Genomic DNA, 72,089 nt, shown 5'->3' on the forward strand with positions numbered 1-72,089 from the left:
GGCTTTGTCTGGAAACAAAATCAGAGGTTCATAGTGTGCGCAAACCCATAAGACAAATATTATTCATATGCTAGAATTTGTGTCACAAAAGAATGTAGAATAAGATCTACTAGAAACTATCATTCTTAAGTACATATGGATTGGGGAAACACACAAACGTTAAATTATTAGTAGATTCCCTTCAAATGCAATTGTTAGGAACATGCAATAGGAAAATGGAAGGTGGATGCCTTGGCCTCTAGTGTCTGATAGAAACCTCTCATCTCCAAATTCTCATATCGATTTCAGAGTCCCTATGCCTAACTGCAGTAAGAATATGCAACGGGAAGGCAAGCATTGTCGCTCCTCGTGTCTAATAGTGAACCATAATCTATGACATGTCATGTCCATTCTAGAAGAGAGCTCCATCGCCCCATTGCCCCATCCCATAAATGTGTTTGTGAATTGATCCCTCTACGATCAAAGTCTAGACAGATAATCAAATTTTATGCAAGACACTGACTACCCAACAAGAAAAAAATAGTACTCCTAAAAAGAGAACATTCACATCTAGTTAAAAGATAACACGAATTTCCAAGTTTAGATTTTGATTCCCTTGGAGGGTTTGTTCAAAGCCTAATGGTCAATCTATTTGAACTTGTGAAGGATAGATACCCCTATCTCACTCTCCGCTCTTCCAACAAGATTGTCCTTTCTGTAAATGAAGATGCTACAGGAGATGTTATAACTTTGAATATGCAAATTCAATAGTTGAAGGAAGAAGTTAGTCATCTGCGTGGTCAGCTCAAAGGAGTGTCGCCCACTCAAGAAGATGACTATGGAAGCATGGCCCTGTTGAGCTCTCTAGGACCATATGCATGGGATATGAAAGCTTTAGCAATCCTACTACCTGCTCATAACAAGGCTCTTCGCAAAAGAGATTTGGAATATGCACTTACAAGAGCCCTGAAAAGAGAGGAATCTTTAGAAACAACAATGAAGGCAATGGCTGCTGAAAATGAACAACTAAAAATTTTGGTTAAACAATGCGAGGAAGATGCACCATGTGGAAAGATGATGCTCTGTTTTCGAGAAGAAAAAATTAAGAGACCTGAGGCAGTTTCTTATAACAAGATGTTTGTGGAAGAACACCTTTTAGAAGCGAAGAATGTGTTAATGGAGGAGCTACAAATTCTAAGGAACCATCTCGATCGCAATCTTGAGGTGACAAGGTTTGCAATGGAAAATATAAGGTTGATGGAACAACTAAGAAGGTACCAAGAATCTTATGAGGGTGGAGATCTAGAGCAATGTTGGCTTAGTGGGTCCTGACCCAGGTTCAGAGTTAGTTGTGCCAAACAAAACCTTACACCACTGGCCCTTTCAGCATCAACCTGTGTAGTGTGGACTAAAGTCTCACCCGAAGCAGTATGGGGGGATGTTGGAACCAAGTTTCCGCACCCAAAGATCAGTGTGATGTCCTTTTTATGTCATAGATCTACCTTCACGTAGATTTCTAAGCCCTTAGGGCTTGGCGCTATAGTTTCCTTCAAAAGGCCTCTAGACCTTCGCGAAGGTCTACGATCGGCTTCTGCGGACCTTTAACAGATAGGTTATTTAATTGATTGCATCATAAACTAGCCTCAGATCGGAATCCACACAGATTTGCTTAAGCGCTTAATAAACTTAACAGAAAGTATCATAACCTTCACATAAATACTTAACATGCATTGCATTCAATTAAAGAGATTTGTCCAATAGATTCATGCATCAAGGGATTATTAATTCATAAATACATTCTTTCATCACGACATATATCATAACATAAAAAATAGAAGGAAATAGATAAAACATATGAATTTCTCCAACAATCTTCTTTATTGATCTTCAGTATAAGGTTACAAACTGAAAACTTCCTTGCGCACTCAGTTGCAGGGGTCCACGCACTCAGCGGCGGATACTACTCTAGGCCTCTGCACACTCAACTACAGGGGTCTGCGCACTCAGCTGCGGATACTACTCTAGGCCTCTGCGCACTCAGCTGCAGAGCCTTTCCCCCCCTAAGACTTACTCCTCTGCTCTAACTCTCTAAGACTCCCTCCGTCGTACCCATAGAAAAAATCATAGATCTACCTTAGACTCTCTAAGACACACCTATTTATACAATCCCATGGTCCGTGAGCCAAGGGTAGATCTCAAAATCGATTCAATCTTACATAAACACAGGTAAAACCCCCTTTTGACTCCTAACTGACTACACACTCCACATCCACAATTCACGAAGTCTTTACATCTTTTTGTCAAAATTTACAGCGAAACTTGAGTTTTTAACCTAAAAATGACCCAAGGGACCCCATCCCAATAGGCCCCCAACACAATGATCGTGACTCGCCCTCGAGTCACTCAGCTAGCACGATGACCTTACTATGAAGATCCCCCAACTCTTCCTGCACAATTGCTACCTCAACAATGCTTTATGTAGCTTCCTGCTTCACTTGTTTGACAAGTTGCTCCATAGCTGGTCCTTCGTCGACTAGCTTGATCTTCTGCTGTTTGAGCTGCAAATTATTTAGCTTCTCATTAATGTTGGCTGAGACTTGGTAGGCTTCATCCAACCAAGGACCCAACATGGCCTTAAGAACTGCCTCTTTTTTTTGAGTTGCTTCCACCTGTGCGAGGAGCTGCTTCGCCTCCTGTAGCTTGGTGAGGCGCTGCACTGTAGCAATGGAGCGCGTCGTTGCCCTAACCTCGTCATACTGCTTTTGGAGCTCATGGATCTCTGTATTCAATATCTGCAAGTTGGGGTCTTCCTACAAGGTCATCACCAACTCCATGGCCTGTTCAAACAAGGTTGTGCAGTTAATCTCTTTGGGAGTGTTGGATTCAGATGGTTATAAGTTTACAGGTCAGGATGGCGTCTTGAAAGTCTTCAAAAGTGCCCTTGTGGTTATGAAGGCAGAGAAGGTCGGGAATCTTTACAGGTTAAAAGGAAGTACTCAGGTCGGTGAAGCAGCGGTTGCGTCAGAAAAGGAAGAAGCAGGTACTCGTCTGTGGCATCAGCGTTTGGGTCATATGAGCGAGAAAGGTCTTCACATACTGATGAAACATAAATCTCTTCCCGGTCTGAAATCCTTGAATTTAGATTTCTGTAAACATTGTGTGTATGGGAAACAGTGTAAACAAAGATTTAAAGTTGGCAATCATAATAGTAAAGATGTTTTAGACTACATTCATTCTGATCTGTGGGGGCCTTCCCCTGTTATGTCATATGGAGGTGCATTGTATTTTTTAACGTTCATTGATGATTACTCTCGTAGAGTTTGGGTCTATATGTTAAAAAGGAAAGCTGATGTATTCAATGTCTTTAAACAATTTAAAGTAATGGTAGAGAAAAGAACAGGCAAATCTATTAAATGTCTAAGAACTGACAATGGTGGTGAGTTCACTTCTGTTGAGTTTGAACAATACTGTAAGGATGAGGGCATTGTTAGACACAAAACTGCTGTTTATACTCCTCAGCAAAATGGTGTTACTGAGCGTATGAATCGGACTCTTATGGAAAGAGCCAGAAGCATGATCAACAATGCTAACTTGCAAAAGGAGTTGTGGGCGGAAGCAGTATCTACTGCTTGTTATTTAGTTAACAGATCACCTTCAGTAGCAATTGATTGTAAAATTCCTGAAGAAGTCTAGACAGGTCAGTCTTGTGACTATTCTCATTTGAGGATATTTGGCTGTGATGCTTATTCTCTGATTCCGAAAAATCAGCATTCAAAGTTAGATCCAAAGTCGAAATGTTATGTCTTTGTTGGATATGACTATGCAGTGAAAGGATATAGGTTGTGGGATCCTACATTGCGGAAGATAGTCATTAGTAGAGATGTAACATTTGATGAATCCTCTTTGTTAAAATCAAATGTTGAAAGTGTTGAACAGGAACAGGTATCGCCGTGTCAACGAGTTCAGTTGGAGGCTAGATCTTTCGGTGACAGTCGAAAGGAAGGAGAGACTTCTGGAGACAAAGGTGTTAAAGACACAAAGGAAGCCGTTGAAGCTTCTGAACCAGTGCAAGTTTCTGAACCAGTTCAGCAACCAGTCACTCTGAGAAGATCAACAAGGGAAAGGAAAACTCCCAAAAGGTATGAAGATTCTGCTTCATCTTTTGCTTTGGTTACTGAAGATGGGGAACCGTCTTGTTATCAGGAAGCGATAGATGATACAGATAGCGAAAAATGGAAAAAGGCTATGGAAGAAGAAATGGACTCCTTAGCCAAGAACAATACCTGGGATCTTGTAGAGCTTCCTGAAGGGAGAAGTGTTGTTGGATGTAAATGGGTCTTCAAGCTGAAAAGGAAAGTTGATGGTAGTATCGAGAGATATAAGGCGAGACTGGTAGCAAAAGGGTATTCTCAGGTTGAAGGTATAGACTTTCATGAGATTTTTTCTCCAGTTGTAAAACTTGTTTCTATACGCACTGTGTTGGCACTAACTGCGTTGCTTAATCTTGAGTTAGAACAGTTAGATGTTAAAACAGCTTTTCTACATGGTGATTTGAACGAAGAGATATATATGGAACAACCAGAAGGTTTTGTACGAGGTCGCAGCAGAAGATTAGTTTGCAAGCTCAGGAAATCATTGTATGGTCTGAGGCAGTCTCCCAGACAATGGTACAAAAAGTTTGATTCCTTCATGGTGAGCCAGAACTTTATAAGAAGTGAGTAAGATCATTGTGTGTACTTCAAAAGTTTCAATGGCATATTCATTATCTTAGCTTTGTATGTTGACGATATGCTTATTGCAAGCAAAAGCATGGAAGAGATCAATAGGTTAAAGGCTCAACTCTCTAGGGCGTTTGATATGAAGGATCTTGGAGCAGCAAAACATATCTTGGGCATGGAGATACACAGAGACAGGAAAAATGGTAAGCTTTGGTTATCACAGCAGAAGTATGTGGAGAAGGTACTTGAAAAGTTCTCTATGAATAATGTGAAACCTGTTAATGTTCCCCTAGCTTCCCATTTTAAGCTTTCTTCGGTTTTGAGTCCTAGAGCTGATGAAGAAAAGCAGTATATCTCTCATGTACCATATGCAAATGCGGTAGGCAACTTAATGTATGCGATGGTATCTACAAGACCTGACATTTCACATGCAGTTGGAGTTGTCAGCAGATTCATGGCAAATCCAGGTAAAGAACATTGGCAAGCAATGAAATGGGTGCTTCGATATCTAAGAGGCACAAGAGATCATTGCATCGTCTTTAATGGTAGTGAAGGATCAGTCTGCGGATATGTAGATGCTGACTATGCAGGTGATTTGGACAAAAGAAGATCTACTACAGGTTACGTCTTTACTCTTGCAGGTGGAGCAATTAGTTGGATATCAAAGCTTCAAGACACTGTTGCATTGTCCACTACCGAAGCTGAATATATAGCTGCTTCAGATGCCAGTAAAGAAGCAATCTGGTTAAAGGGTTTGCTCGATGAAATTGGAAGAACGCAGGAGAAAGTGAGTGTACTTTGTGACAGTCAAAGTGCTATTCGCTTGGCCACAAACCCTGCCTATCACAGCAGAACGAAGAACATTGATGTGAGATATCATTTTCTGAGACATGTGATCGATGGTGGAAAAGTAGCTCTTAAAAAGGTCCACACACGAGAAAATTGTGCAGACATATTCACAAAGCTAGTTACAGTAGAGAAGTTGCGGTGGTGTTTAGCTTCTCTTGGCTTGCAGGAAAGATGATGAATGGGAAAGTTGTTGTCAAGGTGGAGTTTGTTAGTTTGACAACGAACTTCAAACGTAGTTAAACAGTTTTCTTTGTAACGAATAGTTTTTAGTTATGTAACGGTAATGACATGAATATATCGAATGTCATGTAGAGGAAATCATTATCGAATAAACAGATTCACATTTCAGTTTCTATTTCTTGGTCTTCTCTCTCATTTTGTTCTTGATGTTCTTTCTTTCTCTGCTATTAACTCAATAGATAGTAGCCATCCCTTCCTTAATGGTGGCTCTACGCTGCTCCCTGAGCTCGGGTAGAGTCGAAGGCGATTTGAGTTGCAGCTCCATGATTTTCATGTTGAGTTCAAATTGAACTCTCGCTACTTCTGCCTTTGCCTCACGGACACCTGCAGCTAGTTTCTGAATCTTGGCCTCTGGTTGTGCGTCCTTAGGTATGTGCAACTCCGACACTATTCTACACGCCTTTGCAAATGTGGCCGCCAGCTAGGAGCTCCCCACCTAGACAGTATCCCTTTATTTGAGGGCCTGCATCTTCTCAGCGAACATTTGTTCATTGTTCACCTGATACTCACTAATTAAACTGAGAGCGCGCAGCTCCCGATCTCTGAGTTTTGCTGTCACTCCAGCCTGCAGTGCATGAATAAATTTGTTGGGGAGCGCTACAATATTTAGGCCAATGTTCTTAAGGGTACTAATGATGATCTTGTCATTGGCCGATTTTGTGCTCAGGGACCCTTCTGGCAGAGAAACTGTTCTAAGGTCCACTGTCCTTACCAGTTCTGCAGCCTAACTTGTCCCCGGTGCTAGGCTCGTCTGTGCGACGCTCACTTGACCTGCACCCACCTGTATTTGGCTAGTTTGGATCTGCAGTTCGTGCAAATCCTTCTGGAAATTTCCCAGCGACTGCATGTATTTTTACTCAAATTGCTGCAAAATTTCGGTTGTAGTGTCGCGCACCTTGTCACCGATCTCGTCTCGATCGCCCTCTGTTAGGGTGATGGGATCCATCTGCGCTTTAGACGACTTCGTATTCTTGCAGGAACCCTCCTTCTGTCGTTGTTCTCTACGCTTCCTTAGCCGAAATGGGGTGCTCTGCCCCTCATCACTGCCACCACCCTGCGCAAACTGCTCTTCCTCCTCAGTTTCGGGCGAAGGGGATTTGCCGCTTTTCTCAGAATCACGTTGTTCTTGTTTAGCCTGTTCCTTTGCAGTGCGCTCCTTTTCCATTCGAGCCTTCTCTTCGACTTCCTTCTTCCGCTGCGTGACCAACTTTTGTGCTGCCTATTTTGCTGCATCCTTCCATTTCTTCTCAGCTGAGCTCCCTGCGCCTTTGCTGGTACCTGCATCTAAGTCAGACGGGGTGTGCCAATCTGCCGGCCAACACTTGATCACTTCCTGTATGGCATCATCGGTGACTAAATACAGCAAATCAAACCACTTCTGTTACGGGTCCTTTCGCGCCCGAATCTAGATGCGGTGGAAATATACCTTGAACTCAGCATACACGGACAACTTCTCATACAAGGTTGGGGACAACCTTGGGCACTAGTTGATGGTCATGCGGAAGCTTGCTTCCATCAACACCCAAAAAATATTCGTTTTTGTGACCTGCGTGAGGTCCTTTGTGGCCCAGAGGGATGCGAATTTGCACGGCCTCCGACAATCCTTCCTTCAATGGAGGAAATTGGTTGTCCTTTGGCAGATCCCATGCGACCAACGCAATGGAGAGCAAAAACCACCTGTAGTGGAAGGGCTTGCTCTCATCTTGGACCTCGTGACAATTTGCAAGAAATTCATTGCATAAATACCGCGACCAGTTAAAATGCACACCCTCCGCGCATTGTACAACTAACGATCTCACACGCACTGGAACCTCGTCTGTGTGGAACTTCCTCATAACCTTTCCGGCCAGTATTTGGGTGGCAATATTCACCACGAGATCGTTTATGGACATGATGGAATAGCTGCACGGCTTCTTGACAAGCTCAAACTTCTTTTTCATCTTCTTTGCCAAGTCTCTTTCTGCTACCTTTCTGCCAAACTCCTTGGCCAGATTCAAACCCTCATGTGACAGGTGCGTGATACTGTGGATGAGCATATTCGTGATGGGTATAGAAATGCTAAGCCATAAGTACCCATCTTGCACGAGAGTAAGTAGCTGTCACACACATGTGGTGTTAATATTAGTGCGGTGGTAGTGGGGCACACATAACAGGCTCAACAACCCAAAGTTCTCCACTCCGCAAATCCATTCAACTGTCTCCAACTCAGTGACACCTGAGCCTGGGTAATGCATGCACCTCATATAATTTTCTGTCACAAGGTGAGGGAACCGCTCATGGTTAGCCAGGTCCCAATCCTTCATTTTTAACAAGGGAACCAGCGCAAGGCGTGGTCCAAGTCTGGGTCCTTGGGGACCTTTCCCTTCCCTTTTCACAGTGGGATATATTCAGGCAACTTGGTGATGGGCTCCATTGCCTCAGCGTCTATATCCTCAGTGCCCTGTTCAACTTCCAAATCCACCACCTTCTCGGGCTGCTTTTCCTTCTTCTGCGTCTGAGCGACAATATGTTTCCTAGGCGACTCGCACACTAGCACCGGCGTCCTCTACTTGTCTTTCTTTGCCTTCTAGGTTTCTCGCACCGGTGTAGGATTCAACCTAGGTGACCTCGGTGCTGTAGGTATAGGAGCCAGAGCTTCCATTCTCATTACCTCTGGAACAACTCCTTTGGAAGCGATAGTTTCTCCAGTGCTTGTAGTCTCAGTGGGGCTTGGTCCTAACATGGTATCACAGATGAATTTTCGGGTTAACTTTGGCAAATTATCGAATGCGGGGCTTGCGACCAAATGCTTGAAGAATGCACGATTCATAAGCAATAGACAACACAACTTAAAAATTCTAAGGGTGTAAAGTGTTCTCTGCTGGACCGACACACGTAATTTATAGGGAATTTTGAATTCAAATCCAACCATTCCCCCCAAAATTCATCCATTAATGCTATTTTGGCGATAGATATTCAAAGATTTTGGCCTTAAATGCCGGCCACCCGCTCCTCTTAACCATCTCCTGGCTGTCAAATCATGAACAGTGACTCTAACAGTCACTTTCTGGCTATGCTTTGCGGTATCTCCTTTCATAGCGCAACTCCCTTCATGCAACTTCTGATACTGTGACGTCTCCCTTTTGCGTGCAGCCCCCCTGTCGCATAGTTCCTCAAACCAGGCAGTGTAGTTTATAGTCCCGTGCTCCCTTGCAACTGCCTGGAGCACTAAGACTGTCCTGCCGTCATATAGTCATTGAGCCAGATCTCCTGTATATGGATTTAATCGAATTCCATTCACCCTTCCCGGAAAAGGTTCTCCATTCAGCTTCGCAAGCTGAACTGTGCCTCTATCTGTAATTTTCTTGATGACATATGGCCCCAACCAGTGCATCTGAAACTTTCCTGGAAACTTAGCGAATTTACTATCATATAATAAAACCAAATCATTTACCTTGAATGTGCACAACTTGATGTGTCGATCGTGCCATGCTTTTTCATGCTCCTTCTGCACTTGCTGATGGAATCTAGCTAAGAATTTGTCTTCTTCAAGCTCCATCAGCTACGTGAGCCGCTCTTCCAAGGCTTCGCGTCCACCATCCCTGTGAAAGTTGCTATTCGTAGACTAGGCATGATATATTCCATAGGCATCACAACTTCTACGCCATAGACCAATCAGAAAGGTGTCTGACCTGTTAGATTTTTGCAAGTAGTCCTATACGACCACAGTACTACCGATACGTGCACGTCCCAATCATTCCGCTGCGCATTGCAAATCTTTGTCAGCGCATTCTCCAAGATATTATTAAAGGCCTCAACTGTCCCATTAGCCTGCGAATAATACGGTGTGCTCTTCTGATGATAAACATAGAACTCTTCGGTCAGCACGTTGATTGTTTCGTTGAGGAAGTGCGTTATATGATCACTCATTAATAGTTTTGGGAAGCCAAATCTGATTAACAAGTACTCAAATAAGAACTTTGCTGTTGTGGCCCCTGTACAATCCTTCACCGATTGTGCTTCTGCCCATCTGGTCAGATACTCTATCGCGGCGATGATATAGCGCGCAACTGTCTTCTTGCTTGGGGGCTGAATCAGTCCTACAAAGTCAGTTGCCCATTTTTTCAAATGGCTGCAATGGAACCTTAGGGTGCAGTGGCAGATCATCCCTCCGTGATGGTCTACCCATTCTCTGACATGCATCGCATGCCCTACAATATGATTTAGAATCTTTATGCAGCATAGGCCACCACAACCCCACGCACAAAATCTTCTGCGTTGTTTCTTTTCCTGCATAATGTCCTCCTGCAACCCCTCCATGAGCTTCAGCTAGGATGCTACTTTGTTCGAAATCAGGGACATGCTATTGTAATATCTCATCAGCACCCATCTTATACAAATTTTTGGCGATAACCGAAAAAATTGCCATGCACATCACTAGTTCCTTCTTTTGCTGACTAGTATATCCTTCAGGAACTGTTCCAGTAGTCAAAAAGTTGATAATATATGCAAAATGATTATCGCCTACACGCACTGTGAAGAGCTGTGTGTTAGGAAACCCTTCCTCCAAATTAGTAGGCTCCTCCCCTGTTTCAATCTGCGAAAAGTGGTCAGGTCCTGCATTCAACCTTCCTGGCTTCACAATTACCTCAAAGTCATATTCTTGAAATAACAATAGGCATCTGCATATTCCCCCCCCCAACACAGGCTTATTAACCAGGGATTACAAGGCAGAATGATCTGTGTACATCTTGAAATGTCCGCCCAACAAATAGTGTCTAAACTTTTGAAGCGTGTACACCATAGCCAATCCTTCACGCTCTGTTGTTGAGTCCCGACAACGGAACCATTTGTTGGCTTAGTGGGTCTTGACCCAGGTTTAGAGTTAGTTGTGTGTCACACGGAAAGAGTTGATAGTGCAGACACAACCAACCTCCCTAGAAGCCTAAGACTTTCTAGTGACAAACAAGACAAATAGGAGCAATCCTTCTCTAAATATGCATTTATACTATGAGAAATCAAGTGTTTTAGATCTTACATGTAACCCAACGCTGTTGTAGTAGTCCAGCTTCGTTGATCCGGATGAGCTCCTCCTTCTCTTTGAAACCTGCATTCACTAACAATCAAACGATTAAATAGCACCTGAATATCACATAAAATAAAACACATTTAACATATAGACCAAGGAGTATATGAAACAACTCATAAATAACAAATTGTTGAGAAGAATGGACTTATTTGTATTAAAAGGTAACAAAAGAAACCATTACAACCTGAGCCTTGGTGTTGTGAAAGTTCCTCCCAGGGTCCACAAGAGTCCTCCTTTGCTCTGATAAGCTCACCCACTTCCAAATACAACAAGTCAAGATGGTAATCTCTCCTCACAAGCTTATACAAGGAAGTCCTAATTCCAACAGCATCTACCCTTAGGAATGTTCAGCTTTCAACCCCCCCTCCCTCTGGCCCAATGCATGTATTTATAGTGCTGTAGAAGAAGCTAATCAGGTCCACCATCAATGGGATAAGCCCCTCTTTTGGGTGGGTTAGCTCCCCTCTTGATGGGATAAGTTCCTCTTCTATAGGGATATATGAACCATCTAGAGGCGCTTCATACACGTCAAACAAGCTTCTAGAATGCTCTAGAAATGACCACAAGTAACTTTTTAAAGATGAAACTCGCGCCTTTTGACCTTTACAGGGGTACGCACCCACCCCTTTACATACAGAGCGTACAAGTACGCAGGTATTGTGAACTTGGGTTGCGTACACGCAGGTAAGGCTGAGAGAAACTGCGTACCCAGAGATAATTGACTTTAAATGACTTTTCTCTCTTTCTTTGAGTTTGACATGGAAAGCAGAGGCATGAGACTTGCCAAGGAGGATAGTATGACAGTGGATGGAGCCATACTAACTGCAAATAGTCATGGTGACATTTTTTAGTGTAACAGATTGCCCCCTAAAGTGCGAAGCCTGTAGTAGATTAGGGTTTTATATGATCTAGGAAGGGTGAAGTACTTTATCATTTCAAGGAGTATCTTGCGGAGAGCCTGGTCAGAACCTGCAAATATTCAACACAAAATACATATATAAGATGATATCATCGCTGAGGTAGGCATTCCCATACTCAGATTGAAAACTTTAACTAACAATCTAACTACTGCTCTGATACAGGAATGATTTTGCAGTACATCACAATTATAGACTTTTGTAGACACAGTATGGACGCAGCCATCTGTTTATGATTAATCTACTATATAATGAATACAAAACTCCTCGCAGCCTGGATGGTGGAAACTAGATCCAGGGTCTTCATTTCTACTTCCCGAATTGGTACGATTCTATCCATGTGAATAAACGAGTTGATGTCGAACATGGCAGAAACCACTTGATTACCAGTCGATGATGTAAACTGTTAACAAGTGTGAGAGAGACCACCAGTGATGTCAATGGTTCTCAAAGTACCCAGTACAATCCATGAAATGTGAATGAATGGGTTGATGTTGAACACGTCACGGAGTCCTTCGATCGAAAGTCAATGATGTAAACTGTCGTCAAAGGCGAGAAACCTGCAATTGATGCATGTAGACCTCAAGCTACTGACGATCTCTAAGTCATCTTTCTAGATAATGTGCTGATGTCGATAGAAAGCGACCCGTTGTAGGCAAGCCCACAACACGAAATCATTGTTCAAGTTGAAGAAATATTGCTGTAAGGACTGACTCAGGGATGGTCAAAATGGATGACAAGTATTTTGCATATGAATGGTTTATTTGCAGAGACCTCTTGAACACATAACGACACGACAGATGGCTTGGTGACGATTGACCCAAAGTTAATACCCAGAAACGGTTGAAGTCTTTTCAAAGTGGTTTGATCAACTTTAAGACAAAGGATTTCCCAAGCCAGGTGAATGAAAAGTGTCGTGTTCAAGAGCGGTGATAAGGTTCTTCTGTAACAAAGGATAACAAATAGGTTCATTCTTCTCTCTTTTCCCCCACCATTTCTGGCAAGTACCTCTTTATTTTTTACAAGCTTGAGGAGGATAACATATGCTTTATTATAAGCTCATCCTTCGGATGAGTCCAACTTAGTTTAGATTCAGACCCTAAGAAGGAGTGGTCCGTTCCTGTTTGTAATCGAACAGGTCCTTTACTGTGAAATTTTAACAAGTCCAGTATAGGAGAAACTCGGTGTTTTTCAATTTTAGAGAGTCTGAAAAAACTAAAGAAGACTCCAAGGTGGACTTTTTCGTAAATTTGTGTCTCCCAAGCCCAAAAAAGTATAAAATAATACCTGAGAGAACCGCTTGATTTTGCGACCAAGGAGTACTTTCATGTTTAGTGCCGTTGACCTGAAAAGTAAAAAGCGATCAAGGACACGTCGTTTTATTTCCAATATCGAGTTTGAAACGACAAAAACCCGGCAATCTTTTCGTGTTTTTACGGTCAGAAAAGGGCTATAAGAGGACCGTCTTTTAATTCCATTTTAACGAGTGTAAAAGAAACGCTCGACAATCTTTTCATGTTTTAGGAGTCAGAAAAGGGCTTAAAAGATGACTCTGACGTGAAAAATGATAATTTACCCTAAAGTCCCTTTGTCCTGCACAAAAACAACACATTACTCATACCTGTTTAAGATGGGCAAAAATACATTGAAAAATATCCTTTCACGGTGAAAAATAAACAAACTTAGCATTCATTTATCCAAAAAACCTATAAAAAGACTTTTTACCATGTCATTTTTACCATTTTACTGTTGAAGGAGAGAAAAGGGCTTTTGACAAGAAACTTCCCGTGGACATTGCAGAGAATCCAACCGTCGGAATCGAGTGCCGTCTCTTTCAGGTATTTCACAACATCCTCCTCTTCAATTTCATCTGTTTAGAATTTCATTTTAAGCTTTTATTTGATTTTTTAAAGGGTTTGGGGTTTTAGGATACACTTTTCGGGGTACGCAGGTGCCCCATGGGCGACCTGCGTACCCCGACATTTTCGTTAATGGGAAAATGGTCGGAGTACGCAACCCACCCTCAGAACAGCTACGTACCGCCGCTCTGTTTCTGAACGCGGGGTGCGTACTCCGCGCAAAGCGGATTTTCAAACCCCAAACTCCAAATTTAACCAACCAAATTTTGTTTAATGAATTCTAATCATTGTTTCTTGGTGTGTAGATCACCCACCATGCTAGATTGGCGTGAAAGAGAACACGAAGACGTCGATTTGGCCGCAATAGGTCATCAACCTTCCATTGATGCTTTAAAGGCATGCGGTCTCTACAAGTACTGGGCCATACCTGGCATGAGGGCCCAGGTGCCATTCTTAGAGTGGCTGGTTGAAAGGTGGAACATTCAGGATCAATGTTTCTACATCGGAGAGCACTAGCTCAAGATAGAGCCCTCCGACATATATTTTCTCACTGGCTTGCCTAACAGGGGCGAGCAACTGTCTCTATTCGGGACTAGGCCGGGTGGCCAATCCCTTGCTAGTCTCCGACTAGAGTGGTGCAACAATCAAAACCAGGAGAAGGGGATAGAAATCAAATACATATCCCGACCTGAACTTATGGTAATTTCCTTTACGGTTACCAGACTTTGCGGTGCGGCCGCTTTGCACAATGCCACCGGGTCCCAAATGCGGATGGCTATAGATTGCTTCCGAGGCACCATTTTCAACTGGTGCGATGCTGTGTTGGCCAATATGAAGGGCCAACTGACTAGGGCAAAGAACGGACAATTGAAGACCTTTGGATATGGGCCTTTAGTTGTGAGCTTTGCCCTAGAGAGAGTTCCAATGCTGATCCCCCCGCATCTTACTGTTCCAGTTGGGCCTCCTCGGGAGCCTAAGTTGACGAGATGGGTTGCGGTAATGGCCCGACATCCTGATGAGGGAGCGACAGTTGTCCGATTTCCTGACAGTTACTTTCACTGGTTGGAGAACCAGGTCTTTGCAATTAAGGATTTTCCTTATGCCGGAATGGATTTTCGGAATGATCCGGACATGGTTCTTCCACAGGGAGAACAATGGGACGACAGAGGTACTTCATTTTTCACAAGTTTTTAAATTATCTAATTTTTTATTTTTTATATATATCGTCTCAAACTGACAGTAAAAATGTTCAAAATGCAGATGTAGGTCCACGGTGTCTGGCCAATCTCCGGGCTTTTGAGAGGAGACATCCAGCTGCACCGGCACCGGCCCCACAGGACGCGGCCGCAGAGACACTAGCTGAGTTGGAGCAGGATCTAGAGCGTCTGACGGCGGGTATACCAGAGACCACTATAGATGATATTCCTATCAGACTTCAGCGCTATGTGGTCGCAGTCCCGGGACCTTTTAGGAGGTTTTTGTGTAGAGTGGCCCGTGCAGTGGTGTCTTATAGGGAGCATCACCAGTGATTGGATGGTCACTTTGTAGACACATGTGACATTTTGGTTTTTTGTACTTATCATTTTTGCCGATCATAAGGTGTTTTAAACCTATGATCGAAGACGATGTATATTTTTTGACACACTTCTATCTATATATATCATTATTACCGGCTTATTTTGTTAAACATGTGTGATGAAATGTTTGTAAATTTACAATTATTGCAAATATCTATTTAACATTCGAGACGCAATTGCATCTGCTAATGTGTTTAAAGACCTTGGAATATGCTGATATTCAATGTAATCAAATTCACATTCCAAGAGACGCACCCTCAAAAACAATCTTAATAACACTGGATTCCTAATGGCATAGACTCTATTAAGCTGTAATACAACGAGTTCAGAATCTAACCTCACTATCAAACTCCGAATCCCAAATGAAATAGATTCAGATAATAACTCAATCACTGCACTGTATTCTGCAATGTTGTTTGTTGTTTGACCGAGGCTCACCCCATGCATAGAAACTAACTCGTCAGAGGGCGAATAGATAACCCAAGCTGCGGAAGAGATATTCCGTGTACTACGACAAGCACCATCAGCAAATCCAATGTACGTTTGGAGAGGCGTCGACATCTGCAATATCAAGAGTAAAACCAAGATAAGCCAGAATAACGACGAAAAACACACTCTCTAAACTAAGCACACTGTCTAAACTAATCACACATTCTAAACTAAGCACACATACCAGCTAGAAAGCAAAACCTATCCTAACTAAAATCTCCATACCCATCATTTAAGCATAATACCTCTTTAGGTAAAGTCCATTTCTGGGTTTACCCAAAGAGTCCCCATCAAAGTCTACCAGATCATAGGCCCCTTTTGCTAGCTTTCGCTTGACAATGTAGGGCCCATGCCACATAGGAACGAATTTTCCATCACCTAACTTATCATTAGCTTGATCATATAACAACACTAGGTCTCCTTCCGAAAAATTTCGAGGAGTCACATTCCGGTCATACTGAGCTTTCATTCGTTTTGCGTGAGTCTCGATTGCTAAAGCAGCTTCACGTCGAGTCTCATCTAATTTAGCTAAGTATAACAGACGCTTCTCCTCTTCGGAAGTAGCTGGGAGTAATTCGATGGCCATTTGGAGTGACGGGATTTCGCATTCAATGGGCAGCACGGCTTCCAAACCATAAACTAGTTGGAAAGGAGTGAACCCTGTTGATGTTTTCACTGAGGTTCGGTATGCCCAAAGCGCTGAAAATGACATGTTATGCCAATTCGACCAATGAATACCAATGATCCGTCGGATCATGATAACTAGAACTTTGTTGATAGACTCAACCAGACCGTTTGCTTGGGGATAATAAGGAGTAGAACTATCATGATGTAAACCAAGCTGGCCTGTAAGTTCTGTCATCATAATGTTTCGAAAATGGCGCCCATGGTCAGTGATTATCGCTTGTGGGACACCAAACCTAGCAATAATGTGATTGAATACGAAAATTGCTGCTGTCTTGCCGTCTGCCTTGAATGTAGGCATCGCCTCGGCCCACTTAGTAAAATAATCAACCGCAAGGATGATATACGCATGCCCCCCGGCCGAGTGAGGGTTACAAGTAATAAAGTCGATACCCCATTTGGCGAAAGGACCGACGGAAATTATAGGGTGGAGAGGAGCTGGTGGTGCGCGCATATTGCGATCAAACACTTGACAGTTGTGGCATTTTCGGACTACAATGATACAATCTTTAAACATGGATGGCCAGAAATAGCCAGCACGCAACACCTTCTGAGCTGTGGCATACCCAGACATATGACCGCCACACGCCCCAGAGTGACAGTCATTCAAAACCCTTTCTGCCTCTTCGTGAGTTAAGCAACGTCGGAAAACCAAGTCCGCCCCACGGCGATAAAGAGTATCTCCAATTATTTTGTACTGTTGGGACTGGAATCGAATTTTCCGACGTTCTGTCTTAGAAGCTTCGGGCCGAAAGAATTGGGTTTGGAGATAGATGATTATATCCCCATACCACGGATCTAAGGTGCTGATAAGAAACAAAGATTCGTCCGCAATGGGCTCCTCTGCCACTATTTCCGTGTCAGCACGCGGGAAATCACACATTAACTCGGCAAAGACTAAGGATTTCTTAGACTTGGACTTCTCGAACTCCAAATCGAACTCCTGCAGGATAACGATCCATTTGGAGTACTTGCCCCTTAGCAATTGTTTAGTCAGAATATAGATCATAGGGTTGCAATCCGAAATCACTGTAGTTTTACAGAGAAGAATATAGTGACGAAATCGCTGGACAGCTTGAACGGCTGCCAGTGCCAACTTTTCCACATGCGAGTATTTTAGCTCGGTTGGATTTAACATCTGACTAAGGTAATATATCACATGTTCCGTTCTGAATTCATCTTCCTGAACTAAGACCATTCCAATGATAGAGTGGGAGGCGGCGAGATACAAAAAGTAATCCTGGTTGTAGTTGGGAGGATGCAGCAACGGTGCATGGGTCAACGCGTGCTTAAGTGCATCAAAAGATTTCTGAGCTATCTCATCCCAAGAGAATTGAGCATTTTGTTTTAACAACTGGGTGAAACCCTTTGTAACCTCGGCGTAGTTAGGAATGAATCGACGTAAAAAGTTTGCTTTCCCCTGCAAACTTTGGAGTTGGCGCAGACTCGAAGGAGGAGGCAATTTGATGATAGCTTCTACCTTCGAGGGATCGACGCAGATACCGGCTTTTGAAATGACAAATCCTAGCAATCGTCCCACTTCTATGCAGAAGACACATTTGTGTGGGTTCAACCGAATTCGATAATGCCGACACCTCATAAAAATAATTCGTAAGTGGGCAAGGTGATCAGCTCGATGTAAAGAATGAGCAGGCAAATCATCGAGGTACGGCTGCACAATGTGCTTGATGTCGTGAAATGCATAAGACATTGCCCGTTGGAAAGTGGCTCCGGCATTCTTAAGTCCAAAAGGTAATTTGCAATAAGCAAATGTCCCCCAAGGACAAATGAAAGCCGTTTTTGGTTGATCGGCAGGTAGAATATTGATTTGGTTGTAACCGGAAAAACCGTCCATAAAGGAAAATATTTCACTGCCGGCACAATTATCAATTATTTGATCGATATAGGGCGTGGGATAGTTGTCTTTTGGACAAGCACGATTTATATCCCTATAGTCGATGCATATTCTTATTGTTACTTGTTTCTTGTTAACCGGAACAATATTCGATACCCAATCCGTTAACGGGATTGGATAAATGAAACCTGCTTTCAACAGCTTCTCTACTTCTGCTTTAATTGCAGCCACTTTCCTAGGGTGTATCTGATGCAGACGTTGCCGAACGGGTTTAGCGTCCGGGTAAGTCTTGATCTCATGAACAACAATGGAGGGATCAATTCCTGGCATTTCCTCATAGGACCAGGCAAACACGTCACGAAATTCTTGAAATAGGGCCTTGTATGTTTGAATTTCGTCATATGTACACGAGGCACCTATATGAATGTTCTCAATAGTTCCGGTTTTGACTGAAATGTAAATGGCAATAGTTTGGGAAATATTTCCCAAATTCAACTCTGAATCAGGATGTTTCATGGGATTCTGAGCGTCCTTGACATATTCAGCTGTAAAGATTGATGAAAAATCATTTTCAAAGTCATCACTCTCACGTAAAAATGAAGATCTATGATGGAGATCTTCCCATGGTAGATCGTCTACACTTAGGATTTCGCGAAGTTGTTCATCAGATGACACAACTTCAGGAAACGCTATCCGTTCTGAGGTTGATGTGAAAAGTGATTCTTCACCGACCACATTCATTTGGTCAATTTGGGTTGAACGCGGGTCTGTAAAAGACTGCACAGCTTCATAAGCAATTTCATATGGACTCAAAGGCATAGCATCACCAAATGAGTCTATCTCAGATTCAGATGGGACAATCCAAGGATCATCGTAAATAATAGTCTCTAAAGTAATCATATGAATGAAAGCGAATGAAGGGTCTGCGTTGATTGGAGGAAAAGGAAAAGTTCCCAGTAAACCGGAATCTTTAACTAATCCTACACCAACATCTTTATAAGGGATAGTCGTTTTACCGACATGCTGGATACTTTCTGAAGAGGCTGGGTCAGATGAGAAGAAAGCCAGCTGGTCTATTGTCACGATCTTGCCATTGTGTGGAAACTTTATAACTCTAAAGACCGATGACACGACCGCTGTCATAGCGTAAGACCAACTGCGACCCAAAAGAAGGTTGTAGTCTAGAGGGGCATTAACCACCTCCACATCCAGACTAACGGTTTTTCCTTCAACCCCTATAGGCAAATCCTGTAGAATGCCAAACGGATGGAACCCACGGCCATCAAAGGCCTTAAGAATCGTCGGGGATTGGTTCAATGAAGGAGAACCAAGCGATCTCCAACATTGAATCGACATAATACACATAGAAGCTCCTTCATCAATTACAGTCCGATGAATAGGCCTGTTTTTGACTATCACTGGAATCTGGAAAGGCATCTGATGAGGGAGACGTGGTGTACTATTTTCTAGATCAAAGATTATGAGGTTCGGGTCCTGAATATCAACAGCTCCTATAGCCGACAAAAGTAATTTTCGTTGTGCTGGGCATGATTGCAGCACTTCTAAAGCCGACATTGCTGAGGGTGAAACAGCTAAGTCCTCAACAATGTTATAATTCTGAGCTGCTCTCGCATGTGGATTGAAAGCAGACTTTCGAAGTATACCCTTGGCGGGCGGTTTGATTACCAAGTCCGGGTTAGGTTTCTTGATCTGTAGTGGATCGGAACCGGGAGCTGAGGTTGATGGATTAGAATGAGAAGATTCTGCTTCTTTGCCATCAATAGGACTCTTACTACCATAATCTTGCGATCGAGTCGCAATCCGTACATGAGACATCATCAATATGGGTTCTTCACTGGCACTCGAGGAAGAACCTATCATCTTACTCTCCTACTTTGGAAATGGATCTTTCAAAACAGCAGGAGTTGGGAACCTTTAACGATTTTCACAACCTCTGCCCGATGAGGGCAATCTCTTGTGAAATGATCTTCTTCACAAATTAAACAAGGATAGCGAGGTTTGCGCTTCTCGTCATTAGATTCCGACTTCTCTTTTTTCTCCTTTGGAGCCTTGTCTGCTTTATCCTTCTTCTTGCCTTTCCTTTTACCACCGTTTTTTGATTTAGCCGTAGATGACTCTACAACGTGAACGTCGGCGGTAATTTCAGGAGAAGACTCTCCCGTCGGGGAGTCTGGTAAGGTTATTATTGGAGAAGAATTCTTTGAGGATTTCTTCTTACTTTTAGTGTTCACCGTACCAATCATGCCATCAGCAGCATGAGACCCCGAAGGAGCAGCAACGATTTGATTCGACTTAGGAAGATCTGGGATCTTCTCGTGCAACGTACCCGACTGAGTGTAAACTAAGTTAAGGTACTGGGCTTGAGCAATGACTTGCTCCTCAGTAACTACTCCAGCCTTAGCTACATCTTCAGTAATCTTCGGTAATAATGATTTGACAAAACATTCAGCTAAGATTTGGTCCGGGATAAAAACTTTCACTAAACGTCTCCGACGTCTCCATTCATGGATATGATCAGAAATATAAGTGGACATCGATTGTTTTAATGAAGTTAATAACTCAGTACCATTATCGTATCTGACCGGCAACTGAAAATGAGTTAGGAACGAGGTAGCTAACTGGCTAAAGTTATAAAAAGAGGCCCGTGGTAACTCAATGTACCACTTGGCTGCGAGACCAATGAGTGTACGCTGGAAAAGACGTAAACGGATCAAATCATCCGAGATAGAATTTGAAGCACACCATAGGTAGTAAGTCATCACGTGATTTGATGGATCCTCTCCAGACTTACCTTCGAACTTGGGTATGTCACTGGGAAACTTATTTGGCATTGGCGGCCAGAACGGAAGATAATTTATTGGATCATTCGTTAGGCACGTCAAGTCTGGTAAATCCAAAGTTGCGATAAACGGCAATTTCCAGTTAGGATCTCTAAAACTCTGGGTCACAATACAAGTTCCAGGAGGAGGATATCCAGGATAACTAGGAATAGGAATCGCGTTCGGGATATTATATCCTCCTGGAAAACCAGGATTAACTGGACCGTACTGGGGTTGTTGATAAGTGTACCCAGGATACGATTGATACTGGTAAACCGGTTGTTGGACAGTAGGACCGAATTAGTACTATCCCTGGTACTGTTGATAAGTGAATTGTGGTTGACTTGTTACAACAGTACTTAAACCAGGCTACCTTACAGGCATCTGGACCGTGGTTTGAATCGTAGATCCGGACAACGGTAAATATGTCTGAGGGGTGGTTGCAGAGACAGTAGAAACCGGAGCTGTCGATACTCCAGAAGTCGGTGTGGTGGAAGGAACAGATGTTGCGGTAGTTGCAGCAGTCGTTTGAGATGGAGTACTAGGTGTAATTGGCGACTGAGTAACTACCGAAGTTACAGAAGTTTGAATATTTGACTGGACAGGTTGCGGTTGCTGGGGTGAACCAGAAACTACGGATTGTCCAGTTTGAGGTAACAACTGTATACTTGGCTGCAACACCTGTTGACCTTGTGATGGATCCCACACTATCATTTCGGGGTATTGACCCATGACAGGTTGAGGATATTGAGATCAATAACCGGATTGAGGGTAGGATTGATAATTGATAGGTACATTTCCCGTACCTTGAACGTAAGATTGACCTTGAGGTGGTTGATAACCTTGACTCGAGTACTGACCTTGGGGTAGATACCCTTGGGGTAAGTACTGATACTGGGGTTGACCTTGAGGCATATATTGGTACTGAGGTTGACCCTGGGGTACATATTGAGGCTGGGGTTGACCTTGAGGAATGTATTGTACCACAGGTATATACTGTCCTTGAGGTTGCCCCCCAGACGCAAGTTGTGTACCTTGAGGTTGCCCCCCAGGCGTTAATTGAGGCTGCCCCCCAGGCGGTAATTGACCACTTTGAGGTTGAGAACCGGGAACTGAACCTGACATCATATAAATGTCTCCTACACCCAACGGTTTATTACCATTGTTTCCAGCTAATGACCCATGTCCAATGGGTTGAGGAGATGCTCCTGCAAAAGTACCAGAAAGCGACTGATACCCAGCAGGAACAGAAGGACCACCATACAAGAAAGATTCAGGAGACTGAGTGAACACGGACGACTGACTAGACATATTTACTGGATTATAAATACCTCCGGATGGATAAGGAGTACGAGGTGGAGAAAAACTTATCCCTGAGTTGTCTAAGTAATTAGTTAACGAAAGGTACCAAGTAGTACTTCTAGGTGGACTATAAAATATAGATTCATGCTCTCTTAGATCAATGGTAGGTTGATCTTCAAGAATAGGGCCTACTTCTTCTTCTGGAGCAAGTTCTTCAATAGCTATCAAACCAGAAGGAAGATTTTTGGTTATGACTCTTTCTACCCTAGGTGAATCAGGAACACTAGAAGTTGGAGTAACAGGTTCAGATATTTCAGGTTCTTCGCCTATATCACTAGCAGATGAAAAACTACCAGCAAGCTCAGAAACTGCAACAGCTTCAGGATTGTAACCTGTTTCTAGACTTTGGTAATCTGGATGGACTACCAACGAAGACTCTCCTTCTTCAGGTGAACCTACTCTACTGCCACTAGGAGGAGTTACAAGGACTTTCAAACCTTCGTAATGACTCGGGACGTCTTGAGGAGGTTGACCCCGAATTCTACGGGATGTCCTCAACAATTCGACCACGAAAACAATCTCAGGAGACTGGCCCCGAAGTCTACGGGACTGTCTCGGTAATTCCGCCACAGTTAAAAACTTTTAACTACCACACACACAAACAAAGTAAAATCTCAAAGCAAACCACCTAAAGTCTCTAAAGAACCAAACAAATTTGAAGCACACGCCTAAAGAATCTAGGGCGTCAAACCAAGCACAAACAGTAGCCTTCCGGACCGAAAACGCTAGTTGGAGATGAAACCCAACATCGCCAGATTCAATACAGAAGTGGCGGGTGGAACAGTTACCCCGACAACCTGCTTAATGAATAGACCGGCACAAGTTCCTCCACTTTAACCGTCTCGAGTGAAGTGAACCCCCCGGAAAATCCAAGTGAGTCTAGCCGACGTCTGCTCCAGGTACAGTGGGATCTTCCCTCCACCGTCACCTCGGTAGAATCCTAAAGATAATGGTCACTAAGGTTACCAACAGCAACAAATACAACTGGGGGAACAGTCTACACTCCGACAACACGCAAGGGCAGAGTATCAAGCTCAATCCCCTTGCCGGCTCCTTGACAATAATCCAAGGTTTACCGACAAGTGACCCCTGGCTCCTCGACAATGGTTAATCCGAGGTTTACCGTTTGTAATACGTGCGTGTTTGGCGTCGTTCCCAACGAGGGAGGATTGATCCCCTCACTGGTTCGGACACGAGCTCGTGCTTCTCCTTTAAGAGCAGCTTTCCCAGAGTATAAATGAAACAACTGGATTTAATCTATCACAAGATAAGCTACTTGTTTGGTTTTGTTGTCTTGGAGAGTTAATTACTCTCCTACTCCAAGACACTAGCCTGATCTATATTGGTGTTTCAGAGCCCTAGTAAATAAAAAGTTACTAAGTTGATTTTACTTTAAGCGTTAATTTTTATGGTTTTTCTTTAAGACAAAAGGTAGTGGAGATGAAACTGGTGGTGTGTAGACTCGACTCTCAACCACTACAAAGATGCACCTAAGATTATTTACACTACTTTTCTTTTTCAATGAAACTCCTAGTTAAGAGAGTTGAGAGAATGCAAATTTTATAGAAAACAACTTTCTTGGCAAAGACAATCAAAGAAACAATTCTCTTTATCTTTTCAAAGCACACAACTCATGACCACTAATTATCTTACGAAATTTCCTTTCTCTTCAAAAGACTACAAATGCTACCAAAGAAAACTTTTTCCAAAAGAATTTTTGTATTTTTTCTATATTAATAAAGCATGTAAAACTATTTATCGAAAAATCAAATTTAACAAATCTAAGAAAACCAAATCAAATTCACTCAAAAGCAAATCAAAGGGAAATTTACCTAAAAGCAAAAAATAATGAGGACAAAAGCCTACAAAGTTAATTCCCGGATGTTTTAATCAGTCAAAATGTAACTAAGGATCAGTCTATGCAGAATCATAAACTGATTAAAAAACAAAATCGAAATCTTTTTGTTCTTTTTTTTTTAAATAAAATTCAAAGTTCAATCAATAAACTTTTTCGAGATTCGCAAAGAGAAGACACAAAGGTAGGTCTCTCACAAGGGTGAATTCTATGACAGGCCCGACTCCTAAGAGGGTTGAACAAAACCAGGGAGATCCAAAGTTTGACAACCTCTAACGCCAAAGTCACTACAGGACCAGTTAAAAATCAAACCCTAAGGCAAAATCCCTATGAATTCCACCAAAACTCTCGACACTAACGGAACAAGATCAGGTGAAGATCTCTGACAGCAAACCAATGGATCTGGGCAGTAAAGACAAATTAAAAACAAAATCTAAAGAGCAAAAAGCAAAAAATTGCAATTTTCTCAAATTTGACAGGGGTACGCAGGTGACCTGTTTACACAGGTGCGGGTACGCTCTGTGCACACAGTCGCAGTGCGTACAAGTACGCACTGTGCTGAACTCAAAGCCTGCGTACTGCTGGCAAAGCTAAGAAAAATGAAAATCTAAATTAACCCTAAGCTAACCCACCCAAACACACAGTCAGACAGCCAAAAATCAGAAAACAAGCGCTTTTTCTCAGACCAAAATATCAAATCAAAAAGAACTCAAACACATTCATGGAGTCCCCAGTGGAGTCGCCATTTTGTCACACAGAAAGAGTTGATAGTGCGGACACAACCAACCTCCCTAGAAGCCTAAGACTTTCTAGTGACAAACAAGACAAATAGGAGCAGTCCTCTAAATATGCATTTATACTATGAGAAATCAAGTGTTTTAGATCTTACCTGTAACCCAACGCTGTTGTAGTAGTCCAGCTTCGTTGATCCGGATGAGCTCCTCCTTCTCTTCGAAACCTGCATTCACTAACAATCAAACGATTAAATAACACCTGAATATCACATAAAATAAAACACATTTAACATATAGACCAAGGAGTATATGAAACAACTCATAAATAACAAATTGTTGAGAAGAATGAACTTATTTGTATTAAAAGGTAACAAAAGAAACCATTACAACCTGAGCCTTGGTGTTGTGCAAGTTCCTCCCAGGGTCCACAAGAGTCCTCCTTTACTCTGATCAGCTCACCCACTTCCAAATACAACAAGTAAAGATGGTAATCTCTCCTCACAAGCTTATACAAGGAAGTCCTAATTCCAGCAGCATCTACCCTTAGGAATGTTCAGCTTTCAACCCCCCCTCCCTCTGGCCCAATGCATGTATTTATAGTGCTGTAGAAGAAGTTAATCAGCTCCACCATCAATGGGATAAGCCCCTCTTTTGGGTGGGTTAGCTCCCCTCTTGATGGGATAAGTTCCTCTTCTATAGGGATACATGAACCATCTGGAGGCGCTTCATACACGTCAAACAAGCTTCTAGAATGCTCTAGAAATGACCACAAGTAACTTTTTAAAGATGAAACTCGCGCCTTTTGACCTTTACAGGGGTACGCACCCACCCCTTTACATACAGAGCATACAAGTACGCAGGTATTGTGAACTTGGGTTGCGTACACGCAGGTAAGGCTGAGAGAAACTGCGTACCCAGAGATAATTGACTTTAAATGACTTTTCTCTCTTTCTTTGAGTTTGACATGGAAAGCAGAGGCATGAGACTTGCCAAGGAGGATAGTATGACAGTGGATGGAGCCATACTAACTTCAAATAGTCATGGTGACATTTTTTAGTGTAACATTGTGCCAAAAAAACCCTACACTACTGGCCCTTTCGGCATCAACCCGCGTAGCGCAGACTGAAGTCTCACTCGAAGCAGTATGGGGGGATGCTGGAACCAAGTTTTCAGACCAAGAGATCAATGTGATGTCCTTTTTATGTCCTAGATCTGCTTTCACATAGATTTCTAAGCCCTTAGGGCTTGGCACTGTAGTTTCCTTCAAATGACCTCTAGACCTCCGCGAAGGTCTACGATCAGCTTCTGCAGACCTTTAACAGATAGTTTATCTAATTATGCGCATCATAGACTAGCTTTAGATCGGAGTCCACACAGATTTGCTTAAGTGCTTAATAAACTTAACAGAAAGTATCTTAACCTTCACGTAAATACTTAACATGCATTGCGTTCAATTAAAGAGATTCATCCAATAGATTTGCATATCAAGAGATTATTAATTCATAAAGACATTCTTTCATCACGACATATATCGTAACATAAACAACAGAAGGAAACAAATAAAACATATGAATTTCTCCATCAATCTTCTTTATTGATCTTCAGTATAAGGTTACAGACTCAAAACTTCCCTACGCACTCAGCTGCGGATACCACTCTAGGCCTTTGCCCACTCAGCTGTGGAACCTTTTCCTCCCCTAAGACTTACTCCTCTACGCTAACTCTCTAAGACTCCCTCCGTCGTACCCATAGAAAAAAGCATAGATCTGCCTTAGACTCTCTAAGACACACCTATTTATACAATCCCATGGTCCGCGGACCAAGGGTAGATCTCAAAACCGACTCAATCTTACATAAACAAGGGTAAAAACCCTTTTTGAATCCTAACTGACTACACGCTCCGCATCCACAATTTGCAGAGACTTTACATCGTTTTGTCAAAATTTACAGCAAAACTTGAGTTTTTGACCCAAAACTGACCCAGGGGACCCCATCCCAACAGGAAAATATCATAACATATAGTTGTATTACAAGATCAGGTACTCGAAGCTTTGGTTTGGAAGCTTATGCATGAGTAGGACCTGAACAATATGAACTAGAAGGAATCATTAGAAGCAAAGGTTTTTTCCATCAGTGAGGAGAATGAATTTCTTCGCAGACAAGTTGATATGTACCGAAGGGAAGCATAAGCTCTTCGTAATAAATTGTGCTTCTTCCTAGAAGCCAAAGAAAATTTGGAAAGGTGTGTTGATGATTTGATGATCCATTTTGATAAGATGAAGCTTTTAGATGTTGATGGAGCAATATAGTTGAACTCTGTAATGCATGCTCCAGAGTTGAAAGAGGAGACACCATTTAGAGATGGTTTATCAGCAGAAAGGGAGCTTAAAGATTTAGTTGAAGCAATTAGTACAACTAGTCAACGTGAAGCAAAAGCTCAGGGAACTGCCCTTTTTTTGGCTAGGGAAGTTGATGATTTACGCAAAAAAGTAAAGGAGTCAATTGAAGATAATGAAAAACTGATTATCATGTATGAGAAAGCCATGCAAGAAATGAATGAAATAAGGAAAGCCAAGGAAGATGCATGTGAAATGAATGAAAAATCCCAAGAGTTGGTTCATTTTTTCAGGAATCAAGTCGAGGAACTTGAGAAAGAAATTAAAGAAAGGAATCAAAATTTTTTAAGCAAGGTTGACATGTATGGAAAGGATGATTGCCCAAATATCTTGCTAGATGGAACAAGCAATATAAAAGATAAAGTAGAACATATAGTTCTTCATCTTAGAAAATAGATTGAAGAACTTCTAGTGAAATTGCATGATACACCAGAAGAGAATGAAAGACTACTTGAGCTATATGAAAAAGCATTGTGAGAAAGAGGTGATGCAAGAAGAATGTGGTGGAATTATAGAGGTAAGAGAATTTGTGGAGAGCATGTGCTAGACATGGAAGATGGAACAAGGGTAAATGGAGTAGGTCGTGAAACCTTAATTCAAAGGCATGAAGAAGAAATTCAAGACATTGTTGAAACTACATTATTGCAGGAACATGCTAGTATCAACAGGGATGGAAAAGTAGAACCGGAGGTGATCCATATGAGAATGGAGGTTGAGGAGTGTCAAATGAAATCAAAGGAGATAACTAAAGAGAATGAAAGATTAATTGACATGTATGAGAAGGAAATGCGAGAAAAGGATGGCATTAGGAAACTATGGCAAGACACTGTACAAAATAAGGCTTCCACTGAATTAAATGCAACTATAAGGGGCATTATAGAATCTCAAGAATTGAGAAACGAGATTGGAAAACTAGAAATGGGGATTGTGCCTAAAAAGGCTTCCAATGAACTAAGGATAGAGTTGGAAGATGGTAAAATATATCTGAAATTTGGCATGAAAGATGATGGACATCAAGAGGAGACAAGGGGAACACTAGGAGCATCAAATAATGGGAATATGTCACAAACAAAATTTGTGTTCGCCTCCTATGATGTTAAGACAGAGCATCTAGAGCATAAATTAGAACTATGACAACATGAAATGATTGATGAGATTCAAAATCTTCAAAAAGAGCTCAGGAGGATGTCTCAACAGAATGGAAAATTAGTTAAGATGCATGAGAAAGCTATATTTGAGAGAAATGTATTAGTAAAGTTGTGGCAGAAGGCAACAGATCATAGATTCTTTGAAGCATGCTGAGAATATAGATCTTTTGAAAGGAGATAGATGCCATAACATTGCCAAAAGTCTTCGTATTGTATCGGGGATCCCCCTTTGTTCTTCTGTCACAAAAGAAACTGAAGGTCTCAAGGAAATGAAGCAGCAAGGAGAAGAAAAGGACATTCAGATTTCTGAAATTCATCATGGTATATTTTTTACCCACAAGGGAGGTGCAGTGGGTGTTCAGGAGCAGTCTGACTTTGGGAAAAACATGGATGACAATTTAGACTCTGATAGAATCTTTAGCTTGTTGACAAAAGAGGCGGATGAACTCCAATTGAAAATGATGGAAATGGCAGTGAATATGAGAAACTACTAGTAATGTATGAGGAAATTGCAAATGATAATGATAAGATGAGGAAAATATTACATAAAACTAGTCAAGAACTGTAAAATTCCACACAAGAGAGGACACTTTTCTCCAGGGAGATAGAGGATCTCAAGTCCAAGCTAAAGATCCTGATAGACAATAATGAGGATATGGTAAAGGGGAATGAGAAAGTTGTTCAACAAGTGGATGCATTAAACATAAGCAAGGACTCATCAAATAATGTTGATTCTTGTTTTGCAATAAACCAATCTGATGAACTCCAGTCATTGACAGTTGAAAATGAGTGAGGTGCATATGTGGGGAACTCAAGGGAAGCAATCATAGTGGCAGTTTCTGCAGGCACATAGGTGGGGAACTCAAGGGAAGCAATTCTTGTAGCAAATATAGGAAATTTTGATGCACTTTTTCCTAACTTGCATGCATGGATTGGAGAGAAGATTAAATCCTTGTAAAAATATGAACAACAGGTGCAAAAACTATATGAAGAGATGGATGTCAAGCTTGGAAAAGAAGTTTGAAATTAATCTGGACTTAATTCAGGGACGGGTTGTAGATCTTCTCTTTAGTATTGCATTAAATGAGAAAAATATTTAGGCTATGCAGTTAGAGCTTGCACATCTAGAAATGAGACTTCAAGAATCTGAACACAGTAAAGAATATTTAGGCCATCTCTCAAGTGATGAAAGATACAAATGGGCTGAAAATGGTTCTAAACTATCGAGGGATAAAGATCTAATTGTCATCCGGGAGAAAATGCTTCAACATGAAATAACTTTGGTAAGATCCAAGCTGACTTTTTCATAAGAGAGGATAACAAAGATTACTCGAGTAGTTGACAACTTGGGCTTGGTAGAGATATCTCACAGTGAGATGGAGTTTTTTAGAAAGGAATCAGATTCTTCGAAACAAGAAATTTCTCATAAAAATGGGAGATTGACACAATATACAAGTTTGCCAATTTAATCCATGCAAAGAGTGTCCGGGTATCTAACAAATTTAGTGCTCTTGTGACACTGTTGTCTGATTTTTCTGCATTTGAAGAGTACTGGAAATCTCGAGAATCAAGGGAAAATGCAAAAGTAGAAACATTTGGTTCTCTTGTGAAGGAAAAGATGGAGGAAATGTCTCTTCTACAAGTTGATAAGAAGGCATTAGAAATTGTGTTAAAGAAAACTATGGAGATTGAGGCAATTACACAAGCTGAGGTATCTGATTTTATAGAGAAGGTTCAACTTGCTGAGCAACAAAGAATCGATGTTGAGAAGACAATGGTAGTTATTCTGTTAGAAAAGCAAGTTGTTTCATCACCATATTTAGGATCATCTTCAGAACAAGTTTCTACACATTTTGGCAAGGTTGCATCCTTGTTGAAAGGTGAAGAAGAAAGAAATAAGCCCTTTTTGCCTTGAAAAAAGTCCTCAGATCAAGTAAAGGATTATTATAAAATCCTCAAATAGTCTATATCCCAAACTTACCTGTCAATCAACTTTATGGAAACCTATATGGAAAACTAAAGAGATTCCATTGTGCACTAAATGAATCTATGGTTAGTGGGCAATGCTACTTTTCCTTTAATGCTCGTCCGAAAGGTGATTTAGGAAGACAACTCTAGAAAGATATCTCAGGCACATTGGAATGATTGTGAAAAATGCCAACAGTCAGTTACACATAGCTATGGTCACAAAACTAAAGGCACTTTATAGTTTAAGATTATAATAAAGTTTGAAAGGTGTTAATCTACAAGATTGAGGGACTCAGTCACCCAGTTTCAAGGTAGTTGAAGTTTCTTCAGATTGTAATGGAAAATACTAAACACCATGTAGTAATCCAATGATTAGTTCATTGTCTTTACATCTAGTTCATTTGATGAGACTAAAGTAATATTCAATGAACATAATGTAAAGTAGTAAGTCAATGATTTACTTACTACAATGTCCTTTTTGAGTTACTCTCTTATCGAGTTTTCCTTTTATAAAGGGTAGAGAATGGAATTTTCTAAAATAAAAAATGGACAAAGATATTCAAATTTTGTCTATGCATACTGTTGATGTCATATATGTTATCCTATTAATGGTTTCCACTTTGAGGCATGGGTATATCCTTTTACATAACACCCAACAATGGCTTTTCCAAGTGAGGCTATGAAGTATAGATCCTATTGTTCACCTAAGAATTCCACCATTGGTGTATGACCTCAAAAAAATAGAGAGGAGAGGTGGTTGTTGGAGGGGTTTTTAAATTCTTCCTACTTGATTTTGTACTTGTGACAACTGATTAACTGGGAAGAGAAATCAATACTAATAAAGGGTTTTTGTAATTCTTCCTACGTGCTTATGAACTTGTGACAAGTTATTAATTGGGCAAAGCCATAAATAATAATATCAGTGAGTCCCCCTCCTTATGCTCAAGTTAATAGTGAAATAGAGATGTTTCCATGAGTTATTGATATGCATTTCACATAGAAATAGAGCCTAAGCCCCCATGTGTACACTTGAAACTAGAAGGGATACATGGTATCCTGAAAATGTACATTATCACCTCACACAATCTCCCTGCACTTTTAGTTAGTGCTTGCTAGCCAGTGATGGGAATCCCTATGCAATTCATGAGTGAAGAGTGAACTCTAAAGACCACAACACACTGCCAAACTATAATAAAAGCTTGCCATAATTCACTTCGATTTTTGCTCTCCTAGGTCATGATCTCATTCATAAAACCTCTGTGGCAGAGTGAGAGTTGAGGGTGGATTATAATGCAGTCATTGGCATACCATGCCTATCCTATTTATTTGTTCTTTTGGCTCAAAATAATAGGCATGGAATCTGCACTTAACACTAAAGAACAAACCAAATTGCACATTTACATCTAAATATTTATGTCAGCATTGGGAAATGTGTAAGTCTGCGGTGAAAACATAAAAATATGCTCCTAAAGGGACAAATTTGCTTGCATAAAAGTAATAAAATTGTGTAAATAACAAAATTATTAATAGTGACCTAAATTCCTTCAAGCTTGTGGGATATAGAGAGTAAAAAAATAACTACAGGGGAGTACTTCCTACTATCAATCAATTCAAGAAATCGAAGTAACGTAAAATACACCATAAACCAACGAGATATAGTTTCTGAATAGATGTTACCCCTTTAATTCCAAAGTAGTAGGTACAAGGTTTGTGGAGGGGATACCAATTTCACCTACAAGAGCTCCCGAGGGTGTTCCACCACTTCTGAAGAGCCTTGGGCCCTAGTGTTTAGGGATAAAATCATGTGAACACAATGCAAGCAACCTCTACCTCTACTCTACACTCTCACAATCATTCCAATAAAAAAAGAGTATTAAGTGACTAGAATTCAAGCAAAATCACTAGTGAATAACATCTTATCTCTCTTCACTATACTCCTCCAACATTTACAAAATAGGCATAGGAATATACAAAAATATTGCAACTATCAATAAAAGTAGAAAGCGCAATATGCTAAAGATGGCTTCTCTCAATAAGGGAGAAAGAGGCAATAAAAGGATCATAAGTCAAAATAAAGAAAGTATAAATCTACACCAAGTCATGCACTCTATTTCTTTGCTAAAAATAGGAGACATAGACTACATGAGTCTCGTCGATTTTCTTAAGTGAATTCTAATCTTCTAATCTGATAATTACTTCCAATGATTTATTTAATTAATTTTACTTATGTCACATACATCATTAAGCAACTATACATAGAAAATCTCAATAGTAATGTAATATTGAAAGTAGGATCATAAAGAGACAACCATGCACACAAGGAGACACAATTTTTCGCCTGGGAAACCCAACCTTGGAAGACAACCCAACAACATTTTCTAGGAGAAATTCCTCAGTTCAGCAAAGTATAATATGATATTCATAAGTTAGATTAGGTCAAACATACCACAGATAAGCCCACAAGTCAAACCTGGTCAGCACAACTACTTGGTCAAACTTCCCATAACAAATTATGGTCAACTGCCTCAGAAATGTAGTCAAACTGCCCATTACAGACTCGGTCAAAGAGTCAGAAAACTTGGTCAACTAACCTCATAATTTTAGTCAAACAACGTCAGAATTTTGTTCAAACAGTGGTCAATGCTGGTCAAACATCAGAAGACTTCGTTCTACTTATCCTCCTCCTCCTTCGCACAAGTGAACAAAAAGCTGGTGTATTTTAGTGATTTGAATTGATATCCAATTGCATGAGGCCAAGTTTGTATTTATAATGGTATAGATGTGCTCAAGGGGCACGTCTCTTTGTGCTGGGCTGACATGACCATTTAAATTTAATTATTTTATTTTTTCTCCATCTTTAAATACCGATCGTAGACACCAAAATCAACAAGTCTCCCAACAAAGCCTTTCCAAGCCTATGCACTTTAATTTTGGGAGAAAATAGAAAGTATAATGAAGCCATTTTCAAAAAACACTCTTCTCAACCATAAAAAATTAAAATAGCTACTCATACCATGCAATATAAATGAAGGAAAAAATAAGATTTCTAATCAAGGAAACTAAACAAGATAAGCCTCCTTGAACCATGTGATTTACCACTTGACCAAAACTAGCATAATTGTAACTATTGGAACTCTTGATTAAAATCCACTAATTGGAACTTTTGATAATAGTACTTCACATGATAAAGTTGCAATATTGATTTTGTTGTATAATGTATATTTTGCTTGCAAGGATCTAGGGTTTAAAGATTACATGTCTTGGAAAATCCCTAGGGTTTTGGATAATCAAGATTGAATACCTAGGTTGAATATCTAGGGTTTGTAATTTTAGGGTTTATAAACCCTAAGTGTGTCAGAATAAGAAAAATCTAGGGTTTATGGATAAAACCTTAGGACTATGATTCTAGGGTTTGTATGGATCTAGGGTTTGGATATAAAACCCTAGCTAATTAGTAAACCCTAAGGATTAGGGTTAGGGCTTATGGGTTAATCCCTAGGGTAAATTGTTTCTGGAAACCCTAGTTCCATGATGCATACCTATCAAGGCTCGGTAAAACTAATTCCAACCTCCATATCAAGGTTGTGATGGATGAACTTGGGAATCTGCTTCTCTATGCGTTTGACTCCCCAATGAAAGAGTTGGTTGTTGAACTAGATAAGAAGAATCTTGGGTTAATGCCCTATTTGGAATTGGAAGTCTAAAGTTTCCATTGGGCCAGGGAAGAATGATATCAAGATTCTATTGCAGGCCTATGATCATCATGTGTAGGCAGCCAATTGGGTTGCACAGATTCTCTAATTAACTCAGAAGCGTCGATGATAGAAAAATCACAACTAGTGGTTAGTTTTGGATCTCCTATGATGAGAAGAACCAACGTTTTGTGGCACCTAGTTCTACTAAGGCAGGGTGCATGGTAGCATGTGAAAGGACTTATGAAGCAATTGCTCGTTGGTTTGTTTTGAGAAGCTATATGAGAATCTAGTGCTCTATCAGAAGATAAAGCATACTGACATCAAGTATCACCACTTTCGTGACTTGATGTAGAAAGGAGCGGTGAAGCACCAGTGTATCTCCACTATTGAGTTCTTATAGGATGATTCCTAGAAGAGATACAAAGCTATGCTACTCTTGCCCAAGAAGTCTAGGCTGATACATAGAAAGGATGTGAATATCTACTATATTGATGCTATGGCACTCTATATGATTACGAGTCTAGGATGAGACCTAGAGGTGCCTCAAAATCAGTCTTTGTAGATCAAGATGCTGGCTGGGAGAAACAACTAGGCTGAAACCTAGTCTGAAATGTGATTCAAGGCATTCTTATGAAGGTGGTCGAGATCTAAGCTTTTGTCACATAATCGAGGTATATGTTGTCATCATATTCCTTTGTCTAGTGTAGTCTTATCTTCTGCATATGATGAAAAAGGTCATCTCTTACTGAACATGATCGAGGCACTAACAAAGGAGACAGTGAAAAAGGTCATCTCTTATTGAGCATGATTGAGACACTAACTTAAAATAATCCAGAAACAATAATACTTTCAAAGATAAATGTTCAACATAAGAGGTGAGGATTCTATCATGCACATGTCTCCTCGTGGTTGGGTAGATATAGCATTTGACAAAAGAGTACAAAAATTCCATATTTGTTTCCTAGTTTATTCAAAATCTGAGTATCTCTGGGAAAGGAAAATGATCTTTGGAGTTCCATCAATTCTGTTGGGTTGGATTTTCTTCTATTTATAGACTTGGTCCTTGGTTAATACCTGATATTATAAATAGAGGGACCCATTTCCAACATGTCATTGGATTGTGGTGATTTCTTGGATAGTTTGGCCTCTTTTCTCAGTTTATACAACTAATGATTCCATAAGTTAGATGCAATTTCAAAGCTATATACTGCAATTTCTTCCTACTATTGAGTGGATTATGAAAGGAGGTTTCAATATGGTGGAATGGGATAAAGATAGAATTGGCACAAGATGAGACACTAAGGTTCTTCAGGATTTATTAGCTTAATATCATGGAATGCAAGGGATGCTTATAGAGAAGGAATGGAATATTTGATATGGGGTGCTACCCATTCTATTATATTGGAAAATTTTCTATTATGTAGGAGTTCAAGAAAATTCAGTTAGACCTCTATTCTTTCTTGAACAGATTATTTTCCGTGGGGAGATTACTGTCACAATAATAATAAGGAGGAAGTGGGAAGAATTTGTAGGTTTCTCCCTAGATATAGAGTTAAGATGGATGCACACTCCCTAATGAAGCAACACACATTCAAGGTCAAATTAGGGCAATCTTCCTGCTTAAAGAGCTAAATTCTTAATTTGCACTTTATTGGCTCTGCACTCTAGCCAAAACTTACAAAAGGTTGAGTTGAAAGAACAATGCAATGCCTTGAAACTTTTTCTCAAGCAACGAGTAATGTTGTGGGTAAGAAAAAAGTGCTCACAACTCGTCTAGATGGATTGCCAGATTGACTTCATATGATGTGTCACTAGTTGACTAGTGGAGATGGATGCTATGTAGATTTGAAAGTGAACTCCAGAAAATGTATCGTAGAGATCTTCCACTAATTGGAACCTTAGCATAGTTAATAGAAGTTTGACAACAGAGGATCTAATTCTACTATTATTTCCTTCACTCCATCCATGTCTGGCTAAAGAAAATTAGATGAATTTTGAGGAGTTTTCATTAGGAAAACATAAAAGGAATGAAATGGGTTCTTGATTATAAACTTGTAACTGATATTTGAGTTATGTAATAGTCCATATAGTTGAACAAATATAAGAACCATTGGAGGGGAAGGCCCTTGGCAGATTCTAATTTCATGCCATATTAGAAATGTTGATCATGTGTGCAGTATCAAAGGCCCTTTTAAGACCAACGATGAAGTAGGAGGAGCTAGAGATTTAAACCTCATAGGTTTAGTTATTCTCAAAAGGATTTGGATGGCATGAGTAAAGTATCCAAGTCATATTAGGAGTTCAATAGGATAGTAAATGACCCAGATTTGGCAGAGATATTCATCTAGACATTTCCATTTACAAGAAAGAATATTAGTATTTGTGGGAGAATATGGCCTTTGGTTGAAGCAGAGAGTGGTGAATAAATCGTAACAATTGTTATTGCAAAGAAACAAGCATCTTTTGAGTTATGCAAGATTCTGATGATGATGATGATGATGATGATGGTTAACGTCCACTGAGACCAAATTGGTCTATCGGACCTACAATTTTCTTAATTTTTACTTGTCTGGCTCCTCGTCTTTCTTGGCGAGATTGGTGTTGTAGCTTTCTTTCTTTTCTCTACGGTCTTCCAACTTCCTTTGTCTTGTATCTCCTTCATCTCTTCTGGTTCTTGGGACATTGGTCTCTTAGCTTCGCGATCTATAGTCGGAGAAGTTTAGTTTAGGAGATCTGCTTTGCTGTTAAATGAAGATTTATTTTCTGCGGTATTCAAATCCTCATAACTGTTGATTTGTTGGGGCGGGCTTTCTCCTTGCTTGCTTTGAGAGTTGTTTCCTTCTTCCTTGATTTCTTGTGACTCAGAGTTTTCGGTAGAATATTCTTCTTTGATGACAGTGTAGTGTTCTTTTTGTGCTCCTTCCCACCATGTAGATCTGTGGTGGTTTTTTCTAGCAAAATTTTTCTCAGAGGCTTTTGGGCAATTTTTGGCTAGATGCCCCGTCTCTACCTAGATATATTTTCTTCAAGATTTATCTGAATGCTTGGGTTTGAATTTAGAAGGATCGGAAATGGTTTTACAATAAACCAAGTCTAAAATTGTCAAGTTTATCTTTTGAGACTTGTTGAGGGACCCCATACTTGTGGGAATGGTTGCATCTCTTTGGTCATCCCCGTGCACTAGAAATTTAGTTCTATCCTGAGATAAGAATCTTTACCAAAGATAGAAGCTCTCTAGATATTGGGCAGAAGGTTGACATACCATTACTATCAGTATATATGAAGAGGGGATGCCTATTTAGCCACTGCTTAGAGTATTTATTGCTACTCTTATGTATAACTTGATGTATCTTTCTTCGCAATAAGGTGATATATGATGCATGCCTTCATAAAGAAAAAATAAAATAAAATAAGGGAATTGCAGACTTCCATAGAGATTAAGAGAATCAAAGGGATTTGTCTAGATCTAGACCACAAACATAAGAATGCTTCCAACAAGTTGACTTCAAGAAAATTAGATTGATGCAAAACATTAAGTGAAAAGTGCAACAACAGTTTGTAGCTTTGCATCCTAGAGAACTTTAAGCTAAGAACAATCACATATCTTCCAACATTGTTATCCCTATTTTAACATCTGCAGGACATCGTGAATGTACCAACACCCATGATAACCTCATTATGTTGTTAGTGTTACATTTACTTTTTGAGGGATCATGTCCTCCAACAACTTCATGTTCACAGTTCTGAAAATTCACAAAACACGTTAGAAGAAATACAACTTACTAGATAAACCAACAACAACAAATATTTTCCATTGGTAGGTATTAAATCAAACTTGAATAAAAATCCTATATAGACACATTGTTTAAGAAAATAAAAGCATGAGGAGAACATAAAAGATTGACATGTGGTGGCTTAAAGATGGACCCACTATAAATTAAGAGCAATGAGAAGGCCAACTACAACTCTATGAATAAGTTATTTGCAACTTGCAAGATAACCCACAAATAATCTTTGTTGTATAATATTTTTTGTGATTAGTTGTTTTAGTATGACTATAATTTAAACTAGGAGTCTCATAAGATTCATTTCATACAAAAAATATGCAGAAGATACGATAAAAGATTCAATAGTCAATACATTGGTAAAATATGACAAGATATGATAAAAGATTTGATTTTTTAATTTATTTGATTAAAAGCATCATTGATCTTGAAATTGCCAAAGAAAACCTTTGCATCGCAGGAGGATACACACTGAGTAGTTTTGAAGTCTTCCTCCAAATATCGTTGGGATTCTCTATCACCTCCTCACAAGATGTAAACATTTATCCAACGCTTTCTAACATCCCAAATTCCAATCCATGCGACACATTATAGGCACTAGATTTGTTTCTCAGATTGGTATATCTATTTTCTATGGCACAGTTAATGTATCCTTCTAAATGCACTGTGAGCATGTTTTTGTTGTTATTGGTAAGAATTCATGGAGCAGCACATCATAAAAATCATGGAGGCCAGGTAGATTAACAGGTCTCCAATGCCAAGATGAATCCTAAGGAAACATAAGCTCTATTTGAAGTAATGGAATCTATGTCTACAGATGCAAATGGAGAAAAACCTATCCACTTCTCTATGTAAAAGGAACATGGCAGGGCTTGGAGTGAAAACAAGGGAACAACAATTTCTTGCATGTTTCCAGGCTTAATTTTGGGTACAAACCTAATCCTTCATGCAAGAAAAATGATTTGTTTCCAATTTCAATTTTCAAGCTCTCATATTTGCAAGCACTCTTTATGCTCCAGTGTTTCATGCATGAGAACATCACAATTCCTTTGGGTTTTTGTAAGCTGGCCCCCAATTTGGAGCAGTTGAGCCTGCGTGCTAACAAGGGTTTGACTGGTGAAATTCCTAGGGATTTTGGTAGCTTGAGGGGATTACAGGTGTTGACACTCTTAGAACAATCTTCATGGGAGCATCCTACTAGATGTGGGGAGGCTAAATAGTCTCATGCATTTAATTTTAGATTTGAGTTATAATTCTTTCAAGGGACAAATCCCTCAGGGAATGGGGAGTTTAAGAAACTTGTTGGGGCTTGATATAAGCTACAAATATCTTAAAGGACCCATTTTGGAATCCATTAGAAATATAAGGACATTGCAAAAGCTGGATTTGAGCTCTAATTCCCTCACAGGTCACATTCCTGCAACTCTTGTGAACTTGAAAAACTTGGAGTTCATATCTCTCAGCAACAATAAGATTATAGGTAGATTCCCTCCTTTGTTGGGAAGTTTACAGAGCATCCAGTACTTCATAATAGATAAGAATCCAATTTTTTCTCCAACCCCTGTTGAACTTGGAAAGTTCAGAAAGCTCAAGAGCTTAGGCTTGATAGTTCTGGGTACTCGGGTTCAATACATGTGGCTTATGACAAACTTTTGAATCGAAACTCTTTGAATCTAGAGAACAACAAGTTGTCAAGCATGATTCATTCCATTATAGGTAATCTTCTCACATGTACCACCTTCATTTGAGTGGTAACATGTTGTCAAGGGCACTCCCTTTCTCTTCAGATTTTTTGCATAGGTTAGGTAAGAACATAGACTTGAAGGGGAACTCAGGTTTATGCATCAATGCCTCCTAGATTATGCAAAGATCTCAGTACTTGGGTGCGGATGTATGTGGAGCTTTGCCCATCAAAGCAAAGGGAAAATCACCCAATAAATCCATGGCAGTCACGCTGCATGGGGTGCACTGGAGAATCAATATGTACCTTGTAGTAAGTTGGATAATATATGCTTTACTAGCCTGAAAATATATATCTTTCTCCCATTCAAATTTAGTTTTCTTTGAGGTTGGAGATCAAGAAGTTGAAGGCTAAATGCATGGATTGATAAAGAGCTCTGTAGAGATTAATGTCTTAGTTGGTTATTGAAATTATTTTCTATGCTTCATTTCTGTACCAAAAGTGTTGAGTGTTTAAGAGAATGCTTTACTAACAAATTTCTAGTTTACTTAGATCTCAGTGTTCTGAATAAAAATAGTGTAAACAACCTAGGTCATGGAATGTATGAGGTACTAATCCATTGAGTAGAAAATATTATATTATTACATTATGGATATTGGTGGATCAAATGCAAGATCAATGTTGATTGTTAAAGTGGGTTTGCTTTGGGCTGAGTAAGTTGTAGCAAAGAGGGCAATGTGCTACTAAAGGTTGGGAATCATGGGCATAGTAACATCTAATATAATAAATAAAATTATAAAACTTTTCTTGTCACACGGCCTCAACATTCCAATGGAATGAAAATAAAACCATAATTCGAAGAACAAGGATGCCTTACCAGCTTGTAACTTACGGAGCTTGTAACTCAAGAGTGTAAAACAAAGCCCTCATGGAGACATTGATTTTGAAGAAATATTTTTCAGAAACCCATGAAATAAGAATGGCCAAGTCCTCTTTGTTGATAGTGCACGTGGTAACTCATTACTACAAATAATAAATAAATAAAAACAACCAGAGACAGTTAAGCACGTTATATGAAATTGTAGTGTTGCCAAAGGTTTTGCAGAAATGGTTGCTGCTGAATATAGGACTCATTCTGTTATCGTTCTTTGTAGAAAAGGGGCCCCATTTTAGGATATATGGTTGTCCCAACAAGCAGGAAATAGTGTGTTAGATCATGATGCAATCAGAATGATATGTATCTCCTTATGCAAGAGATGTTGTGAAGCAACCTTTTATAATCTAATTGCTCCATTCATTTTTTAGATCTTGTAATTTTTAGATCAGAGTTGGTTATGCAAATATCAGACAGGATGTACATTTTCAGGAAAGATGTATATGCTTGTGAGATCCAAGACAAAGAATACTGGAAAATTGGCCACCGCGATAATTGTAATTGAAAATATATATTGGAGAAGATAATAGAAATCCACTAGGAAAAGGAAAATTAAGATATCATGTAGAAAAAATTAAATTTAGATCTACGGTTACAAGAGCATCTGGAGAAAATGTTGAGATTTGAAGAGGATAATGAACATAAGAAAAGCAAGAACTAGTTGATATTATTTCCATTGTAGGCCATAGAAGAAGGTATATGCTAGTAACACTAGTAAGAACCCATATGTAATATGTGTAACCAAGACATTATTAAAGACAAGCAACATATACCAGTTAACGGTCTTGTTTGCAGTAACACTCAGATCAAATTTGAGTCAGATAATACTGACACTCTACTAATTATTTGTAGCACCAGATGAAGCAATAAGATGAGAAATTCATAGTCCAACTCCTAGTGATCTCCATTGTATTTGAATGTCTCACAATTGCTAGCTGCAGGGTTGTTCCTCCTTTTCTAGGTTCATGGTGAGGAATACTACGCAAAGGATGGGATGATTGACTTCTCAAAATGTAGACCTTGATTCATCTAAAGCACTTGCTTTCCAAAGGATTGAACTTTCCTTGATACCAGAGAATTTGACTGCTCACTACTTACTTGTCCAATTGTACAAATTTACTCTCTTTCTTTTTTATGCCATCAGCTTGTTTAATGTTCAATCTAGATTGTGAGAATCTACATATTGTTGGGTTGTGGAACTGGACTATAGAGTGTACCCCAACCTGCAGTCCCCTTTTCTTTTCTCCTATATTTGTACCATGTTCCTATGTAATGTTATCATGTCTATTTTTTAACACTCCTGTTGACCTTTCCCTTCAAAAGTTAGGAAAGTCAAAGCTAAGGGAAAGAAAGAGTTTCCTACATTTGCAGCCCATGGAGCAGTTATTGCTAGGGGACTTATAATAATAGAAAATTTCATCCTCACCAACAATGTGGTCAATAGGTTCATGCCAACATCAAGGGAACTTTGGCAAAGGATCATAGAAGCAATACTACTCCTAGAGTGTGGTTTGAATGTTATGGAGCAACAATACATGAATTGTCTTTGGCTAGGCATCAAGTACACTCACTTTTGAAATCTATTGGAACAAATTCAACCCTTACACTAATTTAACTCCTTTGTCCAAGATAAGAATAATTGAACACTGAAGGATAATATGATTTGAGAGTAAAGGAAATCAACAATATAAATTATGGGGGAAAAAGGGCATATAGGTACATTATCTTATCTTCTGAGATATGCCAAATTCGTGAAAGTAATCCAAAAGCTATATCTGGTACCTGAAGAATTTTGAAACTATGTGTAGATCCTGGTGGTAAGAATTAGTTGATTTACATTGCATTGAATATTGTTGGAGTGCATCCATAGTACTCAAAGATATAAAGAATTCAAAGACTATTTTAGCCAATGAAGTGTGCATGCAAAACAAGGTACACTGCCCCAACACCTTTGCTACAATGAAAAGAGTTAAGTTATTGAAGAAAAAAGGATTTTATTCTTGGATATGGAACTGTCCAATTTTTCTCACTCCCACTTCTCTCCTTTTCCACTATGTTACAAGAGAAAACCCATGTAGCAAGTGAACTAATCCATGAATACTTGTCTTATTTTTTTGAACAGAAAATTCCTATAGAAACACACAACAAGCTACATACCATAGGTACAAACAACCACACATGGTCTCTAATTTTCAAGCCCTTGCTGAAGCTACCATTGGATTTCTTGTTCTATAAATTACTATATGTTGCTCCAATTGTTCCTTCTAGTGTTGGATTTGGCTAGGATCAAGAAGCCTCTGATACATTGTTACAAAGATAAGATGTCAATTCCACTTAAGAGAGTAGCATTTAGGTTGATGACATGAAGAAAACTCGAGCAAAGATCAATTTGTTCAAGTTGGCTAATATCCAGAGTCAGCGAGATATATTTCTATGCGCTTTGGGACAGACAACGATGGACAACATAGCCTCTACTAGCAAGGGAGCAAGCACACCTCCAGGACCACTTTCAATTGTGCTCAATACGCTCTAGATGGAAGAAGCAAACTTAGGTTGCCCTCCATTCCTACTATCTTTTGAAGTCTTCAACTACAGTGTTCACAACTTCTTGGCTAATTCCAACACATTAGCCAATGTCATGCCGCTCTCCATTGCTAAGTGGATCAATGCACAATGGAGCGAAACATCCTCGAGAATCATCCAACTTGATAGAACATCCGTACCAACCATTGGTGAACTACGTGACGTGATCATTCAACTAACCCATGACCGTCGAGTCCATTGATGCATCAATATAGTGGTCATGGACATTCCGAAAGCATATGGTCTATTACTCAGTAGGGACTGGTCCAGCAAGTTGGATGGATATTTTTCTACAGACTGGTCCCACATGTGGCTTCCATACAAGGGCAAGTGCAACCAAATCCAGGTAGAATCCGAGAGGTACATGAAGCATAATGTCACTCCCATCAATGGCGAGAATGAATTATTGGCTCTCATAGAACTCATGTTCGACAACTACCTCCTTGAAACAACATTGGGGTGTTATCCTGCACGACTGGCTCCAACCCCACCAGACACACATTTGGGACTCCTTCCTTGCCCAATTGATGGTAATGAAACTTGTACAACACATTGTACCAATAGTAGCAGTAGTAACAGTGACAATAGTAGCAAAAATACTAGCACATCAAGCCATTTGTGTATAAATGAGTTGTGGACTTTGTACTTCGACAGATCAAAGACATAGGATGACTCAGGAGCCGGGTGTGTTCTGATCAACCCTTGCAACAGGAAGCATCTGGTGTCAAGCCGCTTGGAGTTTGAGTGCACGAACAATGTAGATGAATATAAAGCACTCGTATTGGGCTTGTAGAAAGCCATCAACCTCAATATGGTCATGCTTAATGTGGTAGGTGATTAAGAGATAGTGGTACGGTAGGTACGTGACACCATTCACTGTTCATCACCACATATAAAAAACTACCAAGAAGAGGTATGTAGACTAATCTCAAACTTCAAAGCATTTAATATCATTGTTGTGCCACGTATGTGTAATGCAACTGCCAATGCATTAGCAAATGCATCCTCAAGAATGTCACCAAATAGGGGTAGATGTACTATTGAAATTTTGTACAAGCCATCTATCCCAGATAACATAACTAACTTACGCGTGTTTAATGACGATCAACAAATACTACATTTTATGGCCAACATTGACATTTTCAAATATGCAGCAATAGATGACGACAAACACGAGTGCTCTCTGCATGCAAGATCTGATGACATGAAAGGCCACATTATCACAAAAGGTATGGTATCACTGGAAAATCTATACGATTTGCAAGAGGGGTTCCAAGGGCTAAGGAACAACAAGACCCATAGTTCCACCATGAGGCATGAACTGATAAACCTGGGAACAAAAAGGGATCCGAAATTTGTCAACCTTGGTACATGTTGTACATAGCAAGAACGACGAGCCTTCATCCGCTTGTTCAAATAGTATCGAGATGTGTTCGCATGGACGTATGATGATTTGAAAACTTATGACACACGGATCATCCAACATATCATCCCAATCAAGGAAGGGTTCAAGCCATATAAAAAAAAGCTGAGAAAAGTACATCTGTCGCTTGAACCCCTCATACAAAAAGAGCTTACTAAATTATTGGATGCATGGATCATATACAAAGTTCGTCATTCCACTTGGGTCTCTAACCTTGTGCATGTACGAAAGAAGTTTGGGGAAATCCGCTTGTGTGAATTTTCGGAACATTAACCGCGTCTCAGACAAAGATAACTACCTCATGTCGTTTATGGACCATATCTTGGAAACAATATCTGGGGCACAGATGTTCTCTCTCCTTGACAGTTTTTCAGGATACAATCAGGTTCTGGTAGCAGAACCTGACAAACTCAAAACTACTTTCTGTACCAAGTGGGGTACATTCGCTTATAGACGGATGCCATTTGGGCTTGTAAATGTAGGTGCAACATTTCAACACACTATGGACATCGCCTTTCGCGGACTCATTGGGAAAAGCGTGGTGGTATACCTTGATGATGTGACTATGTTCTCCTGAAGACGAGAAGACCACATACGCCATCTTAAGAAAATTTTTGAGTGATGCCGAAGATACGGGATTTCCTTGAACCCCAAAAAGAGCGTATTTTCCATGTCGGAGGGGAACCTCCTTGGACACATTGTTGCAAAGAGCAGCATCAAGGTGGATCCAGACTGGATCCAAGCTATCACACACATTCCTCACCTGGTCAACAAGAAAGCCATGCAGTCCTTCTTGGGCAAGATAAACTTCCTCTGGAAATTCATCTCGGATTATGCACAAATAGTCAAGCCCATGCAGGACATGATCAAGAAAGATGCAGTGTACACCTAGGGCAAGAAAGAAAAGCATGCATTCACCCAGATTAAGCAAGCCATTGCCGAAGTGCCCGCACTGTACAACCCAGATTTCAAAAAGGATTTCCTGCTATACACCTTCACTTCCGACAACTCGCTAGCTGCAGTACTCACTCAGAAAGACGAAGCTAATGATGAACGTCCCATCTCTTTCATGAGTGCAAGCATGTAGGGACCGGAACTTAACTACCCTGCCATTGACAAACAAGCTTATGCAGTTTACAAGGCGGTGAAACACTTCAGGCCCTACTTGCTGAAAAACCACTGCATTGTCTTCGTTCCCCACCCAGCAATGCGTACATTGCTGGTACAACAAGAGCTGGGAGAATGACGTGTGAACTGGATGACAGGTTTGCAAGAATATGATCTTGAAATCAAGCCAGTACACATGATCAAAGGACATGGACTTTGCAGACTTGTAGCTGAAGCAGTATACGCCCACGAGAGCGAAGAAGAGCTCGCCAGTTGGGAGCAGGGGATTGAAAAGTACAAAATAAGGCAAGCAGCCCTTACGGAAAACGAAACCTCTTGGTACGCAGATATACATCAGTACCTTGAGCATGGCACCATACCCTCTCACTTTTCTATCAGACAAAATAGAGCATTATTCTTGAAAGCCTTAGCATACCAAGCGGTGCACGGGGTGCTGTACAGAAAGAACAGTAATGGAGTTTTGCTCAGGTGTTTGGAGGCATAGGAATCAGAGAAGGTACTTTAAGATCTGCATGATGGACCTGCCGGGGTCACTTTGCGGGGAATACCACAGCACACAAGGTTATGCGAGCCGGTTTTTACTAGACCACATTATTCAAGGATGCGCATGCCTATGTCTGCAAATGCGCGGTCTGTCAGCGGTGCACCAACAAAACATGAAGATCAGCAACCCCACTATACCCAATTGCAGTGACTGAACCATTCAAACAGTGGGGCCTGGACATCATTGGGGAATTTTTCCCTCCTTCGTCAAAGCAACACCGCTATATCCTAACAGCGACTGACTACTTTACATGGTGGACAGAGGAAGTTCTGCTCAAACAAGTGAACGACCAAGAGGTCATCAGCTTCCTCTAGCAGAATATCATCTCACGCTTCTGGTATCACTTGTTTTTTATAATGCAACTTATTTTTCGCCTTTGAAACTCTATGACTTTGCATTAGAAAATGGTATTGTGTTAAAGCATTCATCGAATTACTATCCGCAAGGAAACGGTCTAGCAGAGTCTACAAATAAGAATCTCATCCGTATAATCAAGAAGACCATTTTCTCTAAACAGCGTAACTAGCATACCGCCCTGACGAATGCACTATGGGCTGACCGTGTAACACCTAAGCCCTCTTTGAACACCTTGCTGTACTTCCTAGTCTACGATAAAGAAGCCATCCTCCCTCCAAATATCTACTTGCCTACTCTTTAGCTTTCCTAGGAATCCCAAGGCAAGCCTTACCAGTTGGTTCGGCGTAGGATGGATGTTCTCCATAAGCTCTAGGAAGAAAGGATCAAAGCAAAAGAAAAAGTCATACTCCACCAGAACCGTATCAAGAGGTTGTTCGATAAGAGTTATGCAGGGAAAGCTAGCTTCGACATGGATGACTTAGTCCTGAAATAGGATAAACCCCATGAAGACAAAGGCAAACATACGAAGTTCCAATCCATGTGGATTGGCCCGTACACAGTTCACGAGAAGCTTGGCCCATACACGTATCATTTGCGATCACTCGACGGGAGGATTGACAACCTTCCTGTCAATGGCCAAGATCTCAAGCATTATTTCCAATAGGTCGGGTCGCGCCCGTGCCATGTACATAGTTTGCTTGCTGCTTGTTGTTTCATTTGATTTGTTTTTCTTATTATCTTTTCTTTTGCTTTGTTTTATTCTGATTACTATTTTTGTTCACGTGCATTTTGTTTGTTTTATATATTACTATTTTTGTTTCCAGAAATAAGTGTTGCCAACTACTACGTTCTGGCTTTTGAATAGAATATGTGGTTGAAATTTGAAGAGACTTGTGACACTACAGCACTTGGCTAGTCTTGTGTCCACTTTCAGTGTGCTTGGTTACAACCTTCAGCCGATGAAGTCCTAATAGAAAATACAAGCTTTCTGTAAGGGAAGCTTTGGTCCAACCATGAAGCTGTGTCCACTTTGGGAAGCCCATGCCTCTACTCAGCCTTCTGCTCTGTGTATTGAAGCTAATCCAATTAGTAGAAACGGAGAAGGGGAAAAATCTAAATGAGCAAACCTATGTCAGAGGTCTTACATGCTTCTCTAAAGGAACAACTTCTTCTTCTCTCAATAAGTCGGGATCCCTCTTCCGTCCCAAAAATAAATAAGTGCCTATGCACATTTCTCTTAAAAAATACAAAGGTGAAAGAAGAGAAAGGCTTCCTGCGTAGAGAGGTGAAGCATGCAACTCCACCGAGGTACTGACCAGGCTCGTTGGCAGTGGAGCAATGTGTGTGTTCCTGCGTGACTTCGTCGGGGTACTGTCTAGGCCTGCTGGCAGCGGAGCAACACCAGAGATGAAAACTTATACTATGAAAATCTTCAACTCGTGAACTAAACTACCCTTCTTGGATTCGAAACACTGAGATCTAAGCTAAATTTTTGACTGAGTTGGCAAAGGGTGAACCATGTATGTCCATGGGGTAAGTGGGGAAACTGAAGTAACCTGCACAACGATTCAATACTTCCTAAAAGACCAAGGCCCTGTGCTAGTAATGAACCGAAACAGAGAAGTTGGAGTTCTACTAGTGTGTTGTCAAGTGTTGTAGCGGCTACAACCACCCTCCAAAATTTTGGCCTACACCAATTTCGAAGCCTCCCTTGGAGAGTTTCACTTGATGACTGCACACACTCGGGTTCACTCTGTGAGCTCATGTGAGTCTTCACATTCGACTTGCTTTTTTATTGCACTCAAGTCTCTGCATGTTGATGTCTAAGTCATGCTTGTGACCATTTTCTGGTTATGCTCGAAGTCTTTGCTTCGTATGTGTTTGTTGTGTTCACCATGAAGGCATCTGTCACACTCACACACGGAGTCATATTCATTGTCGCACAAGTGTCGTCTCGATCATGAATGATCAATCGCGAGTGTCGCACTTGTCGCTTGCACCGCCAGTCATTCATGTTGAACATGTGTGTTCGGATGTTTTGGTCGTTTCTTTTCGTCGTCAAGTCAGTCGAGTGTGTGTCTGTATAATCACCTATGCATCTTTCAACTATTAGCACACTTAGTCATTTTTGTTGAAGTTCTGATGACCAGACTCCTCACTGACAGCCAGACCATCACCCTGCTTTCGACTCGATCGACTATCAACCAGAACAACGCAGAAGCACCAAGCTAGTTCTTTCAAGCTGCGCTGCCTGCAAGCAATTCAATCAGCACTCATGCTAGCCACCTAGACAGTCAACTGGTTGTTCATATCAGAAATTGCGTAGTGCTCATGAGAAGGCCTCCCACTACCCATCAGTTAGCTCAACTCTGAAATTGCACAGAGATGATTAGCAAGTCGGCCTCTCGACCTAAATGCAATTTTCCCATCCAGCAGCTCCTAGCAACAGACTGACTGTTCCCTCGAGGAATTGCATAGTTTCTGCTACCAATGACTGAGAAGCCAACTGGCCGTTCCCTCTGGTAATTGCGCAAGTTTGGATGCCAGTGACCGCAGTAGCCAATTGGAAATTTTCTCTGGGAATTGCACAAATCAGGCTGCAAGTGGCCCCAACGGTCAACTGGTAGTTCCCTCTAGGAATTGCGCAGATTTGGTTGCCAGTCTCCCGGGCAGTTCCCCAGAAAAATTGTACAATCCCTGCCTGCTGACCCCTCATGCAACCCTTCTCGCTCCTTTAGAAAATTGTGAAAATTTGGTTGTCCAGCCCCTGCTGACTATTCATTCTAGAAAATGCGCAGAGCATGTCTTCCCTAACCTCCTGCAGCGCGGACTATCCCTCCTAAAATTTGCACAATTTTTCCTCCCAGCTGAGCCAGACCTTGCAGACAGTCATTATCGACTCAGATCATCTGTCTCCATCCCTTAGTGACTCTTGTGCAGTTTTCATCAGCAGTTGCCCAGAGCCATCATCCCGCATCACAACCCTGCTGCCTCTCCCGGTCACCTGCATCTGAATGATCATGTGTCATGGTAGACTAGGAGGTTTTGGATTTGATGTCGTCTCGTCATGAGTGACTACAGGTACAAGTACACCCACAAACATGTCAAGACGACGAACGAGATGAATGAAGGGAGCACATGCAGATGGACAGGTTCACCAACGGACGAACGAACGAAGCATGCGAAGCGGATGAATGCGACGAACATGCACCTTCGCGAACAAGTGAGTTTGTCAAGCCTTCCAACATGAAAGCAAGGAACAACATGTTAGAGCTTCATCAAGCGAACCAAGGACCATCGAAGACTCCACGCACTTCGCCATGCAGAGGTGAAGCTATGATACACCATGAAGACATCCATCACTTAGCAGCACTGTAGCTTGACATGCACTCTAGCAGTAGCATGAATGTACCAGCATTGTCTTGTAAAGTCATGTCGAGTCAATTCATGAGTCATGTTGCCCACATCTCCACTATGGGCTTGTTGTCAATCAATGTGATGTAATGTGGAAGTCCAAGAGACCCACTTGTTGAACAAAGAGGCATGTAAGTCAGAAAGTCATGGAAGTTAAACGGTCAGGAGGGTAGTCGAACAACCACAAGGGTGAGTTTCACCCTTGGCTATAAATACCCCCCTCATTTGTACATGAAAGGACTTTTCACCTCAGCTCCTCCCACATAGCTAAGAGAGTCTGTATTCTTTTCTTTGAGGAGTAACTAGTGGCTCCAACGCCCCGCTGATGGGGTTAGTGATGTATGGTGTAACGATGTACCTTGCAACTTTCGCTTAATTCAGAAGCCTGTCAACAGGCCAATACATTTTCACACATGTATTGTATTTGTTGTAAGACTGATCTTTAACACTTGTAATGTATGTTTCTTTAACCATGTGTTCTACATCTAAGCTGATTCATTTGTTGTAATGCATAATCTATTGATGGAAATGTGTTGTATATGCTGTTAATGATGTCTCGTCTGTGTCGACTGCTCTGTCGGACATCAGACAAACCTTTCACATGAACCTTGTTGTAACAATCGTTGCACTCGTCTTGGACTGATATGTGAGTGTTGTATGTGTTATCTTACCTTGTATGTTGTGACTGCTGCATTCGAGTGGACTGCTCTGCCAGAAGCTATGTATGTCCTTTGTGTTGTGTGTTCCTAGCTGAGTTGGGACTAATCCCTTTCAACCTGGAACTCACCTTCACCTTTTCCCCTCACAATGAAAGAACCATTGACACAAGTACACTTACACTCACCAGGCACGCGAACCTCACTTCTCGAAGACAAAGCGAACCACTCTCTTGTGCTGACAAGAAAGAGTTGAGGCAAATCCTTAAGAAAATGGCAACCGGGCCATCATACTGGATGGGACTCCTACACCAAATGATGTGAGGTCTAGTTGGGACTTCACACTGGGCTGATCCCCCTGAATGTTGGTGTGTCCAACACTGTCAACAATATGCTAGGCAATGTTAAGGCATGCTAGAGGCCAAGGTGACATGCCAAGATGTCCTAGGTGCTAGGGTGTACCAACACGTGCCAAGGAGTGTTAAGGAGTTCTAGGGAAACTCAAGGGAGGACAAGGTCAAAATGAATGGAAATGAATGAATAAGAGTTTGTGACCAAGAGTGTCAACAAGCTCTAAGTGTGCTAAGGAGAGAGTGACAAGGTATGCTGGGTAGTGCCAAGGAATGCTAGACTGCTAAGCCGACAAGCCAAGATGTGCCAGATGCTAGGGTGTTCCAATGCATTCTAGGGAGTGTCAGGGAAACACAAGGAAGCACCAGGTCAAAATTCATGGAAATGAAGAAATAAGAGTGTGTGACAGGGATTGTCAATGAGTTCTAGGTGTGTTAAGGAGGGATTGACAAGGTTATATGCTACGTAGTGCCAAGGTATTCTAAACTACCAAGGCGCGCCAGGAAGTGCTAGGGTGTTCGAGGGAGTGTCAAAGCATGCCAAGGAATTTATGGGATGCTAACACATGGCACATCGTGTTAAGGCATTCTAAGACATGTCATGTGCTATGGCATGTCAAGATGTAAATTGTTTTGCTTAGTTGTTTTGTGGCCATGGTTGGATGTGATAAGCCTTGTCTTGGTAACTTGTTAAGTGGGATGAGTTTAGACTGGACATGAGTAGCCTAAGATGAGTTACATGTAGTTCTTAAGTGAACAAGGCATATGTTGAATTTCCATGACATGTGAAAATATGGGTTTGGTCTTAGAATCTTTGATGCAAACACACTCAAGTGCCACAACACATCTACTTTGCACAACGAAATCTACACACATAAGGCAATAAACTAGTGCACATGACATTTTTTAACTTTTTAAAACCCTTCTTTGTTATATTTCAAACTATAATAGAACATGCTAGAGCTCTCGTACCAAGGGCCATGGCCCTTTACAATCACATTGATACAAGGAATACAACTAGGGATTGGTGTTAGTCCTTTAACAACCAATCTACCTTGCACAAGACCACACTTGACCTACTTGCTGACGGCGACCACACAAAACCCTTTCATTCCACATGTCTAAAACACATATGGCAGGTCCTCTTGCCTCCCATTCTGCAACTCCTCAATCTACCTCTATCAATGAGCTCAACTCCTTTAGGTTACTAAATTTGAATCAAGAAAATTTTCCCTCTAGCTACCTCCTTTTTCCTTCAAGGGCTGGAACACTTAGGGTCTTTAATCAATTGTTCACAACTCCGTTTGTGAACAACTCTTTTGTCTACACATTTTTTCGATACTACTGCTCCAAGATGGAAAGTATAGGGCTATGGAGTAACCCTTCTTCTCACTAACTCAATCCTCTACAATACAACAAACTTGGGCTAGTTGGCTAGCCCACTTGATTGCTACTTTAGTCCTTAAAAGTCTGCATGTCCTTAGGCCCAATACACCTACCCTTCTACCAATCTTGTTTTCCTTCATAAGTACAGGACTTAGGGCTCTTCTTTGAAAGTCACCTAACAACCCTCCAAATGTACTAGGACTGCCATCAATATTCCCAACCACAGTCAATTATTTTACCGATTTAGGGCCCACAACACTGCCCTCATCTAGGGCTCTTCAAATCTGCCACCTAATAATGATTCGGGTCCTCTCAAAATCACTATTCTTGTGTACCAATTCTTTTATTGTCCAATATATGAGCAAATATGAAATACTCCTCTTATCATCCTTCTAACAATCTATAAATGACTGAACTAGGGTCACAAATCATCCACTAATATTCCATTGACTAATTATTTATAGGCTGCTTCATATCTCTGTCCAAAACTGTCTGGACAATCCCCCAAAATCAACTCCTCTTCATGTCAATCCATTCCTCATATGGCACATTTCTTCTGTTCAATCTTCTACTTAGGTTCCACCCTCCTTTGGATCTTATATCTCCACACATACTTCTGCAAACCATCTTCCATATCTGTGGTCTATATTGCAGAGATAATCCTCGCTCTAAGGGTCATGACCCCTCTTCTTCTACGCATATACTAGGGCATTATAATTATATTCTAATTACTTTAGAACAAAGCCTATCCACCCATAGAAAAAATAAAAACTCTTTCCTCCATAAGAGACTCGACCTAGATCTTATGGATCCATAGATTCTGGGAATTTCCTTTACCAAATCTTGAGCTAAACTTCAGATCTCTATGACCCTCAAACTATGGTTACCTTAGTAAATATTACACTTTGAATATTTTTGTTCTGGCCCTAAATTCCAGTGCAGGCCCTCCTCCATTTGTGTTGGTCTTTATCACAGACCTTGCAACCTACTAACCACCACAAGGTAGGGTCTCAACCCTCTCTGTTGTTTTAGAATTTGATGCGGCCTTCACACAAAAACACCACTAAAATCACATGCCCAAATTCTCATGAGCCGCCTCTCTTGAGCTCGATCTACCAAAAGAGAACCAACAATATGCCATCCTACTTCTTAGCTCGAACCCATTAAGGTATGCAACATTCTTGTGAACCCTCACATGATGATATTGCTCTTGGTGGATGATGATGGCCTCCCTTTAGCAACCCTTACTCAGCCCTCTAACTTGTCTTACTTTAGGACTACATCTCTCTTGGCTTCCTTGATCAAATGAGCTCCTTATCATTTGATATTCTTTTCTTCATACTAATGCCTATTTAAATAGATTTTCCTAGCTAGGCCTCTTAGGAACCCTCTAGAACTTACGAGTTTTATCCACTTAGACCTTAGGAAATATTAAGTTTCCTTTTTGATTTTAAACCCCGTCTTGGGTCTAAAACCCCTTTGCTTGGGTTCTTTTTCCAAAAAGCCTTTTGTGAACAAACTCACACAAACCCATCTCACTAGGCTTGTGGAGTACCTCCCAAGCTACACGATTCAACAACATAGTCTAGTTGTAGTAGTCATAACTTGTTCAAGCTCTTGTAGTCAAGCAAGGATTTGTTTGGGTTCCCAAGTTGAAAATTAAGTAAGGGTAGTTGTGAGGACATCATAGCTAAGGAGGGCCAAGGCATGAGAAGGAATGAAAAGGCATGTTAACACATGCCAAATAATATCAATGCATGTTGAGTGTTAGGGAGTATTGAGGCATCACAAGGGAGAATTAGGTCAAAATGCATGGAAATGAACAAACAAGAGTGTATGCCAAGGAGTGTCAGTGAATGCAAGTGTGCCAAGGAGGAAGTGTGTTAGGAGAAGTTCATAATAGGATTTGTAAGAGGCAAGCCTACAATTGCGATAAGGGGCTCGATAGAGAAGTTTTAGACAAGGGGAGACTTTGTGCTAGGCACAACACTGTTTTTCCTTTAGCTATTATTTTGATATGACATGTGGCACATTTTGGCCAAATGCTCATGTTTTAAACTATTTTACACAATTGCATATTGTACATTATTGTGTATAAATTTCGTGGCACTTGGCTTTTGTCGGCTTATACCATGTGTGTCTTGTGCATCTTTTGGTTCTTGCAAAATCTTAGTTAATGCTCTATTGTTTATATGAATTGGACATACATGTGAAATATTGTTTGTGTAAGCTATGTTGCTTAGTTGTTTTATGTCCATGGCTAGATGTGATCCTTGTCTTGGTAAGTTCTTAAGTGGGACAAGTTGAGCTTGGACATGAGTGGCCTAAGATGAGTTATAGGCAGTTCTTAGGTGAACAAGGCACAATCTACTTGTATTAGGTACAATTGGTCAAGTTATTGTGGCCGAAGCAAGCCAATGTCACATGAACTACAGTAGCTAAGGACTTGATTGGGTTCCCAAGTCGTGAAAAAATGTAAGGCTAGTTGTGAGGGTGTGAGTGCCAAGGTGTGATAGGGAATGCTAACATGTGCTAGATAGTGCAAAGGCATGTCAAATATGTTAAGATGTGCCAAGTGTTAAGGCATGCCAAGATGTGCAAGGGTGTCACAATATGTGTCAAGGACTGTCAAGGCAACAAAAAGGAGAAACAAGTTAAACTACAAGGAAATGAACACATAAGAGGGTTAATAAGTCATCAATTTACCTTTTCCAAGAGGGTCATGCTAGGCACACCAACACTAGGTGCCAATAGGTGCCAAGTGTTAGTGCATTTTAAGTGCCAAATATTCCTCTGTTACTTCTCATCTACTTTCCAATAGTTGATCTCAAATAACTTTAATATTAAACCATGCCAAAGCATACCAAGGCATCTCAACGAATGCTAGGAATGCTAAGACTTGCCAAGCACCAACACGTGGCAAGTGCCAAGGTGTGTTAGGGAGTGATACACATGTTATGAAGCATGTCGAAGAGTGCTAAGGTGTGTTAGAGAGTGCTAATTCATGTTGAGGAGTGTTAGGGAGTACTATGGAAACACAAGGGAGCACTAGGTCAAAATGCATAGAAGTGAAGGGTGTGCTAGGGAGTGTCAATGAGTGCTAGCTAGCATGCCAAGGATGGAGTGACAAGGTATGCTAAGCACCGTTAAGGCATGCTAGGGAATATCAGGGCATTTCAAGAAGTGCTAGAGTGTGCTAAGGAGTTCCAGTGTGTGTTAACATGTGCCAAATAGTGCTAAGGCATGCCAAGACATGACATATGCTAAGGCATGCTAGGATGTGCAGGGTGCTAGGGTATGCTAATATGTGTCAAGGAGTGTTAAGGAAACACAAGGAAAAACCAAGCTAAAATGCAAGGAAATGAACACATAATAGGGTTAATAAGTCAAAACTTTATACTTTTCAAAAGGGGAATGCTAGGCACACTAATAATAGGTTCCAATACATGCCAAGTGCCAATGTGTGCCAAGTGCTAATGTATGTTAATGCATGCCAAAGTGTTCCAGGGCATGCTAGAGACTACAGGGCATGCCAACACATGCTAGGAGAGTGCTATGTTATGCTAGGGCCTACCAACATGTGCTTGGGTGTCTTAGTCATGGCAATATTTTCTAGGTACAAAGATGTTCCAAGACATGCGAGGTGCCAAGGAATGTTAGTGTGGGCCAAAACATGTTAAGATGTGCTAAGAGTGTTAAGGAGTGCTAGGTCTCTCTCATTAATATAATTGGCAGAGCTTGATTATGTATTAAATAATATAGTTCCTACACAAACTAGTAGAACTCTATCTAAAGGGAATTTGTTAAATAATAAACCTAATAGAGATGAATCATGCATTGACTCATAGGAAAATTATATTCTCATTACTTGAGGGAAATGATACACTAATTACTTCTTAACAAATTGACTAACTCTAACCACTATGTCCTTGGACACATAATGAAAAATACTCCACAAAAAATGTCTTAAATCATTATCTTTTGACAAAAAATATAGTAGCATGCACACCGTGGCATCAAAAACTCATTGGAATGATCAATGATGAACATTTTTTGACCGTCACCAAAAGTAATCGAAAAGAGCATTGGGTTAATAAAATATCGTCACTAGAAGTGTCACCAAAGAAAGAATTAATGATGGGCCTTTAACAACCCTCACCAAAAGTGTCACTAAAAATGGCTTTGGTGACAAATCTTAAAAGACCATCACTATATGCACTTACAATAATGCCTTTTTAAGGACCATCACCATATGCGACATTGGTGACAGACCTTAAATGTCTATCACAGGTATGACCCTCACCAGTGACCTTTTTTGTTGTAGTGTCTCCATAGAGGGAAGGGAATATTAGCCTTAAGGCCTCAAGAAGTATTTACCCACTTAAGTGGTCACAATGCATAGAATGGAGAAGCTTGTTAATAAATGTGCCAATGAAGTTATTTCTAGGATTTATTCTATGGAATTTCAATAAGGAGTCAAAATTGTTCCATCAAACCTACACCATATCCTGGATAATCATAACAAAGTCTTTTAGAAAACTTCTAAAGGATTCCCCCGTCATGATTTCATAAAGATGTCATTGAGCTTATACCCAAGAGTACCCCCGAACATCACAATGTACTTGCAAAACTATCCCAAGATTTGGGTAGATAATTTTTATCTTCAATAGATTCAAGATTGGTAACTTGGTCTATTTAGGACACTAAACTTACAAGTAATCCACCTTTAAATAGAATAAGAATAAAAGGTTGGCTCCAAAATTTTATGGGCTCTTTAGTGTCTTTTGTAAGGTTGGGAAAGTATCTTATGATTTTTAGTTGTCTTCCTCTTCATGCATTCACAAGGTTTTCCAAATTTCTTTCTAAAGAGGATAATCAGACAAAACATTCTAGTACATAATAGAGTTTCAGAATTTGACAAAAAGTGAAGTCGATTGTAAAAATTGAAGTGATTCTTGAGTTTTTCAATTGTTATCTTAGGAATAGAACCGTCACATATTGCGTCATCAACTATAAGACAATAAAGGAAGTTGATTCTAAATCTAGAGGTGATTCTAAACTTTTGCTCTTGCCATTTCAGAATAGACCCATTCCACAGTGCTTCATCAAGTGCAAAAAGATGCATTTGCATGAATCCACATTGAAAGATAAGCACTCAATGAAGCAACACCCTCAATTACACACTTTTGAGGGTAAAGTTTTAGAAGGGGAAGTAATTTATGGCCCTAACTCCTATGGATATCATTATCTTCATCACTCTCTTATTAATACATATTCATCGTTCCTATTCTCGTATTCTTTTAACTAGTGCTCTCTCTTTAGGATCATGGATGCTCACACTCCTATGCACACTATCTATAAATGGAAGTGTGAGATTACCTAATCCTAAACTCTTATTCTATATAGTTTAAGGAGACTCATTGATAATTATCTTGTGTTGTCTATTGTTCTATTAAAGCAATTAGGAGGTTTCCCCACATTAATAATAGTTGCATTCATCTCCTGGATCTAGGTGCTTCTTCCATGGCAAAAACATGATAGTCTCGGCAGGACATCATTCATTCCCAACATGACTGAAAACAAGTGGCATTCATGGGCGTTTGACTCCCTCCAGGCAATCGATATGCAGGTTAATACAACCCGTTTGGTTCACGCTTCTCGCATATGCTTCGTGATTTACCTCACCTCAGCCTAGCTGTGCCAGTTAATGTTCATGTCCCTCCTTACGTCTCCCTCTGCTTCCCTTCATGTAGAGATTCATAGCAAGAGATAAGCTCAATCATTCTCTTGCACTTCCAGGCATTGTTGTTTGAGACTTCGGCCATTCTGTTCCTAAGCCCGCCACCATGGTTCGTAAAAGACGAAGAGTTCAAAGGGGTCGCAGAGGTAGGGGATGCTATCCCCACATTCCATGGATCAAAGATCACATGGAGCTATTTGATCTTGTTATCCCTTTCCATATCCGTAACAAAGTGGCCTCTCTTGAAGCTGAGGAACGCCAAATAATTGGAGACAAACATTGGGTTGTCTAGAATGTGTTGGCGTGCCACCTTTGGACTATGCAACTAGCCAGAGGGCATGCGGGAAGGCGGATGGCAAGAAAAAATAGTCAAATCAGTCAAACGCATCTCTCCTTATGCCATCTCTCTAGATCGCTAGGCATAGAATTTCCGGCTACTCCAGTGATGTCCTCTAGCCCCCCTGACAGTTCAGATGATAGAAATCCCTCTCCCCAGTCTCATTCCCCTCTTCACATTGATTTCACGGCAGGAGAAGCGCAAAGTACAGACCATATTGTCCATGGCACTCCAGGCCCAAATATTGAAGCAACGACGTGTAGCTCAAAGCAGTCTCCCACCTGCGCTGCACAGACCACCATCAAAGAGTGCTCTGAGCAAGAAACTAGCTCCTATGGTTGCCTTTTTATCGAGGAAAAGGTGTATGGCGAGCCTCGAGACAATGTAGGAGCCAATGAAGCATGTAGCAACAAAGTGCAACAAGCTCCATCGAGCTCCAAAAGAAAAGAAGTGGCCTGATTAAGTTTCCTTTGTAGTTGCCTTTGTTTTTGTGTCTCCTTAGCTCTTCACATGATGCTAGTATTGATGGCTCTTGTTTTGATGGCCGAAGCTATTTTTGAACTTTGTTTTGATTTCTGCATGGTCCATGTTATATTTTAAAAAATCTACTCCATTTGAGGGATAATCTGGTTTTCTTATCATAGACAGATAGGTCCACTCGCAACTCTTCTCAGTTTCGCTTTGGTTTAAGGCTTCTCAATGCCTCTTAAAATGTATTTTATGTAACATATCTTAACTAATAGAAAATTGACTACTTGCTTACAAAAAAAATAACTTGCATTCATTATTTCACATATTAATGGAGTGACATTTTATGCAATATCATAAAAAGTGGCCTTCAATGTTTGTCATGTTGTTTTGGGTAATTTAAATTATAAAAATTGAGATTAATAACATAATTAAAAGATAATATTATTCAATTTAAATATTTTAGGGAATAATTAAAAAAATCTTAGATTTTAAGTTTATCAAAATATGACACTGTGAGCTTAGACTCCATTTTTTTTTATTGTGGTGGTCCACGGACACCCGCGGTTATTGGGTCTATGGAAAGACCCTGTAACCTCCCGAACCGCGAGACACTTATTTGACTAGTGGAGCTAACCCTTGGGGCTTGCTTAAACTCCATATATATATATCAAAGAGTCATTATTTTCTTTAGGAGAAATTGGCTAACAACAATAAAAGTAATTTACAACAAAAGTAATTTAAACCATTAAATAAAATAACCAATGCTACAAACACTCTTATTTTAGGAAGGATAATTGAAAATGTAAATAGGGTTATAAAACATGTGAGATGTCACTCCTTTAAATCTTTCAGATTTGAACAATTCAATAGTGGCTCGTAGAATTTAGAAGTATAAGATTGATGTGGTAAATATGAATGTTTTGATTTAAGAGATGTTAAATTTTGGTTTTGGGTTTTTATTATCTACTTTTTTTGTATTTGTATTTTTTTCCATTTTAAATTGTTTTTTAGTTTTTGTCTTGCTAAAGACTATAACATTTATTTTTGGTCTAATCTTCTGCCTTATTTCTCTGCGGCTGGGTCTTGGCTTTCTACAGGAAAATATGGCTCCCAGCTTCGTGAAAATAGCTGCTAGCTCAGTTCCGTTCGCTTTTGGAGGGCAAGCTCCTGCCCATATCATCAGTGAAGCCCCAGCTCCCACTGTCTAGGTGGTCCAGGCCTCACTCGATGAGGCTTTGAAGTTTTTCGAAAGTGCCCTAATCTGCCGGTTCAATGGTTTTTGGCCGTGGCTGACAGCTCTCCACAATTGGATCTCGGAGGTATGGAAGCCTGTCATTTCTGATGAAATTAATATCTACCCATGTGCTAGAGGTTTCTTTATAGTAGATTTTGAAAATCCTGAAAGCAGACAATGTATTCTAGATTCCGGCCCTTGGTTTTGGGAAAACTCAGGCCTATTCATGAAGCCATGGAACCCATCATTCGATCCCTCAACAACAGTCATAACCTCAGCACCAGTTTGGGTGAGATTGCCAAGCCTACCCTTGCATCTTTGGAATCTCTCCTCGCTAAAAGCCATTGGAAATGCAATTGAGAAATTTTACTGCAAGTCCCCAGAAATAGAGGAATATGCCAGAACCCCCTATGCACGCATATATTTGGAAATGGACTTCAGCGCCGGTTTCCCAGCTGAAATAAACCTAACAAGTAAAGACTATGTGTGGAACTAGAAACTCGATTATGAAAGTGTCCTCTTTAGATGTCGATTCTGCTTTGAGATGGGCCATCTAGCAAAAAATTGCCCAAAAGCATCCTAGAAAAATTCTGCTAGAAAAAACCACCACAGATCTACATGGTGGAAAGGAGCACAAAAATAACACTACATTGTCATCAAAGAAGAATACTCTAGAGAAAACTATGAATCACAAGAAATCGGGCAAGAAAGAAACAACTCTCAAGACAAGCAGGGAGAAAGCCCTGCCCAACAACAAAAAAGTGAACTCAACAACCCCTCAAGCATCAATAGTTATGAGGATTCGAATACCACACAAAATAAATCTTCATTTAACAGTTAAGAAGATCTCCTAGACCAAACTTCTTCTCTGTCTATCTTCAAGAGGACGAACACAATAGATTGCGAAGCTAAGACACCAATGTCCCAAGAACCATAAGAGATGAAAGAGATACAAGATAAAGGAAGTTGGAAGACTGTAGAGAAAATAAAGAAATCTACAACATCAATCTCACCAAGAAAGACGAGGAGCTAGACAATTAAAAACTAAGAAAATTATAGGTCCGATAGACCAATTTGGTCTCAGTGGACGTTAACCACTATCATCATCATCATTATTTTGTTGTGTTTCTACAATTTTAATTAAAATTTCAAGAAAATGTAGAATATTTCTATTTTTTTTGGTAAATTTAAAAATATTTTTCTAATTTATTGAAATTTTATTTCTAATTTTCAATTGGTTGAGCAATTTGTGACGAGACATAATTTCCTTAGTGGAGGGAGATTTATTTTTGGTATTTGTTAGTGCCTGACAAATCATTTTAAAATTAAAAAAAAGGCTAATTTTCTGAGTGGCCATCTCATTTGTGAGTGCTCTGACACTGTCATTTACACAGTGCTCTGAGCAGGTCCTTTATGTAAGTGGGGAAAGGGGATTGTTTCATTAATGAGTGTTCTGAAACTGACATGGACACTGACACTGTCACTATGACAAGTATTGCTAGTTTGTTTTTCTGTTATTTCATTTTAAACCACTTTTTCATCTTAAACTTTTTCAGGTTTTGTTGTGCGGGAGAACAGGTGCATGGAGCCTTGAATATATGCAGAGTGAAGGATGTGTGGGTGAAGGGGTATGTGCGGAGATAAGGGGCTGCAAAGACATAGTTTTACAGTTGTAGTGGGATTGTTTGATAGATGTAGAGCAATTGAATATAAATGTTTCATATCTCTAGATACATTTTCGCATACATTCTTCTATAGTAGAAAGAACTACAAAAGTTTGGGTTGCATGTATATCTTTACAACATATAGCATTTTCCAAAATTTATAGAAAATGTGCACATTACTATGTCGACGTGGGCTCGTTTGATTGGATATTGGGATGCAAAAGAGATTTGAAAAAATTGCTTTACAATAGACTTGACACAGTATAAGAACTAGTATTGGGTGAAAGGAAAGTGTACAAGATAACTGCGCAGAGGGAGAATGCATGCAGAAGTGCAAAACATTTTTGTTGTTGGTTATGGAATTTGTTAAAGAGCAAGGGCTATATCGAGTCAAGGTTTCGTTTCCGCACTTTGTAGAAGACAAATTTAATATGCAGAATAAGGAACAAAAGCTTTAATTCGTAGATGATTTATTTGATATAGAGATGATTCGACGATTTGATGTGCAGTTTTCAAAACTATGTTCAAGGTTTTTGAATACTTATTATGCAATACTAGTAAGATGATAGAACTCTAGATACAATTCTGATAGACTATTATTAGACACTGTATATTGTAAATATTGGGTTAAGTATAATGATATTGAGATATTGGGATATGTATAATTCTCTTTTGTTTTAATGGGTTTTAGCATTCAGTTGTTGTAAATAGTCACATTTAGTGTTGTTGGGTAGCAGAAGTCAAGCGTTAATTCAACCATCTTGTTTCTTCTTAGCATGGAAGTCTCCCTAGCTTTGATTGTGTGGAGGTGGCTTCACACTCCACACTTTCTTTTTTCCACATCTGCAGAATGAAAAAGAACAAGCTATTACATTGGCAATATGAAAAATTATGGTAAGAGGGTAATCCCATTATGATGGTTCGGGAGAACAAGTGTGTGGAGAAAGGAACATGTGCAGTTGTGTGCAGTTATGGAAGAAGCATAATGGAATAATTTTCTACACATCTGTACTCTGCATAACTTCCTCTGCTTCTGTGCACTTTACACAACAATTGTTCGTTTATACATAGTGCAGAGAAACTGTGTGCAGTGGAATTTGTTAAAGAGCAGGGACTATAATGAGTCAAGATTTCTTCTCCGCACTTTGTAAAAGGTGAATTTAATATGAGAAGTAGGGAACATAAAATTTAATTCGCAAACATTTTATTTGATATTAGTGATTATTTGATGATTCGATGTGATGTTTTCAAAACTATGTTCAAGGTTTCCCAATACTTATTATGCAATACTAATCAGATGATAGAAGACTATATACAATTTTGACAGACTATTATTGGGCAAAGTATATTGTATATACTAGGATAGGTCTAACGATACTAAGATACTGGGATGTGACTATGATAGGTATAATTATCTTTTCTTTTAATGGGTTTTAACATTCAGTTGTTGTAAATAGTCATAATTACCACTATCAAACAACATAAGTTAAGTGTTGATTCATCCATGTTCAAATTGGCAACTAGGGCCAAATTCCACCTTGGGACAACTCATTTGATGGAGATGATGATTGCATTGGATTGCTGTTTTCAAGAGGTCTAAGGTTGATATAAAGATCATCTCATTTGGACAAGCAGAAGTGTGATTTTGAATTTATGCCCACACTTGTGAAAATTGTTTAGGTTGGCCTCATCATTATGTAGGCTCAAGAAGCCCAATGGTTGTGTCTCTTCACCCACAACGAATTGTATAAATACAAGAGACCTCACACCTCATTTGGCACATCCATCACTCACACATTCTTGTCTCTCTTCATCAGATTGGTTTGTACAGCTATTGGGCAGCCTCTCTCTCTCACACGTGTGGCAAGGAGGATAGATTTTCTAGGCGGAATTATAGGCCGAAATTTCAGACTTCAGAGACAAGTTTGGTCAATGTTGACCGAGGGGTTGTTGACCAAGTTTGATTTTGTTTTGAAGGTCAAAGGTTTGATTTTTCTAGGCTGCATTGTTGGGCACAAAAACTGAGAAATTCTGGGCTATTTGACCTGTGTTGACTTCAGGTTTGACTGTTGTTTGACCGTAGAAAATTACAACAATTTTCTCTCTCCTTTGACTGAGTTTGACCGAGCTATTTTGGGCTAAATTTACCTTCCTGATCAGGCTGAGTTTGACTGAGGAAGACTGAGTTGCTTTGGGGATGATTTGCTATTGTTTTGACAAACATTGACTTTTTGGTTAGTGTTGAAGTTTGACTGCAAAAATTTACAGGGTTGTTTTGAATTTGTACTGGGAAAGTCAATTTGACTTTTGTACTCTCTCTCTTTGTTGAACTTTTGATTTAATAATAAGAAGAATTGATCAAAGGGTTTTCCCCACATTGGGATTTTTCCCTAACATCCACCAAATCGGGTGTCCTCTTGTCTTAAATTGTCTTCTGCAATTTGTTTCATGCTCTATCTGCTTTTACTGTCAATCTGATTATTGTGATTGCTATTGGAAATTGGATATTATTATTGGGCTACTAAGGAACATTGAAGTAAATTGCGCTAAGCATAGAACATAGCATTGTTAACTAAAATTAACATGGTATCAGAGCCCAGGTGAAGACAAAGCCCAAGCAAGAGTGAGAAAATCAATCACTAAGGAAAGTTGTTAGACAAGAATATTGGTCTAGCTTCAATGGCGACTACATCATACTTCAAATCCAAGGACAAGCTCAAGGAAAAATCTGACTATCATGCATGGAAGATGACTTTGGATTTGACTTTAGAAGAGAATGATACTATGGACTATGTAAAGGGAAGAGTGGTGGAGCCTCCTTCAAATGCACTTGTTATTGCAAAAACAAATTACAAGAAAGGTAAGGTCAAAGCTAAGAAACTTATTGTAGACTTTATTCAAAAGCATTTGGTTGCCTATATTTATGATTTGGAAACATATAAGGAGATGTATGATAAGCTGGTTGGGATGTTCAAAGTAAACAATGCAAATCAAGTCCTCTTTCTCAAGAACAAGTTGAAATACATCAAGATGGATATAGGCGAGTCTATTCAATCCTACTTCATGAGGATTACTGAAATCAAGAATGATCTTCTATCTATTGGAGAACTTGTTGGTGATAGGGAACTCATTCTTATTGCACTTAGAGGTCTTACAAGAGCATGGGATGTTCTTAACACCACCATCCTCAACAATGACATGATTTCGAGTTTTGATGAATTATTGGTTAGATGCACTCAAGAAGAAATAAGGATGATGGAGAGAGATAAGCCCTCAAATGGAAATGACCCTACTGCTTTCTCTGCTCATGCTAAAAGGAAGAACAATGTTGGTCCAAGGAGATAAGGTCAAGGATAAGTCAATATTCAAAGAAGGAACAAAAGGAAGATGCTACAATTGCAACAAGTTTGGCCACTATGCTAGAGAGTGTCCTCACAAGAAGGATACTTCAAAGGATGATGACAACAACAACCACAACAACTACAAAGGTAGTGGAAATCAAAGGAACAACAAGTTCAACAATAAAGGAAAGAGGAATACTCCCACTGCTTGATATGGAAATGGTCGTCCTTCCAAAAGGTCAAGAAATTCCAGGTATGAGGAAAGTAATGTTGTAGAAAAACAAAATTAATTTTATCTTATTTCCGCTTTATCCACTGCCTCTCCTCCGGATACATTGGATCATTGGCTGATTGATAGTGGAGCCTCAAGGCACTTCACTGGGTACAAAGAGGCCCTCTCGAATTTGGTTGAAAAGAAGACTAACTTGCAAATCATACTTGGAGATAATGCCACCTATCCTCTGAAAAGAATAGATGTCGCCACTCTTCACTTGAATCAAGGTCAAACCAATCATCTATAAGAAGTATTTTATGTGCCCGATTTGAAGAAGAACCTGATATCTATTTCTGTGATGGAAGATAAAGGCTTCAAGGTAGCATTCATTGATGGAAAGGTATGTCTTTGGAAAAGAAACACTAAAGATGCATTTACACTTGGATTTAGATTTGATGGTCTTTATCGAGTTGGAGGAAGTCCTTTAGGAGCCATATCTTGCAACACTTCTCTTCAATTTGAATTGTGGCACCGGAAATTTTCAACATGGGGTAAGGAAGATGGTCACAGGTATGCCTGATTTCAACATGAATCATGAAGGTGTTTGTCAGGGTTGTGCAACTGGGAAACTTACAAGGGGACCATTCCCCTCAAGCGAAAGTCAAACTTCTGATATTCTTCAATTGGTCCATTCTGACCTATCTGGTATGTTGCCCATAACATCATTAGGAGGATACTTATATTATGCTATCTTTGTGGATGACTTCTCTCACAAAACATGGATCTATTTCTTGAAGAATAATGATGAAGTATTCAAATGGTTTCGTTCTTTCAAAGCCTTGGTGGAGAATCAAACAGGGAAGAAGATAAAAATATTGAGGACTGACAATGGGATCGAACATGAATAAAATGAATTCAATGACTATTGTAGAGAATCCAACAATAAGAGGGAGACAATTGTTACATAAACTCTTGAGCAAAATGGAGTTGCTGAAAGAAAGAATCGAACAATCATGGAAGCCACTTGTGCCATGCTTCATGATCTAGGTCTATCGAAGTTCTTATGGGGATAATCTGCAAATACCGTCTTATATGTTCAAAATAGGTGTCCACAACAAGTATTGAAGTTCAAGGCACCCGAAGAAGCTTTCATTGGTAAGAAACCTGATGTTTCTCATTTTAGAATATTTGGTTTTCTCGTGTATTTTCATGTGCCTAAAGAAAAGAGAAACAGGTTGGGAGCATGTGGGAAGAAAGGAACTTTTGTGTGCTACAGTGGAAACTCAAAGGCATATAGAATCTATGTGCTTGGTCAACAAGATGTGGAAGTAAGCCATGGTGTTACATTCGATGAAGACACTACTCTTGGGAAAGCCAGAGATATTCCCATTCCAGGGAAAGGAAATGATGGTGCTATAGGAAAGCAGGAAGAACATTCCCCTGATGAGCCTATGCCTAATGTTGAAGGTTTGATGGATTCCATAGATCCACCTCATAGTGATCCCCCTACCTCAAGAAAAATATCGTTGTGGCTCAAAGATACTCTCGAAGACGATGAAAATCATATTGCTCCTAGAGGGACATTTCATGAAAGTAAGAAGCCCACCAGGTATCAAGGGTATCTTGCCGATATGAGTACTATTGTTCAATTTGAGCCTTGTACGTTCGAATAAGTCATGAAACATAAAGTATGGAAGGATGTGATTAATGAGGAGTATAAATCAATCATGAAGAATGGTGTCTGGGATGTGGTTCCTAGACCCAAGGACAAGTCTTGATCACATCTAAATGGCTTGACAAAATCAAACATGGAGTTGATGGAAATGTCGAAAAGTACAAGGCCAGGTTTGTTGCTCGAGGATTCTCTCAAAAGGAAGAGGTGGACTATGATGAAATATTTGCACCAGTTTCCTTATATACCACTATCTATTTGATTATTGCTCTTACTGCCTCTCAAGGATGGAGACTACACCAAATGGATGTTGACTGCTTTCTTGCATGGCTCACTTAAGGAGGAAGTCTACTTGGAACAACCTGAGGGGTTCGATGTACAGGATCAAAGGACACACATATGCAGGTTGAAGAAAGCCCCCTATGCATTGAAGCAAGCCCTCAGGGCTTGGTATGAGAGGATTGATAGATATCTTATGAAGTTGGGATTTACAAGGAGTGAGGTTGACCCTAACCTATATTTCAAGGTTGAGAATGACATGCCTCTCATTCTGGTCCTTTATGTGGATGATCTCTTTCTGACATGTGCAAACCCTCTCATTTATCAATGCGAGAGGGAGTTGGCTTCTGAGTTCGAGATGAAGGACCTAGGACTGATGCACTACTTCCTAGGCCTAGAGATCTGGAAAAAGCTAGGTGATATTTTCCTTTATCAAGTAAAATACATTGTGAAGTTTCTTGAGAGATGTGGGATGGTGGATTGCAAGTCTGTGTCTACTCCGATGGAAATCAACTTCAGGAAGCTATGTGGAAGTGTTGTTGGGCCTGAATTGGAAAATTCTTTTGAATATAGACAACTTGTGGGGGCCCTGATGTTCTTGGTAAACTCTTGTCTTGACAAATGCTTCGCTATGAACACATTGAGTCAATTTATGGTAGAGCCTCATCACATACTTTGGATTGTTGCTAAGAATCTCTTGAGATATCTTTGGGGCATAATCTATTATGGACTGAGATACACTGTCGAGAATTTGAGGTTGCATGGATATATAGATGCTGAATGGGTTGGAAGTGTGGTGGATCGTAAGAGCACGCCTAGATGTTTCTTCTCATCAGGATTTGCTTCAATTTCGTGGATGAGCAGGAAGCATAAATCAGTTTCACTGAGCACCGTTGAGGCTGAATACATTGCAGCTAGTACGACATGTTATGAAGTTGTTTGGTTGAGGAAGCTCTTCAGTGAGCTATTTAAGAATCTGCTGGATACCACCATGATCTTTTGTGACAACCAGAGTGGGAATTACCTTTCAGAGAGTCTTGTGTTCCATGACCTCTCCAAGCACATTAATATCAAGTACCACTTTATCTGGGATATGTACAACAGGGAGGAATAAGGCTCCAACACATTAGGATCGATAAGTAGGTCGCATATATCCTCACGAAACCTTTGGGGAAGGTAAATTATTAGCCTTTCGAAAGAGACTTGGAGTCATGGAAAGACCCTCCCATGAGGGTCCCGCTTGAGTTGGACACTGAGCTCTGGGAGATCCTGGGGGCTTGGGGTACTTCTTGGAGATATGAGTGACCATAGGGTGAGTGGTTCACCTTCCCTTATGTGGTGCGTTGTGTACAAGGTGAGTGGTTCACCTTCCCTTGTGATACCCCATGGTGACATGTGTGTAGGGTGAGTGGTTCACCTTCCCCTACTAGACACATGTGTGTAGGGTGAGTGGTTCACCTTCCCCTATGATTGACATATGCATAGGATGAGTGGTTCACCTTCTCCTGTGGCATATGAGCAAGATGAGTGGTTCACCTTCTCCTATTGATGCCCCAACATACATCCTACCCACGTAGTCTGGGACTCATGGGAAGTACCTCTCATCTGGCCAATGAGTTGGGAAATGTTAATAACGACCAAAGCACTACCGATGGAAACATCATGTATTGTCGTACTCCCTATGTCTAGGATGGATGGTGTTCAACAACTTGATCTGGGATCATTTGAGGTTCTACCTTTGGATTGACTTTTTTCAGTGGAGAGTGGTAAGGTCTTGTGACTCACTCTTAATCGATTCTTCTTCTTTATTACTTCATGGTTCAACAGAGCGAAGATTAGATGACAAATATGGCACATGATGACGGGATGGCATAATGAAGACAAATGTATTGGCAGGTTGAATTCTCCCTAGTTGAGAGGGAGTGTTAAAATTGGAAACAGGGCCAATTTCCACCTTGGTACAACTCATTTTATGGAGATGAGGATTGCAATGGATTCCTGTTTTCGAGAGGTCCAAGATTGATATGAAGAGAATTTCATTCGGACAAGCAGAGGTGTGATTTTGAATTTATGCCCACACATGTGCAAATTGTTCAGGTCGACCTCATCATCATGTAGGCTCAAGAAGCCCAATGGTTGTCTCTCTTCACCCATAACGAATTGTATAAATTCAAGAGACATTACACCTCATTTGGCACATTCATCACTCACACATTCTTCTCTCTCTTCATTAGATTGGTTCATACAACTATTGGGTAGCCTCTCTCTCACACATGTGGCAAGGAGGACAAATTTTATGGGCATAATTATAGGCCGAAATTTCAGACTTCAAAGACAGGTTTGACTAGTGTTGATTGAGGGGCTTCTAACCAAGTTTGACTGTGTTTTGAGGGTCAAAGGTTCGATTTTTCTAGGTCGCATTGCTAGGCACAAAAACTAATAAATTTTGGGTTGTTTTACCTGCATTGACTTCAAGGTTGACCGTTGTTTGACCGCATAAAATTACAATAGTTTTCTCTCTCCTTTGACTGAGTTTGACCGAGTTGTTTTGGGTTGAATTCATCCTCCTGATTAGGCCAAGTTTGATTGAGGAAGACTGAGTTTCTTTGGGGATGATTTGTTGTCATTTTGACCAGTGTTGACTTTATAGTTAGGGCTAAAGTTTGACTATAGTTGACTGCAACAATTTACAGGGTTGTTTGGACTTTGTATTGGGCAAGTCAATTTTATTTTTGTTTCTCTCTTTCTCTGCTAAACTTTTGATTTAATAATAAGAAGAATTGATCAAAGGGTTTTCCCCACATTGGGGTTTTTCCCTAGTATCCACCAAAGCTAGTGTTCTCTTGTCTTGGCTTGTCTTCTGCATTTTGTTTCATGTTCTATTTTCTTTTAAAGTCAATGTGATTATTGCAATTGCTATTGGAAATTGGAAATTGTTATTGGGTTACTAAGGAACATTGAAGTAAATTGTGCTCAACATAGAACATACAATTGTTAACTAAAATTAACAATCCATCTTGTTTCTTCTTAGTGTGGAAGTCTCCCTGGCTTTGATCGCACAGAGTGTGGAGGTTTCTTCACACTCCACACTTTCTTTTTTCCACGTTCATACAATGAAAGTGAACAAACTATTTCATTGATGATATGAAAAATTGCAATAATAGGGTAAACCATTATGACAGTGTGAGAGAGCAAGCATGTAGAGCAAGGAACAGGTGTGGTTGTGCACAGTTATGGAAGAACCACAATGGAATCTTTTGCTGTACATTCATACTTTGCATAACTTCCCCCACTTCTCTGCACTCTACATGAAAACTATTCGTTGATACATTGTGTGGAGTGATTAATATTAAGTGGCTTTTATTGTTTAAAAACTAGTATTGCGCGGAAGGAAAGTGTGTGGGAGAACTGTGCGGAGGGTGAATGCATGCCGAAGTGTGGAATTTTGTGGTAGAAAAAATGTGGCTGTTACTGTGAACAGTTGTTCTCCGACACAAATCATAAATTAAAAAACACATTTCATTTAATGTTGTTCAGTTCACAACTACTCAAAGGAATCTAAGTTTTATGAAGCTTTTCTTACAGAATTTTAACAAGTAACATGTTCGTAGTTGCATTGGTCAGGTGTTCATCATGCTTTTTTTGACATGTACATTTCCAAAGCATACTTGATTAGTTCTCGAGGGGGCTTGTTACGATTGGTTTTTCCCAAAGTGCTTTTCTATGTGCTCTGCTAAGTTGTCATTTTTCTAGTTGTCAGAATGAACAGTGAACAATGTTATTTAAGTGTTGTGCATTTTTCATGTTAGCGTAAGAAGCATTCACATAAGCTGTTTTCGAAGACAGGGACAGATTTTACGATATTTTTATTATGTACGTTGTGGTTCCTTTGTTATGTGATGCTAAATCTAGTTGTTATGGAAGAGTTTTACCAGAACCAATGTGGATATATGTGTATGTTATTAATGTGTAAATTTTTTGTTATCTTATGGCTTTATCGTATATAGTTATACCATGTTGTTTGTTTTCCTCAATGTTGTTTATGTTATGCTTATCGTGGAGTAATAGTTCATAATGAATTCATAACATGTTTGAATTGTGATTGCTAAAGCATCAATGGACAAGCGTTTATGTGATATAAAAAGAGATCTTACAGATGAAATTCTAAGGCAATATAATCTATTTCATTTAAACAAATTTACAAATGTTGTAAAATATTTCCTATTCGACATTATGCGAAATATATTGCATTTTATATACATATCAACAAAGTTACCTAAAGGAATGATAAAACATTTCAGAAATTGTTTATATGAACGGAACACTATAGCAATATTATCTTATGAATGTGAATTGAACATAGTGTTGAAGAATCTAGGGCAATGAGGTATAGTAGGGTTCTTCTAGACTTGATAAAAATTTGTGAAGCACTTTTACAATTTATCTTGTTATCTTAATCTTCTTCTCTTCTTATTAATGCATGCGTGTTTACTTCATCAAACTACTACCAAAAACATGAGAACAAGGACACAAGGCGTTGGCTCTCTACTAGGGAAAAACCTCTCTTCTGCATTTTGTTTCATGTTCTATTTTCTTTTACTGTCAATGTGAGTATTGTGATTTCTATTGGAAATTGGAAATTGTTATTGGGCTACTAAAGAAC

The 72,089-nt window shown here is 40.1% G+C and overlaps 4 pseudogenes; all 4 read left to right on the forward strand.

Moving 5' to 3' along the window:
* The first annotated feature begins 618 nt into the window (after positions 1–618).
* On the forward strand, positions 619–1,311 carry LOC149240402 (kinesin-like protein KIN-12E; annotated as a pseudogene).
* Positions 1,312–7,829: 6,518 nt separating this feature from the next.
* On the forward strand, positions 7,830–28,556 carry LOC149240403 (kinesin-like protein KIN-12G; annotated as a pseudogene).
* Positions 28,557–29,673: 1,117 nt separating this feature from the next.
* Positions 29,674–30,485, forward strand: LOC149240404 (uncharacterized; annotated as a pseudogene).
* An 8,166-nt stretch (positions 30,486–38,651) lies between these two features.
* On the forward strand, positions 38,652–40,044 carry LOC149240405 (uncharacterized; annotated as a pseudogene).
* The last annotated feature ends 32,045 nt before the right edge of the window (positions 40,045–72,089 follow it).

The sequence above is a fragment of the Pinus tabuliformis genome, chromosome 8 (genome assembly GCF_031772625.1).
Source record: "Pinus tabuliformis cultivar Carrire ecotype Pingquan chromosome 8, CPIR1, whole genome shotgun sequence".
NCBI lineage: Eukaryota > Viridiplantae > Streptophyta > Pinopsida > Pinales > Pinaceae > Pinus > Pinus tabuliformis.